Raw genomic sequence first — 72,089 nt, 5'->3', positions numbered from 1 at the left:
CCATTTGGTGAAGTTACTAAAAAGCACTGAATTGTGCATATGAAATGGGTGAATTTTATGATATGTAAAATATAACTCAATAAAGTTGTTAAAAAAAACAAGTTCTCCAGGTGACTTTAATACTCATTATAATTTTAGATGCACAGACTCAGACACACTGACCTAGACAGTGTTTCCCAAACCTGACTAAAGATAAGCATCTCCTGGAGTGCTGAGTGAAAACAAACACAGAACAGATTCCTGGGCCCCAATATAAACCTACTGAATTATAATTTCCATTGGATGGGCATGGAAGGGCGTAGTGGCTCTTGTTATTCATTAGACATTGTTTGGGAAACACAGAAAAGAACCTCATTATTAAAAAAATCACTAATTATTAAAGAAATGCAGATCAAAACTAAAAGGAGGTATCACCTCACAATAGTCAGAATGGCGATCATCAAAAAGGCTACAAATAATAAATGCTGGAGAGAGTGTGGAGAAAAAGGAACCCTCCTACACTGTTGGTGGGAATGTAATTTGGTTATTCCATTCCATAGTGGTCAAGCCACTGTGGAGAGCAGTATGGAGCTTCCTTAGAAAACAAAAAATAGAGTTACCATATGATCCAGCAATCCCACTCCTCAGTTTACATTCAGAGAAAACCATAATTCGAAAAGATACATGCACCCCAAAGTTCATTGCAGCACTACTTACAATAGCCAGGACATGGAAGCAACATAAATGTCCATTGACAGATGAATGGAGAAAAGAAGATGTGGTACATATATACAATGGAATACTACTCAGCCATAAATAAGAATGAAATGCCATTTGCAGCAATATGGATAGACCTAGAGATTATCATACTAACAGAAGTAAGTCAGAAAGAAACAAATATCATATGATATTGCTTATATGTAGAATCTTTTAAAAATGACACAAATGAACTTATACACAAAACAGAAAATAGACCCACAGACATAGAAAACAAATTTACTGTTACCAGAGGGGAAAGGGGCAGAAGGATAAATTAGGAGTTTGGGATTAACATATATACACTACTATATATAAAATATACAAACAACAAGGACCTACGGTATAGTACAGGGAACTATACTCAATATTTTTTAATAAACTATAATGGAAGATAATCTGAAAAAGAATATTTATGTATATAAATATATGTTGAATATTTATATATATAGAAATTTTTTATACATTTATATATATATAACTGAATCACTTTGCTGTACGTCTGAAACTAACACAACATTATAGATCAATTTTAATTCAATAAAATAAATAAATTAATTAATTAAAAGAAGAGAATTTAAAACAGTTATTCTCAACTTTGGCCAAATAATGTAACCCTAGGGGGCATTTAAACATACAAATGCCCACAAAGGTTCTAATTTAACCATTTGAGATACGGGGAGTTTAAATGCTGCCCAGGTGATTCAACACGAAGGCAAGTTAAGGATCACTCTAATGGTCACTACTTTCCAATCTTTCCAACTCTTGTGACTGAAAACCCTAGGACAGACACAAGCCTCATGGCTAATCTGCATGGTCTAGATGACTATTTGAATTCCAGTCATAACAACCATGTTTGGGGAAATAGAATGGAGGAAAAGGAGATAAAGGATGGACATATTCTTTTATTAACTTTCAAGGCAAGTTCTGGGGAATCCACTCTATAGTCCTCTGACTTTTTCACTGGACAGAACTAAGTCACATGACCACAACTTTAGTTATTTAATTGCGTAGCTATACACTCAGCTACAAATCAGGTTTCTGTTAGTAAGGGAGAAAAAGATAGAGGATGGATATTTGAAGACAACTAGCATACTCAGTGACACTAATATGCTGGGCGGTTAGTTACTTTCACCTTATGAATCTTTTCAGATAAGAAAACTGAGGTGGGGCTACTAGATAAAATACAGGATGCCCAGTTAAATTTGAATTTCAAATGAACATTTTTTTTTAGTATAATTATGTCCCAGATATTGCCTAGGACATCCTTGCACTAAAAATTATTTGTTGTTTATCCAAAATCAAATTTAATTCAAATTCCTGTATTTTTCCTTCCTAAATCTGGCAACTGTAAATGGAGGTTTAGAGATTCACTTTCTCAAGAACATTTCTCAATTGCAGAGACTGACTAGAACCCAGATCTGTCTGCCTCTAGAGACCAGGTGATATTCATCCATCTTTGGTAGTGTTCAGTATTCAGTCTCCTGATGTCTTTGTTCTGACGTCCTCCCTCTGAGATAGATGTCACTTAGCCACATTCTGTAAATGAGAAACCGAGGCTCCGAGTACCTGGGATGCTTCCAGCTCTATCACTTACAAGCTAGCTGACTCTGGACAAATTATTTAATTCCTCATGTTGAAGTTTCCTCATCTGAAAAAAAAAATGGGCAAAATAATAATAGTTCTTACCTTACAAGATCACTGTGAAGATTAAATTAGAAAGCAGATAAAGCTTTTAACACAGGGCTTGCCACAGAGTTAAGCGTCAATAAATATTTGGAAAACTGAATTGGTTTCTCATGGTCCTGTTGTTGTAGATGTGTAATTTGATCCAGATCTTCCTATTGTAAGCCCCTTGTAGTCTTGGAATAGCTATGTAGCTACACACATGATTATAGACAACCTTGAAGGTGAATGAGAATTCCATTTTCATTGGCGGAGCAAGTGAAGTTTAACTCCTCTTCGAAACCTAGATTCTTCGGACACTCTGTTGTATTGTTTGCCAGTTCTCTCCTTGTTTCCATGTGCTGCTGTATGCACTCTGTCTTCCTTTTTCCTCCATTAATCTTGCCAGAGCTTGGCTGAATTTATCAGTCTTTAAAAATAACTAGTTTTTTTCATTTTATGGCTCAACTTTGTAGTTGTTTTTTCTATTCCATTCATTTCTGATATTTACTCTTTCATCCTCTGTTTCTCAGGTTTTTGCTATAATTTCTTGGGCTTTAACTCAGTTCATTAATTTTCAATATTTTTTCTTCTAGTGTCAAAATTATTTAAAAAATGTATATATTCCACTACACACACACACACACAATTTTACATAAATGTATAGAAGTCATATACCTGCTTTTTCTTAGTGTGGTCTGTTTTTCCCACATCCTTAATCCTTTTCTCCCTCTTGCTTTCACTGTATACTTATATTAATAATCTGTGTTGAATTCTTCCATATTTCTCTTAGTATCCATATGATTCTATATAGATATTTACTATATACACATACATATCAAGGGTTTGCTGGTTCTGTTCAACTTACACAAAAGAAGTCCTAGTATGCAATCTTCCAGGCATCTTGCTTTTCTCACTCAACAGTTCTTTTTGGAAATTTTTCCAAGTCCTCAGATAGCTTTAATTAATTTTCTATAACGGACTACATAATATTCCATGTTAATGTCCCATAGTTTACTCAGTCATTGATCTATTAATGGACATTCACTTTATTTCCAGTTCATTGCCACTTAGAACAACACTGAAATAAACACCCCAGGATTCATGCCCTTATGTACTTAGTTAGGCTTTCATTTCTATATGTATATACTCTGAATTGAAATGGTTTGTTGAAGAGAATATGTATTATTAATTTTAATAGGTGTCAGAAAAATTGTTTTCTACAAATGCTGTGGCCTTCACATTTCCACCAGAAATATGTGAAAGCACTTCTCAGTTTATTCCCATTGGCAGCACTATATTACTTTGATTTCAGGAGCTTTATAATATAGGCTGAGTACTTAGCGTTCTTCTTTTTTTTAATGGTAATTCTTGGGCCTTTATTCTTCCATATGGTATTGAAATGTGTATAGAGATGGCAAACTTAGCAATGTAATAGAATGGAGAATCAAGACATCGATCCCAAATATTTGGGATAAAGAAAGGTTATTTAAAATCTTTTGGGTTTGATTATGTACCTGGAAAAAATAAAAATAGATTCCCATAACAGAATGTTTTCGTCTCCTCTGGCTGCCATAACAATATATCATAGACTGGGTGTCTTAAACGACAGAAATTAATTTTCTTATAGTTCTGGAGGATAAGAAGTTCAAGATCAAGGTCCTGGAAATGCTTGGTTTCTGGTGGGGATTCTCTTTCTGGCTTGTAGATGATCACCTTCTCACTGTGTCCTCACATGGTGAAGAGAGAGTGATACCTCTCTTATGTCTCTTCTTATAAGGGTACTAATTCTATGGTGTCAGAGTCCTACCCTAATGACCTCATTTAAACTTAATTTCCTCCTTATGGGCTATGTTTTCAAATATAGTCACAAATATAGGGCTTCAACATATAAATTTTGAGGGGACCCAATTCAACCCACAGAACACTATGCACAAAAAATTCTATATAGATTAAAGATTTACATATGTATATGTAGAAAAGAATGAATAAAAATCTTACAAAGTATCCAGGGAATAACATGTACAATCTAGGACCTTGAGAAGTTGCTAACCATAGTCAGAGGCCCAGAAGCTTTAAAAGAAGAATATTTATCTATATAAAAATGTTAAACTCTGCATGATGAAAGATACCATAAACAAAATCAATGGACAGAATCAATAAATTATAGATCTGAAAAAATTTAATACTGCTAATAGATCAAGACATTGTATCTATAAAATAAAAATATGCTTACAATTTGACAAGGAAAATGGATTTGAGAGGATAATTCAATACTTCTGTCTCTTTTTTACAGGGAAGAACTCAGTGAGTGTTTACATATGTATATGACTGTGTAGCTGCCATGCTAGTCAAAATATAGAAAACCACTGGAGTGTCAGGAGATCCCTCCCTGCCCTTTCCTGGTCAGCATCACCACGCCAGAGGTAACTACTATTCTGGCTTCTATCATCATAGCTTAGTTTGGTCTGTTCAGGAATGTCTAATGAGATCATACAGTATATACTTGTATCCATCAGGGTCCAGTTAGAAGATGGAAACTACTGGCTTCTTCCACTCAACCTGTGAGACTCATTCATGCTGTTTTATGTTTGAGTGGTTTGTTCTTATTCAGTACTGTGCAGTATTTCATACCCAATATACCGAATTTTATCACTTTTTCTGTTGGTGGACATTTTGATCATTTCTAGGATTTGGCTGTTATGAATAAATTGATATAAAAATGATATCATATGCACTCACTTCTCTTGTACACAGACATAGGAGTGGGATTTTTTGGTCACTTATGACACAGAAGTGCCACACCCTTGCCAAAATCTAGACTTGTCTTTTGAGTTTTAGCTATTCTGATGGGTGTGAGCTAGCATCCTACTGTGTTTTAATTTGCATTTCCCCAATGTTGAACAACTTTACAAGGGTTTATTGGCTATTTGGGTGTTCTTATTTGTGAAGTGCCTATTAAAATTTTTGGCCTATTTTTAAATTGGGTTACTTGAAGTTGTTTAAAAACTGTATTTTCTGGTTGTGAGTGTTTGTCATGTATGTGTACTGAGAATTTCTTCTAGTCTGTGGCTTTGCCTATTTACTTTCTTGATCATTTCTTTTGATAAATAGTTAATTTTAATGAAGTACTAAATGAAGTACAAAAATAGTATCTATTTTTTCATTTATAGCTAGTGTTTATCCTGTTTAAGAAAATTTTGCATTCCCAGGTCATAAAATATTCTACTATATTTTGTTCAGAAACTTTATATTTTTGCCTTTTATGTTTAAGAATGTGATCTACCTCAAATTAATTTCTGATGTGAAATAGGAGTTAAGGTCCTAAACGTGAATATCCAAGTGATTCAGAGTCATGTATTAAAAAGACCATTCTTCCCCCATTGAGTTGCATTGAAACCAATGACATAAATTATGTGCAGTGTACATGAGGATTTATTTCTGAATTTCTATTGTCTACCACTGTTCTATTCATCTATTACAAACCAATACCACACAGCCATAATTATTGTAACCTAAGTAGTAAGCATAGAAATGTGACAATTGAAGTCCTCCAAATTTGTTCTGAGATTTTTTTGACTATTCTAGGTTTTTTCTACTTTCTTATAAATTTTAGAATTAGCTTGTCAATGTACACATGCGCGTGTGCACACACACACCCCTTTCAGTATTTTTATGGGGATTGCATTATCTATAGATCAAGTTGAGGGAAATGGACACCTTTATTAGGGTTAGTCTTCTAAATGATAAATATGGACTATGTATTTATTTAAATATTCTAGTTTCTCTCAACAATGTTTTGTAGTTTTCAATATGGTAGTGTTGCACCCATAGGATTTGATTTTTCTGATGCTATTGTAAATGTTTTTGTTTTTACATTTTTATTTTTTTAATTGCTTGCTGTGGAATATAGATATATACTTGATTTTCATATACTGATCATACAATCATTAACTTTATTAAATGCACTTATTAATTCTAATAATTTCCTTGCAAGATATTTTGAATTTTCTACTTACACAATTTCGTCAATAATTTTCTATGAATAAAGATAGTTTTACTTCTACTTTTTCAAACTTTATGGTTTTTATTTGTATTTTTGGCCTTGTTGCTCTGGCTTAGACTTCCCCAATATCACTGAAAAAAAGTAATGATAGAGAGGAAAAAGATGGCGGCGAAGTAGAGGGACGTGGAATGCATCCCTCTCCACAGATGCATTGGGAATGCACCGAAGGACGCAATAATTTCCACAGAGAACCAGCTGAACACCAGCAGACGGCCTTGGACACCAGAAAGGACCGCAAGGAGCCCGACATAACCGGTAGGGAGGCATCTATGATGGCTCAAAGAGGGTGAAGCGGCGGAGCTGTGGCAGACGGGAGGGAGTGAGAAACACACGGAGGGTCCTCACCGCAGCTCAGCGTTCCCAGACCGAGACATCGATCCGCAGCTGAATGGAGGGTCCGGGAGCAGGAGTGTGGGAACCGGAGAGCTGGTTCAGGGTGAGAAACATTGTTGCCGGTAGGGTGACGGACTGAGAGGACAGGAGGGAAGAGGTCCGCTGCGAGGAGTGCCCGCCCCTGAGAGCTACCCGGCCATGATGGCGGCTGGAGGCTGCAGGCTCACGGGCGGGGGGGAGGAGCCGCGCACACAGCCTCTCTCTCTCAGCACCTCTGCATCTGGGCAGTGGAGAGACGCCCTGTGGGCCACCTAAGGCGCTCAGGGATAACAAGCACCCTCAGGCACTCGGGCTTGGCTAGATTAAAACCCCTTGGAAGGCCGGCAGCAGCAAGGCTGCCAAGAAAAAAACAAACAAACAAAAAAACCCCGAGAAAGGCCCAACTCTAAGACTTTCTGTTTACACCTGAGCCAGCAGTGTCCCTCTGCAACAGGCACCTCCAAGCCTGACTGAAACAACAGTGCGCCACTGCTCACTCACTCCCAGGGGAAGGAGCCACTATTGTACCCTCTCCCTCCCCACACACTGATGCTTACAGACGAACAATAAAGGAACCTCTGCTGGTCACAGAATAATGCAAAAAAACCCAAGGCGAGTAGAAGGACACTTACAGCTGAGACTCTAAGGAAACAGAAATATTAGTATCAATCCTATTGAACTGGTCCATTCTGGGATCAGTTCTGGATTTTTTTTTTTCTCTCTCTTTTTTTTTTTCTTTATTAATTACGATCTTAGTCCCAAGGGATCTACAAGTTTTATAACATAATTTTTTTAATGCTATTTTTTATTCTATTTTTATTTTTTTGCCTTTTTGTATACTTCTATATCTAGCTAAGTTTTTGATAGTACAGACAATATATCTCTCATACTTTCCTTTCATCCCTATCTTTTATACATTTCTATTCCTTTCTTTTTATTTGCAGATTTCCAACCACACTACGCTCTTCTGTTCCCCTTTCTTCCAGCCATTTTTAGTTTATTTTATCTTAACATACTTATAAGCAACACTATCGATCTGCTCAGACTCCTTGCTCTATTCTCCAGATGACGCACTGCCTTGGTATTTAATATTAGGCTTTTGTCTTTATCTTAGTTCTTAGTACAATTGTCTAATTTCATTCTGAGAATCTCCATTCTGTCCGGTAGTACTCTAGCTCTTTTCTATATTTGATCCTAGCTTACAAAATCTCCCTGGATTAGTGTTTGTATGTGTAAGGTGTTATTTGTTTGTTTGTCTGCTTTTGCTTTTGTCTCTGATTTGTTCTGTTTCAGTTGTCAATTTCTGTTGGTTTTCTCTTTGAATATCTGATAGCATACTGGGGTTCTGTCAGGTCTTTCCAGAGCCTTATGTCCTAATGGATTCAGTAATTGTGTGTCTTATACATGTATGTGTTTCCTAGACTTAGTATTTGTTTAATCAAATACTTGGACATTAGTCTGAGGCTTGGACAGTCTTCTATAAACACCTCTACCGCCAGGACAAGCAACCCCAAAAGTTTGGACAACCATGAGGAAACAAAGAAACACCATGCAGGCAAAGGAGCAGGAAAAAAACCCACAAGACCAAATAAATGAGGAGGAAATAGGAAAAATGCCTGAAAAAGAATTCAGAGTAATGATAGTAAAAATGATACAAAATCTTGATAACAAAATAAAGTACAAGAAACAGTTCATAAGAACTCAGAAAAACAAACAGCAATGGATAACAAAATAACTGAAATTAAAAATACTCTAGATGCTATAACCAGCAGAATGACTGAGGCAGAAGAACAAATCTTCCAAGACTGAACCAGGAAGAAATAGAAACCATGAACAGACCAATCACAAGTACGGAAATTGAGGCAGTGATTAAAAATCTCCCAACACACAAAAGCCCAGGACCAGATGGGTTCACGGGCGAATTCTATCAAACATTTCAAGAAGAGCTAACACCTATCCTTCTCAAACTCTTCCAAAATATTGCAGAAGGCGGAACACTCCCAAACTCATTCTACGAGGCCACCATCACCCTGATACCAAAACCAGGCAAAGATGCCACAAAAAAAGAAAATTACAGACCAATATCACTGATGAATATAGATGCAAAAATCCTCAACAAAATACTAGCTACAGACTCCAACAGCACATTAAAAAAATCATACACCATGATCAAGTGGGGTTTATCCCTGGGATGCAAGGATTCTTCAATATACGCAAATCAATCAATGTGATACATCATATCAACAAATTGAAGGATAAAAACCATATGATCATCTCAATAGATGCAGAAAAAGCTTTTGACAAAGTTCAACATCCATTTATGATAAAAGCTCTCCAGAAAATGGGCATAGAAGGAAATTACCTCAACATAATAAAAGCCATATATGACAAACCAAAAGCCAACATCATTCTAAATGGGGAAAAACTGGAAGAATTCCCTCTAAGAACAGGAACAAGACAAGGGTGTCCACTCTCACCACTATTATTCAACATAGTTTTGGAAGTTTTAGCCACAGCAACCAGAGAAGAAAAAGAAATAAAAGGAATCCAAATTGGAAAAGAAGAAGTAAAATTGTCACTCTTTGCAGATAACATGATATTATACATAGAAAACCCCAAAGACTCTACCAGAAAATTGCTAGCAATAATTGATGAGTTTAGTAAAGTAGCAGGATACAAAATTAATGCACAGAAATCTCTCGCATTCCTATACACTAACAACGGAAGAGCAGAAAGAGAACTTGGGGAAACTCTCCCATTCACCATTGCAACCAAAAGAATAAAATACCTAGGAATAAACCTGCCTAAGGAGGCAAAAGATCTGTATGCAGAAAACTTTAAGACACTGATGAAAGAAATCAAAGACGACGCAAACAGACGGAGGGACATACCATGTTCCTGGATTGGAAGAATCAACATCGTGAAAATGACTGTACTACCCAAAGCAATTTACAGATTCAATGCAATCCCGATCAAATTACCAATGGCATTTTTCACAGATCTAGAGCAAGAAATCTTACGATTTGTATGGAAACACAAAAGACCCCAAATAGCCAAAGCAATCTTGAGAAGGAAAAATGGAGTTGGTGGAATCAAACTTCCTGACTTCAAACTATACTACAAGGCCATAGTGATCAAGACAGTATGGTACTGGCACAAAAGTAGAAAGGAAGATCAATGGAATAGAATAGAGACCTCAGAAGTAAGCCCAAACACATATGGGCACCTTATCTTTGACAAAGGAGGCACGAATATACAATGGAAAAACGACAGCCTCTTCAATAAGTGGTGCTGGGAAAACTGGACAGCAACATGTAAAAGAATGAAATTAGAACACTTCCTAACACCATACACAAAAATCAACTCCAAATGGATTAAAGACCTACATGTAAGGCCAGACACTATAAAACTCCTAGAGGAAAACATAGGCAGAACACTCTATGACATCCATCAAAGCAACATCCTTTTTGACCCACCTCCTAGAATCATGGAAATCAAATCAAGAATAAACAAATGGGACCTCATGAAACTTAAAAGCTTTTGCACAGCAAAAGAAACCATAAACAAGACTAAAAGGCAACCCTCAGAATGGGAAAAAATAGTTGCCTATGAAACAACGGACAAAGGATTAACCTCCAAAATATACAAGCAGCTCATGCAGCTTCATACCAAAAAAGCAAATAACCCAATCCACAAATGGGCAGAAGACCTAAAGAGACATTTCTCCAAAGAAGACATACAGATGGCCAACAAACACATGAAAAGATGCTCAACATCACTCATCATCCCAGAAATGCAAGTCAAAGCCACAATGAGGTATCACCTCACACCCATCAGAATGGCCATCATCACGAAATCTGGAAACAACAAATGTCGGAGAGGGTGTGGAGAAAAGGGAACTCTCCTGCACTGTTGGTGGGAGTGTAAGTTGGTACAGCCACTATGGAAAACAGTTTGGAAGTTCCTTAAAAAACTACAAATAGAACTACCATATGATCCAGTAATCCCAATTCTGGGCATATACCCAAAGAAAACCATAATCCCAAAAGAAACATGTACCATAATGTTTATTGCAGCACTATTTACAATAGCCAGGACATGGAAGCAACCGAAATGCCCATCAACAAATGAATGGATAAAGAAGATGTGGCATATATATATACAATGGAATATTACTCAGCTATAAAAAGGGATGAGATGGAGCTATATGTCATGAGGTGGATAGACCTAGAGTCTGTCATACAGAGTGAAGTAAGTCAGAAAGAGAAAGACAAATATTGTATGCTAACTCACATATACGGAATCCAAAAATGGTACTGATGAACTCAGTGACAAGAACAAGGACGCAGATGCAGAGAATGGACTGGAGAACTTGAGGTTTGGGAGGGGGCGGGGGGGTGAAGGGGAAACTGAGACGAAGCGAGAGAGTAGCACAGACACATATATACTACCAACTGTAAAATAGATAGCCAGTGGGAAGTAGTTGTATAACAAAGGGAGTTCAACTCGAGGATGGAAGATGCCTTAGACGACTGGGACGGGGAGGATGGGGGGGACTCGAGAGAGGCTGGAGGGGGAGTCAAGGGAGGGTGGGGGGGAGTCAAGGGAGGGAGGGAATACGGGGATACGTGTATAAAAACAGATGATTGAACTTGGTGTACCCCCCCCAAAAAAATAAATAAATAAATAAAATTTAAAAATAAATAAATAAAAAATAAAAAAATAATAAAGTTATCCCATGGGGGAAAAAAAAAGTAATGATAGCGGAAATCTTTGTTTTCTTTCCAATGTCACACCACCACTGAGTACGTTAGAAGTAGGTATTTTTTTAAGATATCCTTTATCAGATTAAAAAAAGCTTTTTTTCAATTCCTAGTTACTGAGTTTTTTTTTTTAATTTTTATTTTAAAACCATGAATGGGTGTTTAATTTTGTGAAATGCTTTTTCTTCACTTTTTGAGATAATCATATAATTTTTGACTTTCTTCTGTTTATGATGAATTATGCAACTGATTTTTGAATATGAAATCAACTTTGCCTTCCTGAAATAAATCCTACTGCACAATTTCCTTCTCTTCCTCATCCTCCTCCTTCTTCTATTATTTTAAAAATCATTATTACTATTTTTACTTTTGCTGTTTTTAATTTTTACTTCTATGTTCACAAGAGAGGTTGACATGCAATTTTTTGTAATGTCTCATGTAATGTTTAGTTCTTCAATGCATTACTGGAACAAAGAAAAATAGCCAGTGAATTCGATTTGCTAATGTTTTGATTTGACTTCCTCTCTGTTCAGGAAGGATATTGACCTCAATTTTTGTTTCTTACAATGTTCTTGTCAGGTTTTAGGACAAGATTATACTGAACTATAATAGAAGTCAGCAACTGTTCTTTGTTTTTCTGTTCTCTGGAAGACTTTCAAAAAGATTTGTATTATTTACTTCTAAACTGTCTGATAGTGAAGCCATGTAGTTACAGAATATTTCACATTTTCAATTTCTTCCAGTAAAAGTTTTGGTAAATTGTGTTTTTCAAGGAATTTGTCCATTTCATCTATTTAATAAATGCACTGGCATAAAATTGTTCATAGTATTTTCTTATCCTTTAAATGTCAGCAAATTCTATAATAATGTAACTTTTTATTCCTGATACTTATAATTTGCATTTGCTCTTTGTTTTATTTCCTTGTCTCACTACTCTTTTATTTATTTTATTGATCTTTTCAAGAATCAACTTTTGGCTATGTTAATTTCTGTATTTTATGTCTATATTCTCTTGCAATTTTTCTGCTTCTATTTTTGTTTTCTTTAACAGTCTTTGGGCTTAATTTGGTTTTTGTTTTTTCAAGTTTATTGAATAAGGAGCTTAGACAATTGATTTTCAACTTTTCTTCTTTTTCTAATATATACACATAAATATATACTTTCCTCCCAGGTCCTGCTTTTGCTTCATTTCACAAATTTAGATATTTAATATTTGAGATATTTAGTATTCAGATAAAAATATCTTCTAAATTCCACTTAGATTTTCATTTTGCAGATGGGTTATTTAGAGGTGCTATCTATGTTTGAACCACTTGGAAATTTTCTAGTTATCTTTCTGCTACTGAGTTTTAATTTAATTCCACATTCATTAGAGTAGACACATTAAATTATTTCCTTTTTTGGAATTCTTTTGAGACAATTTGTAGCCTGGAGTATAGTCTGTTTTGATAAATGTTACATGTGCACTTGCAACAGATGTGCATTCTGCATTGTTGGATATATCCCATTTGGTCAGATTGGTCAGATTTGGCCATATTGTTCCAATCTTCTATAGAATCACTATTTATTTTTCTGATTGTGTTTTGATATACTCAGATATGTGTGCTAAAGTTTCCAACCCTTATAGTTTTGTCTGTCTCTCCCATTGGCTCTACTTAATGTGTATTAGAGGTTTATTATTAAGCACTTTCAACTTGAGGATAGCTGTATCTTCCAGTTGAATTTACTCTTTTATTATTGTACTGTGTTTCTCTTTTTCACTCACCGTAACTCTTCCCTTAATGTTACCTTTCTCTGATATTAATTCAGCCACATCTTCTTTCTTTGGCTTAGTGTATAAATATTGTGTGATGTATATTTTACATCCTTTTACTTTCAACCTCTCCTTTATATTTGAAATATAATAGTCTGGCCTTGTTTTTTCTTACTCCAATCTGGAAATCTTTTAATTGAAGTATTTATTTTAACTCAATGCAGCTACTGATAAAATTGAGTGTAAGGTTATCAAATTTACCATATTGGTATTTTTTATGTGTCCTTTCTGCTCTTTGCTCTATTACTCCCTGTTTACTACATTTGTATTTATTATGTATTTTCACTTGTCCATTTAACCTCCTCTAATTTTTTTTTCTTTCAACATCATTTTTTGTGATTATCCCAGAAATTACAAAATGCATTCTGAACTTATTATAGCCTACCTACAATTAGTATTTTATCACATCCAGAACGCTGCTTCATCTTTACTGTAGTTTAACTCCACTTATCTCTTTTCTATTCTTTTCTATTATTGCCATACATTTCCCTCAACATATGTTGTACTTTTCACAAGGCATTGGTATTACTGTTGCTTTAAAACATCCATATATTTCTTAAAGTGACCTATATATTTACCCTCTCCAATGCTGGTCCTTTCTTCTTGAACTGCCATGCATCCATCTGGAATAATTTTTCTTCATTCCAAAAGAGCTTCATTTCTTGCAATGTGAGTCTGTGGACCACAAATTCTTTCCATTTGTGTTTTTCTGGAAATGTCTTTCTTTTACCTTCATTTTTGAAGGATGATTTTTCTGAGTAAATTCTAGACTGGCAATTGCTTTTCTCAGAGCTTTAAGAGGCCATTCTTTTGTTTTCTGGCGTTGCTGGTATCTATTGATAAGTGAGGTATCTTTCTCACTTTTGTTTCTCTGAAGGCAGCTTCTCCTTTTGGTTTGGAATTTTTAGATTCTCATTTTGACACTGGTGATCAATGTGAAGTTTCTTAGGAGACTTGGGGTGACTGAGGAAGACCCTGGAATAGCAATGTCGTTTCCTTGTCTGCTGCATTGTGACTGCCTCCCATCATGAGTAATGGGATGAAACCTAGATGGTCCTTCACAGTCTCTGCAGTTCTAAGATCTGTGGGTCTCTGGCTTAGAAGGATGGTAGAAGGAGCACTTGACTGAGAGCCCAGGAACTTGGGTTGAAGTCTGAGCACTTCCCTTACCTCCTATGATCTTGGGCTGTCCAGTTCCCTCTCTGGACCCCAGTTATCTTGTCTATAATAGTAGAAAGGTGGGCTGTGATTGCCATTTCCTCTTGCTCTAACCTTCTGTGGTCTGAGGTCAGGGTCATTAGAGTCATCAAATTGATGGGCGACTTCTGCAGCACCGGACCAGGAATCATGGATTCTGGATTCTGATCTTGTAGTTTAGTAACTAGAAGTGAACAATGATAATAACAATACCAACTATTTACTGCACATTTATGATGTTCTAGCCTCTCTGTTGTGCACTTTGCCTGCACAATCTCATTTAATCCTCAAAATAAAGGTAGCTTTTATTATTTTCATTTTTACAGATGCAATAATGGATCCTGTCACAAGGAAGTTAAGTAACTACCCCAGGCCACAGAGTGAGAATGAGGAGGAACAGAGACTGGAACCTGGAGAGTCTGGCCCCAGGGTACTCGCTGCCCTCCTGTCTTCACGGACACTTCATCACTTCAACTTGAGCTGCAGCTTCATAATAGAATCATTGTAATGGATCAATGTTTACAGCACTTTAGAATTTATAAAACGTTTTAAAATCATGTTCATCTGATCAACTCCTCTTAACATTGGTTTTATCTCCTCGATTTTGGAACTGAGAAGGCTGAAGATTGAAAAAGTTAAGTGACTTTGCACAGATTCACAAATTGGTTAGCAGCAGAGACATTACTTAGACGGGTGCTCCTGACTTAGATTTCAGGGATTTTTTTCTTCAGCATGGCAGCTAGCTCTGTGAAAAGAGAAATAATCACCTCCCCACGGCCTGCTTCACATATGAGAACGTGACAAAGTGTTTTGGAAGGTGTAAAATGTCCTACAAACACGTGTCCTCCTGGCTTTAAGTTCAAAATCAGGTCCCCATCCTCCTTGTACACTATCCATCCACAGCACTTTGCAACGCACTCCTTAATGAGCTGGCCATGGTGCTGATGATGGGAAATGACGCAGGCAGCCGGTCCTCTTTCCCTCGGGCATTTCAGCTGCTTGAGTCTCTGACACCCCGCAGGTCCCCTTGGCGAGGTGGACGTGACAAGTTAATTCTGCAGCAAGCTGGGCTGGAGCAAGCCTGGCAGCCGTGTAATGAGAGGGGCCCTTGTCGCTGCCGGCAGAAAGGGGGAAGTTAGATAAGACAAGCGGATTACGAGAGACGAATTGTATTACGAAGAAAGCAGAATGATATCTCTTGGTTTCCCTGCAAATTTGTTCTATCCAGCTGGAATGACTAGGTAGCAGGAGGAAGGATTGATCAAGAAGGCACCGGGCAGGCTGGTGGCAATTTCGCCATAAGAAAAACTCAGGATGCCATTGGAGGTTGACCATTGCACAAAATAAACAGCAGGAATGATTGCCCCTGTTTTTCTAGGGGTCAGAGAATCACAGAACCCATAGGGGCTTCGCAGTAACTGACACTGAATCCACAGCAGCTCTTGTCCACGCTGACCCTGATTCTTTAATGCAGCTCCTCCCCCCCCCCCATACCCATGACCCACACAACCAATGACCAGTAAGGTGGAGCTGAGAACATGCTGACTCCCTTGGTAACAACAGTGCCTAGAGGAAGCAGTTCAGTTCACCAAAGATCTCATGGCCTGAGAGCAATCTCCCTAGAACCTTTCTTCCTGCCCTGCCTCAATTCTGTTCTAATTTGTGCCTGAATTTTGACCTGGTTCTTCACCTTTAGACTTGGTTGACTTCAGTTTGCCTGGGTTGGCTACTTCAAAGCAGTAAGAGCTCTGCTTTGAACTTGCCTGTTCAGCCATTTCCTCTTTCCTCTGAGAAGACACCTCAGTCTGGCTGTCACCTCTTGTTACCCAGATCCCAGCACACTCCATTTGATGGACACATGGCCAAGTCTCCCCTCCCAGACCTCTCTTAGACCCAGGCCCTTGCCCAGACTTAGGGGATATTGAATACAAAGTTAATTCTTATCCCCATTGACTTACTGCAGGCCCCAGAGCAAAGAAAAGAATGAAGAATTTGCCCAGAAATAGAGTTGTAGGTAATAATATCAATACCGATATGACTATTATCAGTGCTGTTACTACTGTTTGCAGTAACAGCTACCAATGTACAGTGAGCTCTGATGTGCTGGTCTGAGCACATTCTCTGTGGTGGGTCTATTATTATCCCATTTTGTTGGTAAAGAACCTGAGATGCAGAGGTTAAAAAGGTCAAAAGGGTAGTCAGGACTCCAAATGGAATGCAGAAAAGAGTGTAGTAATGGGAATTTACTTTTTGGGGGCCCATGTTGATCCAAAGTGAGAAAAGAACAATAGGAATCTCTAGGTAGTAAACCAAGAGGAAGCTCTGGCATTTCAAGCAATGGGAAATCAACTCAAGGTGGCTTACAGACAACGATCCAGGAAACCAGAAGGAGAGCAGGTTTCAGGGTTTGTTTCATTTGGGGCTCACCGTGGATATGGGGCTGCAGCTCCATTTCCCCCCACATGTCTTGGTTCTACTCCTTTGTAGCCTGGCTTTGATCTCAGGCTGATTCTCATGTCAAAAATATAGATACTGATAGCTCCCAGGGCTACCTGGTCCCTCGCTTGCATCCAGGAGCAGAGAGATGACTTTTTATCTACCAACCACTGAATAAAAGTCTTGAAGCTCTTTCTCTTGTGACAACATCGGTTGTATACCCACAGAAGAAGGCTACGTGCTGGTTGGCGTGTGCCTCGCAGAGTGTACTGCTCTGGCCTGTGTACTTTGTTTCCCAGGTATGAGGGAGTACAGGATTGAGGTGACCGCATTTGAGTTTGCAACCCTTGGATTTTGTGATTTCATGAGCCCTTTCATCCCTGGCATTATAAATATCCACAAAAAAATGATGAATTATGCCAGATATACCTACTTTTTAGCCATCATGTCATCTCTGCAACTGTAATTCCTAGGAAGTAATTGTAATGCTTCCCTCTCCCCCCAGCCCCACTGTGGGAGATGGGAAGAGGAATGCAGACAACTGGCAAGAAATGGGCTGGAGACCAAGAGTTGCTCTCTGTAGTCACTCACCCAGTTTTTGAAAGGTACTCAAATGGAGATGCAGCTGAGGTCTCATCCCACTCTGTTTCTTAGGGCTTGAAAGAAAGAGTATATGGAGAAGGTAGATAGAGCATGTAGGCTACACTCAGAATCACAGGCAAGCAGTAGGGGCTCAGTGTGAATAGGCCAATAACTTCAAAATCCCAGAAAGGACATCTGAATCCCCCATTTATGTTCGAGGCACCTGCTCCCTCTGGCCATTGGACCAACCTCAGATCAGGCAGGAACTGTGCCGATGGGTAGATTTCTGTCTCAGCGGGAAAAATACAAGAATGCAAGGGCTGGAGCTTGATTTGGTCTTAAGTTGCCATCTTCTGAAGGCTGGGGCCTCTTATCTCCTCTCTGTTCTGTGCTTCTGTTTCCTCCAGGCCTCCTGTTTCTGACCAAATGGGTTTGAATCCATTGCCTGGCTTTGACCCCAGTGTTGACCCAGTTTTGCCTTTTAGTTCCCTTGATTCAGCTCCTACAGGCTCATCCCTGATTTCTGAATTCTACCCCTCAGCTGTTTTCACTCCTTACTGATACTCAAGGGATAACCTTGACAGCAGACACCATTTATTGAGTTCCTACTCTATGCCTTGAGTTTTACAGACATTTTCTAACAGTACTGATTAATAACCAACAATACAGGTAGGTTATTATTATTCCCACTTTACCTATGAGAAAACAGAGGCTCAGAATGGTTAAGTCCCTTGCCCCAAGTCTCTCAGTTTGTTAGATGGCAGGGTTGAGGATCAAAGTCATATCTGTCTGACTTTGATCTCCTTTTGCTTTTCACAATATTCCACCATATCTCACAGGACAAGTGAGAACAGAGAATCAGGTTGGAAGACCATCTTCAGGTAAGAGGGGACAGATGTACCCATGGCTCCCACTCCATTCCCCAGGGTTTTCCCTTCCATTTGGGTCTCCTCCTGGCTGGTTTCTCCTGTGACACCACGCCAAGCCCCCAAGAGGCACAGCTGCCCTTTCAATAGTCGAACCTGAGCTTGACAAAACTCCCTTTTCCTCTATTCCTTTGACACAACTGAGACAGGCTGGTATTTTCAGAAAGAGTTTTACTAAACACTAAGGGAAACTGAAAGGAAATAATTGCAGCGAACACAGGCAGTATAAAAATAGCCAGCGTTCCAAATACATATTTCTGGCTCTAAGAATCGCAGTGAGAACAGCAGAAAGATTTTCTGTTGTCCAAACCTAATGTTAAGGAAGCTGTCCCTCCCACTTTCCCACCCCCGCCCAAAGCTGCTATAAAGTCCATTTTAGTGGAGCTCAGCCCGTTCATACCGCGGATACGGGCTGGGAGTCAAAGTTCTGACTGGGGGAGGAGAGATGAGTAGGGCAAGACATGGCTGCAGGACACACATCTCCCTGAATAATCTCATCTAATGCCATGACCTTGATCACCACCCATATGCTGAAGCCTCTAGCCAGGACTTCTCTCCTGAAACCTACTGGTCATCTCTGCTTGTATGTGCTGAGGAGAAGTGAATGCCTCTATACTTAAATCCATCATCTCTCTCCCTCTGAAATCCTTCCTACTCCGCCAGGAAATAGCACCACCAACCACCCAGCTGGGCAAGAGAGAAACCAGAAGGAAAGTCATTCCAGACTATCCCCCCATGCACAGGTGGCCATTAAGTTCTGTCAGTTTTGTTTTGTTTTCCAAAATCTCTTCCTGTTTCCCCATCACCTCCACTACTACCCACATTCAAGTCACTTTTATCTCTTAGGTGGACTGTTGTCTCAGCCTCCCTCCTAACTAGATTTTTACCTTGAGTTTTACTTCCTTGAGTCTCTTCTCTACGATAGGGGTAAAACTTTATAAACACAAATTGGTTTATGCCATCGTTCCTACCTAAAACTCTCCAGGTGGCCTCTGTTGCCCTTACAACAAAATACGAAACATAATCTGATCATGCTTATTCCTCCAGGCTTCTAATCTCAGACAACCCTGTACTTCTTGTACTTAGTAACTTGTACCTGATCCCTGCTCTTGTCATTCTGAACCACGTTGATTTCCTCTGGTGTGCTTACTTTGACATCAGGGCTTCGAATATGTTCTTCTCTCTGAATGGAATACCCTTGTCCCAAGCCCTCTTGCCTACTTTCACTTGTTAGGTTAACTTAGATGTAACTAGCTCCCAAATGTTCTCTGTATCCCTTAAAACTGGAGTTAAATGCCTCTCCTATGGGTCCTAATGTAATACTTATTGCTTGTAACATCTAGCTTTTATGAATATCTGCCCAGTAACAGGGGTGCGTGGGGAAAGTAACTGTGTTATCTGAATTACTGTTATGTCACCATTTATTATCACAGCCACTGGCACAGATGTGGCAGCACTCAGTAAATATCTGATAGATGGATGAATTGATAAACGAGTGAATGGAAATAGGGTGACCAGAACCTTGGAGGGGGATAACGTGATTAAACATTGGTATAGGAAATACCAATAGACTGGCTCATTTAACAAACATTTCCAGAATATCTGCTCTATATCAGGCTGCTTGCTGGGCAATATGGACCCAAGACACAAGGACCAGACTTCTTTCTAATTGGCAAGACCCTGATCTTGGACCACCTGGCTCTTGTTACATGTTCACTACTGTGAATCTCACTTCTAGCAGGCCTAAGTACTCCAAGCAGGTTCCTAGGGGCCTTGTCCTGCCCGATTATAGCAGCAGAATTAAGTTTTAAAAGGAAAAATAGTTTCCTTTCTCTTTCCTCTTCTCTCCTTTCCCTTTGTTTTTCTTTCTTTTTATTTTCTCTCTTTTTCTATTTAAATGAAAACCTATACCATGCCTCTCTCCCCCAACTTTCATCTTCCTCTTTTAATTCATTTGTGATGCTCCAGATCTCACTTTCATTGTGATTTACTTAAAAATGTATTGGTGGGACCAGAGCTAATGCATTTCTGAAGGTGGTGTGTGAGCATCTTAATTGATTACCCAGGATCCTCTGTGATTGACAGATTCCCAGTGGAACGCCCAGGTGGAGGAGAGGGTTGGTGAGTGAAGACACTGCAGAGTTGGAAACGGATTAGTGTTAATTCCTCCGAGACACCTCCTTATGATGTTTCTCGGTCAATAAGAGATTAGATAGGGGAGAAGGTTTAAGCACAGTCCTGCCTATTCTCATCACCTGCTAATCCCCTCCTCTCGCTTCCCACAATAGGCCCTGGTGCCAGGGCATTCAGCCTGCATCTGCTGATGCACACAGAGCACTTGAAGCCTTCCTTCCTGCTCTTGGACCTGTCAGGAGAGTCCCGAGAAGCTAAGACTTCTGGTGTTATTTCTAGGCAGTTACAAGATGTGATCAGATGCTGCTGCATGGTCTACAGGGTTGGTGGGAGGCCAAGATAGGAAAAGAGTGGGTGATAAGCACAAGATAGAGGGAGAAAGTAAGAAAACAGGGCAGGTTCTCATCAGCATCTTGTCACTACTCTGTTCTGCAGCCACAGTGGTGTGGCAGACAGACTCTAGGGTGGTCTCTGTGATCCTCACCTCCAGGTGTTTACACCCTTGTATGAGTCCTTCCCCTTCGGTGTGGATGGGTCCTGTTACTTGCTTCAGACTCACAGATATGTCAAAGGTGATAGGACCTCCTGCAATCACGTTATATAAGGCTCATTTTGCTGACCAGTTTGCTCTAGACTCTCTTTCTCTCTCTCTCTGTCTGGCTTTGAAGAAGCGAGCCCCTAGGAATCCTACAACTATAGGAAACTGAACACCACCACCAACCTGAATGAGTTTGGAAGAGGACCTCTAGCCTCAGATGAGAACCCAGCTTTGGCTGACAGTTGTTTACAGCCTTGTGACCCCTGAACAGAGAGCTGTAAGCCATGCTGGAACTCCTGATGTACAGAGACTGTGAGATAATAAATGTGTAATGTCTGCAGCGGTAGAAACCAACAGTGATAGAAAATGAATGGAGTCTCCCCTTTTCCTTCCTGCCTTGAGCACCGGGGCCTGGAGGCTTTTGTTTTCTTCCATCATCAAAAAGGTTTCTTGGGAAAGGACAGTAAATCCATTCATACTAACGTGAACTTGACTAGCTATTCTCCCAACAAAGGCACTCATACACAGGGAGCCTTAAAAGCTGTGGCTCCTTGTAAAAAAGTCTGCTGCATATTAACCTCTTATCCAATATATTAGGAACTCATACAACTCAACAGCCCCCCCCCCCCCAAAAAATCTGATTTAAGAATGGGTAAAGAACTTGAATAGACATTTTCCCAAAGAAGACATATAGATGGCCAACAAGTGCATGAAAAGATGCTCAGCATCACTAATCGTTCAGGAAATGCAAATCAAAACCACAATGAGATATCACCCCATACCTGTTAGGATGACTATTATCAAAAAGACATGCGATAACAAATGCTGATAAAGATATAGAGAAAAGGAAACTCTTGTGCACTGTTGGTGAAAATGTAAATTGGTGCAGCCAGGATGAAAAACATCTTGGAGATTCCTCCAAAAATTAAAAATGGAACCACCATATGAAACAACAGTCTCACTTCAGGTATGTATCCAAAATGAAAGGACTATCTTAAAGAGATATCTGCATTGCCATGTTCACTGAAGCATTGTTTATAATAACCAAGACATGGAAACAACCTAAGTGCCCACTGGTGGATGAATGGATAAAAAAGTTGTGAGATATATATATATATATATATATATATATATATATAATGGAATGTTATTCATCCATAAAAAGGAAGGAAATCCTGCCATTGTGACAACGTGGATGGACCTTGAGGGCATTATGCTAAGTGAGATAAGTCAGACAGAGAAGGACAAATACTGTCGGATCTCACTTATATGCGCAATCTAAAATAAACCTAACTCATAGAAATAAATAGTAGAATGGTGGTTACGTTGGGCTGGGGCTGGGGAAAATGTGGAGATGTTGGTCCAGGGGTGCAAACTTCCAGTTATATGCTGAATAAGTTCTGGGATCTAATATTCAGCGAGGTGACTATAACTAACGATGCCATATAACACACTTGAAAGTTGTTAAAAGCATAGATTTTAACTGTTATCGTTAGCTACACAAAAAGATGGTAATTTTGTGAAGGGATGGAAGTGTTAACTAACCTTTTTGTGAGAATCATTTCACAATATATGCATGTATCAAATTACTGCATCGTACACCTTAAACTGACATATATGTCAATAACATCTCAATAAAGCTGGGAAAAAAAAGATTTACTGGTCGTTTGTGACTATTTAGATAATTCGCTGTGTCTTGAGTTATGTCCTCTTGGTTTTGAGGGGGGCGGAGGTAGGTTGGGTAGCACTTTTAATTTTTCTTTTAAACTATTCTTTGCTTGACAGATTTACATGATCTGCTATTTTCACTCTATTGGGGAGAAGATTACTTTCATTGTCAACTTCAAAACCCCTTTCTCAAAGCAAATCCTCTTTAGGCCAGAGTGGGTTGCCCCAGGCCAGAGGCTCCAGACTCACTCAGATTCCCAGTTAAAAGGCAGCTCTGCATCCCCAGAGCCTCTCGTGGATGGAAGCAGTGTTCTGAGAGGGCGCAGGGATGAGCACTGGGTTTGGATATCTGGGTGAGAATAGCTTTTACTCTTTTCACGTAATTTGAAGGAGCACGGGCTCTAAAATCAGAAAGAATTAATATTACTGTCTGTGAGCTATGTACTGGCGGTGAGCAAGTTATTTAACCTGTCTTGTCCCGGTTCCCTTTTTAACATACGGTGATTGTGAACCTCGAATGAGGTAACGTGAAGAGTGCTCAGTGCCATGTCTAGTCCCTGGCTTCTCATCCAACACATGCTAATTTTTTTTTTCTGTGTTTAGAGGAGGGATGTGAGCAAGCAAGGGCAAAACAAAGTTCCTCAGGGATGAAAAGCCACATCTCAGAGCAGTGGGCTTGCTTCTTCTTCACCCTCTTCTTCTGATTTCTCCTCTTTTCCTTCCTTCCCCCTGCCGAACAAACACATCAAAGTGTTTAGAACAGGGCCTGGCCACAAAGGCTAATTTTCCTGTTGTTGTTAGTATTTTTACTGTAACTGTTATCGTCACCACCACCATCACCATCCTCACAATCATCACCACCATCACCATCATCTTCACCATCATCACCACCATTATCTCTTCCCTTCCAGCCCATTTTTCCTTTCTCCAGTAGAAGTAATATACCTGTCCCTCTTTCTGGAATGCTGAGGCTGGGAGCCTGTGTAAATTACATTTCCTGAACTCCCCTACCATCTGGCTTCCTGTTCAGTTTTGCCAACAAGGAGATACTGTCAGAGGGGGAAAAGCCTTATATTTGCTTTCTCTTTTTCTGCTTCTGGCAGCTTTTTCTCCAGAAAAAGCTGCATCCTTTTGGGATGATCCTAGCTTTAGCCACAACAGCCTCCTTCTTGGTGATCATAGCATCATCAGATGGCCCTCTTCAGTGCGTCCAACAGCAGCCCTCCTCCATGGTTTTAGGGCAGACGTGGCCATCTCTGGTGGGGGGGGGGGGGGGAGGGGTTGAGGGGAGGGGAAGTAGGAGAGAAGGGGAAGGGGAAAGAGGTGGAGGGGGAAGAAGGCAGAGCAATGGAGCAGAATGGAGAAGAAAGTGGAGGCAGCACAGGCTCTAACCCTGTTTTTCCTCTAAATGTGTGTGGATGAGTAGCCATTTGTTATCAGTCTAAAGATTAGTAAAAACTGCTGATAATGGCAGAGCAGAAACATGGAAAAAATCTGAGTCCTTGACCACATGGTTGAGTTACTGGCTCAACTAGCCCTAGAAGCTTCCTACATTTAGACTTTGGTTCCTGGAGATAAACTTCCTTATTTTTTTTTAACCAGGTTAAATCAGTTTCTGTTCGTTTCAGAAATCATCATCCTATAGAAAGAGAAACAGAAAAAAATCTCCTTTCTCTCTTTCTCTTCCTTCCCTCTTTCTCCTTCTCCCTCTCCCCCTCCTTCCCCTCCTTCTCTACTCCCTCCTTCTTCTCCTTCTCCCTCTTCTCCTTCCTCTCCTCCTCCTCCTTCTCCTGCAAAACAGGAAGCTTTGTCCACCATGACGTTAGCTTCCTCTCATATCTCATTGTCTATAATCAGGGCTCACGTCCATACCTAAGTACGTCTGTAAAAGGGGGATAGAATTATCACAAGTAGCCTAGACTGTGTGGTAGAGGGTATGATACGGAGTCAACTGTCAAGAACTGTGATGTACTGCTACAGTTTCCTGGATGCTGGCAGAAGACATGAAATTCCTGAGTCAGAGACAAAGGGCATTAATTGCTCACAGCACAGCAAGCAGCATGAGCTTCAGATTTTCCTTAGTTTCCCTTGGCTCCCAAATCCCACAGGAGCAATGTAGAGGGGCCCAGGAGAGTTTGCTCAGGAACCCCAACCTTAGAGAACTCACATATTTCATAATAGGCTGCGAGGAAATCTGCCATGTTCTGTGCATGAATGTCAAACAATCTAACATATGTGTTTAGAATTTCAGAAGGAAGTGGGGAACAGAAAAAGTATTTAAAGAAATAATGGCTAAAAAAAAAGTCCATATTTGATAAAAACTATACACTCACAGAACCAAAGAGCTCATGGTTCCTAAGCAGACCAAACATTAAGAAAATTAACAAAACAGAAATAGAATCTGAGATGTAGAAAACAATTTTATGGTTACCGGGGGGAAAGGAGGGGAGAGAGAAATTGGGAGATACACACTACTATATATAAAACAGACAACTAATAAGGATCTACTGTATAGCACAGGGAACTCTACTCGATACTCTGTAATGATCTACATGGGAGAAGAATCTAAAAAAGAGTGGACAAATGTATATCTATAACTGATTCACATTGCTGTATTGCAGAAAGTAACACAACATTGTAAATCAACTACACTCCAATAAAAATTTTTTAAAATTAAAAAAAGAAAATTAAACAAATATATATCACAATTAAATTGCTAAAAACTAGTGAAAATGAGAAAGTAAGAAAACCCAGAGCAGAAGAAAACCATACAGAGACACAAACTTAACATTCATAGCAGGCTTCTCATCAAAATTTATACAAGCAAGACGGCATTGGAGTGACATACCTGACTGAACCAGAAAAACTGTTTATTCAGTGAAAATATTTTTCAAAAAACATTGGAAAAATAAAAGTTGGGCCAATTTACGAACAAACTACATTACAAGAATTGTTAGGTTGTTTAGGCAGAAGGAGAATGATATCAGATAGAAATTTCAACCTACGTAAAGGATTAAATACCACCAGAAGTGGCAAATGTTGGAATAAATATAAAATACTTTTTCTCTAATTTTTGCCCACGCCGTGCACCTTGCAGGATCTTTGTTCGCCAACCAGAGAGTGAACCTGGGGCCACAGCAGTGGAAGCACCAAATCCTAACCACTTGACAGCCATGGAATTTCCTTTTTCTTGTTTTTAATTACTTTAAAAGTTAATTGACTGTTTAAAACAAAAACTTTAGCAATATATTGTGAGGTTTATAATATGTAGAAAAAAATTATAAGATAGCAATATCACAAGGGATGAGAAAGGGGACAAGGAAGTGCACTGCTATAAAATTTTTGCACTACCCCAGAAATGGTGTAATACGTTTGAAGGTAGATTTTGATTAATTAAAGTTGCACAATATAATGTTGAAAGCAACTACTAAGAAAATAAATGAAAGAAGTATAGTCAATAAGCCAATCATAGAGACAAAATGAAATACTAAAATATACTGAATTAATTCAAAAGAAGGCAGGGAAATAGGGAAAAAGGAACAAAGAACAGATGGAATAAGAAGAAAACAAATGTGCAATATGGTAGTTTAAAACAGTCATACTGATGATTACTTTAAATCAAAATGGTATAATACTCTAGAGATGCTCAGATTGGATAAAAAATAAACACTAGGCTATATGTTGTTTACAAGAAACCACTTTATTTTTTTAAGAACTTTTATTGCGATATAATTGACATACAGTGAACTGCATATATTTAAAGTGTACAATTTGATAGTTTTTTCAAGAAATCACTTTAAATATAAAGACATAGGTTAAAAGTAAAAGGATGGTCATATATATGTATATATATGTGTGTATATATGCGTGTATATATACATGTATACACACACACACACACACACACACACATACCCCGTGCAAATACTTATCAGAATACCAGGCTGTCCTAGTGCTTTATTTACATGCATTATCTCAATGAATACTTAAAACAATTTACCATGAAAGGGTCATCATTTTAAAGATGAAGAAACCCCAAAGTCTATGCTCTTAACTACCATAAGACTTCAGTCTACTGGAAGGTAGGAATAATACTGTATTCATGTTTATATCTACAGTGTCTGTATATCTACAACATAAGGTCTGACTCATGATAGGTGATTGATAATTAGGTTTTTAATGAATAATGAATGGATGATTGGCTTGCTGTCTGGCTGGCTGGGTGGATGGATGGATGAAGAAATGAAGAAATGAAGAAATGAATGCACCTGGAGATGCAGTTATGTCTTATCATCCCATTGCTAGGGTGTGCCCTGAACAGACCTCAGTTTGAAAATGATAAAAAACATTCCAGCAGCAGATAATGTCACACATCAATGATCACAGTAAGAATTCAAGTTCTTTGGTGTAAGGAAGTTGGTTACTAAAACCAAGCAGGGAACACTTCCAGGACCTGGAGTTAAGATTGGGGTGGAACTGGGAAAGGCTTAACATAAAGTCTCTTCCTTCTAGACTACTCCCTCTTTGGCTCTTAGAACAAACCTCCCACCTCATACTATCCCCTAGAAGGCATCTTGTCTGAAAGCAGTGTCTGGGGCTTCCCTGGTGGCACAGTGGTTAAGAATCCACCTGCCAATACAGGGGACACAGGCTCGAGCCCTGGGCCAGGAAGATCCCACATGCTGAGGAACAACTAAGCCCGTGCACCACAACTACTGAGCCCATGTGCCATAACTACTGAAGCCCAAGCACCTAGAGCCTGTGCTCCACAACAAGAGAAGCCACTGCACTGAGAAGCCTGTGCACCACAATGAAGAGTAGCCCCCGCTCGCCGCAACTAGAGAAAGCCTGTGTGCAGCAACGAAGACCTAATGCAACCAAAAATAAAAAATAAATAATAAAATAAAAATCTAAAAAAAAAATAAAAAAAATAAAAGCAGTGTCTGGTCAGATGAGAATATGGTGAGTTATTATTGATATATATTTAAATACTGCTAAGGAAACATATCACTACATCTGTCTTGCAATTTTAGAACATAAGGATAATGTGTTTGCCAGAGCTGTTATGATTATCTCACTCATCAAAATCATTCAGCGTTTATCCAGTGGACTAATGCCATTACACGTCTCACAGTATATTGTATTTCTTTGCTTAAAAACTCCATTCTTATCATTCTTTGAGTGTAATTTATAGATATCCACTGGAGATTGCTAAAGCAAAAAAAAAAATAGTGGAGGGATCAGAGGACTTCATTATAAAAATATATGTGTCTCATGTCACTCACGGGGAAGAGAGTAGCTAAGTCCCAGGGAAAAATTGGAACCGGGATCTGGAAAGACATCAGGACAATCTCTTTAACTCACATGTTCACTTTTCTTTGAACAATTATTTCATATTCTTCTAAGCCTTTCTTTTTTTACTCCTCATTACACATGCCAAGTTGTTCTTGGCCACACAGGAGAATCTTGAGTTAACATCTTCTGTAAGTATAGGTCAGGCTTAACCAGAATATCTATAACCAGATTTTAAATCTGGGGGAGAAATATTCAAATTGGCCCATGTTGATTCAGTGTAAAGTCACCGAGAGGAATCATAAGTGTTACTTGCTGGGTAATGAAAGTAATTAGAGAGCCATTTTTTAAAAAATCTAGATAACCATTCCAAGGGTATAAACTTCTTGAGACAGGAACTCTCATTCATCTTCCTGAATCTTGGCACAATGCCTGACATATGATAAGTAGTTGTAAGGATTTTAATTCCAAACTGTCTAATTCCAAAGCTCTGAAGTAACTTCTACTTAAAGTGCTCTTTTTCTCTATCCAGACATAACTCGTTTAGTCTGCTCTGTACCAGTCAGTGTAGGCTAAATTATGCCACATAACAAATGAACCCCCAAGTCTTAGAGGCTTAGAACAGTGTGGTCCCTGGAGCAGCAACATCAATATCACCTGGGAACTTGGTAGAGATGCAGATTCATGGTCTCCACTCCAGGTCTCCTGAATGAAAAACTTTGAGATGGGTCCCATCTCTCTTGTTTTACCAAGCCCTCTGGTTGCTTTCAGTGTACACTAAAGTTTAAGAACCACTGGCTTAAAACAATAAAGGTTTGTTTCTCATTAAACTTACAGGAGTCCTGGGGGTCATCTGTAGCTTTGTTCTACATCATCTTACCTCACTAGCATATGGAACAGGCCCCATGGAGACAGAAAAGAGAGATATGAACCAAGAGCTAGCTCTTAAAACTTTGCTCTGAAGTTACATTCCATTGTCTTCAGCAAAGCTAATAGAGATGAGGCAGAAACATAATCCTATCACGGAGAAGGGATATCTAGGAAGGGAAATAGAACTATTTACCCATATTAAAATTTTCTCATTCTCTATAGGTTTACAAATAGTAGGAAGTGTGATGTTTTGGCAAACATTTTTCAAGGCCATGGAACAAGCATAATTGCTCCTGTTGTTAAGATTGCTTTGTTCCACTCGTATGGCCACTTTTATGATCCCACACTCCCGTGCATAACGAGGTCTGCCTATATTTGGAAGAGCAGTGATATAACCAACCACATACTTTTTCCTAGCTCTGCTCAAATGTACCTTTTCAGAAAAGTTTTCCCCAACCTGCCTTATTGAATACTGTCCTGTTCCTACTCCCTCTGTCACTCTATCACACTACCCTATTTAATTTTCTTCACAGCACTTACATCAAGATGAAGCTGCTTTATTAGTTTAATTATTATAAAATTTATGATCACATCAGCTTTATCAGAACAGGGACTTTGTCTCTATTATTCACAGCTTTATCCCCAGAACTTAGAGCGGTGCTTCACACAAAAAATGCTCATTAAACATTTTGGGATACGGATGTGTTGCTCTCCCCTGAGATGGACCAACTAAACTCTCGCTGCTACTTAAAATGGAGCTGGGGCCTGTCCTGAGTCTGAGCCAGGAGCTGGGGATGGCAGATAAGAAGTCTTCCAATCTGACGTCCAGACACAGAGCCCAGTATGGGTCTGCTGGGTAAGGAACTCATTTAAAGAAGCTGTAAGCTTTCAGCTTACAATTTCACCCTGGTGTCTAGATTCTTCTTTCCCAATTTTGAGTATACCCAGCATTTCAAAGGTCTCCTACATCTTCTTAATGAGCGAGATAAAATATCCTGGGAGAATACCTTATTCCAATTTCTAGAAAGGATATTATTTGAGTTGTATAATTCATTCATTTGAAAATATTTATGGGGCCCCCACTGTTTGCCAGGAAGCAGTAATGAACAGGACAGAAAAATCCTTACCTTGATGGAACTTATACTGGAAGAAGGCAGACAAGGAACTAGTTTAAAAACTTAACCTACTGAATGTCAAGTGGTGAGAAGAAATATGAAAAAAAAAATTTAAGCAGGGTAGGGAGGATAGAGATGGGGTACTATTTTATATAATGTGACCGGATAAGACCTCTCTCATCAGGGGAACCTTGAGGAATGATTGAAAAGAAGTGAGAAAGCAGATATCTGGAGCAAGAAAATTCCAGGCAGAAGGCAAAGTCCTTCAGGCGGTGGTATGATTGGCATGTTGGAAAAATTAAAAAGGAATCTGAATGACTGGAGCAAAGCAAGCTAGGGCTCAAGCTTTTGGACCATGACCCACAGTGAGACATAAATTTTCTATTGGAACCGAGTACACACAGTTTCACTCACTTGCACGCGCGCGCGCACACACACACACATACACACACACTGAATTCAAAATTTCACAAAGGAATATTTACTTTTATCCTGTGCAATGCACCCTGATGTTGTCTATTCTATTTTATTCTAGTTCATTAAAAATTCTGGTCATGACTATCTAAATTGATTATATAACCTATTAGTGGATCAGAACCCACAGTTACACTGAGCTAGGTTGAGAGTGATAGGAATTAAGATCAGAGAGGTAGTGACAGGCAGAGAATGGGCTTTTTTAGGTTCTGGAAGGGGACTGGGTGGGTAAGAAGGCTATCAAAACACTTAGAGTTAAGGAATGATTGGTGTGTTTAAAACATCACTCTGGCTGCTCTTTGGAGAATGTGATATAACAGGCTAGAAGTGGAGGCACAGAGAACAGTCAGAGGCTATCTTATGATAGCCCACATAAGAGATGATGGTGGCTTCGACCAGTCAGGTAGTAAAGTGGTGAGAAGTGGTCTGATTATAGATTTGTTTCAGAGATAGACCTAATGCAATTTTCTGATGGATTGGATGTGGGATGATAAGCAAAGGTGAAAGGCAAAGACAATTTCAATGCTTTAGACTTGAGTGACTGGCAGAACCGAATTGCCATTTACTGAGGAGGGTCAAACTGAAGCAGAATTAAGTTTGGGAGAGAGCGTGAGATCACAAGTTCTGTTTGGGGCATAGAAATTTTAGAGACACCTAAGTGGAGATGTTGAAAAGTCAGTTTTATATTTTGGTCTGGAAGTTAGTGCTGGAGGCACACATTTTGAATGATGAATTTGTAAATTGTGTTTAAAGCCTTACTGGATAATGTTACCTAGGGATTGTGTATGAGATACAGGATGATGAAGTCTAATTCCTGATCCCTGAGGCACACCAACATTTGGAAGTTGGAAAAGATAGGGAGAAGACGGCAGAGGGACTGAGATATATTGACCACAAAGGGGCACCAAGAGTGAATGATGTCCTGGAGGCAAAGCAAGACTGTGTTTCACAAACGAGGGAGCTGTTCTGTGTATCAAATGCTGCTAATGGGTTAAGCAAGATACGGACTGAGAATTGACTCTTGGACAATGTTGAGGTCATTGGTGACCTTCAAAGAGGCAGTTTCAGTGGGATTGGTGGGGAAAAAAATAGCCTGATTGGATTTGGTTCCAGAGAGAATAGTTGGAGATGAAGGAGAAACAGAGGGCATGGAAAATTATTGGGGTGGCCAAAAACTTTGTTCAGCTTTTGCTGTAACTACCTGAATGAACTTTTTGGCTAACCAAATATTTTGAAGAGCCTCCATGTAAAGGGGAGCTGTGATATGGGGTGGTAGCTGTTAGGAGGGTTGTAATACTTGCAGCTGTGGCAGGACCTTCTGACTACAAGGGAAAGGCCAAGGAAACTTTGGCCAGAGACCTTACATTGATGAGGAGCTGACTTTATTAAGCAAATAGTAACTATTTCCAGGCTCTAAGCTACTCTCAAACAATCTATTACTTGCAGCCAAATGCATCCTAGTGGAAAATATATGCGTTCATCACCAAATATATGCTTTCATCAGGTGCTTAAGTTCCTGGCAACATGGCAATGTTGCTTGGGGTATGGGCATTAGGTGAGTTTCTGACTGGCCACTGACCAGCTGTGTGTTCTTGAGTAAGTTATTTAACATACATAAGCCTCAGTTTCTTCATCTGAACAATGGGTATATAGTTGTTCTGAATCCATAGGGTTATAATAGAGGGTTAAATGAGATAATCTCTCTCTAAATAATCCTTAGAAAGCTCTTAGGCAGTGCTTTGAAAATTATAAATGTTTAATAAATACAACTAATTACTATTTACTTTCTATAATCTTCACTTAACAGCTCTGGTTAAGGAAAATCCTTTGCACAAGCCCAGCCTTTGGAAGACCTACAAAAGCCCAGCTATCCCTGGCTTCCCTGGTAAGGCAGAGAACTCTAAACAAAAGTGACCTTGAATAAACTTCTAGATCAGGGATCAGGGCCCAGAAGAGGAACTGCTGAGCTCTGAGTCCTGGATATTTTTCTGCCAGAACAATAGGGCAACACAGTTCCCTTCCCAGCTGTCTCTTTCCCTCCCCTGGCCTGCCCCCACCCCCTTTGTTAGAGTTGTTCAGTTGTTCATCACACCACAGCGGCCACCAGAATATCCAAGTTCTCTGCAAGCCTCCTAAGTGTGTTTACTGCTGAGCAATGCTGCCTCAGAACAATTAAATCAAATGACAATTGTCAAAAGTGTTGGCAGTTCTTTGGCCTGTGATTGCCAGACTCCACTTCCTTTGTAGGTTGGCACCTGGAATTCGTAATAAACCTGCCTGGCTCCCTGCCCCCCGTATTTCTCTAATCCCCTGCAGCACAGGCCAGTTAGTCCCCAAAGCAGGGCTGGCTTGCCTCCGGCTCTGGAACTAACCAGCCTCTTAATCAGAGGGAAAAACAATCCTTGGATACCTGGTCTATCTGAGGAGCTCATGGTGACCTGTCCTCCAGCCCCAGGGTAAGCCTGGTTCTTGCTTCTTTCAAACCAGGAATTTCAGTTCTTGTTCTCATTCTTGGCTTGTCATCCGACTTTTGAATCCCCTCAGATCTGCACCCTCCTTACATTGCCATCTGAGACCCCCCTGACCTCCAACTTTAGCTTAGCCTTCCACCTAATCTCTAGGACATTATTTTGGTTTGACCTGGGAAAGGCACCACCTCTACAGAGTCTGGACATTGCTTTAGAAACTTTATGCATTTCATTCCTTTTATTGCCCCTATCAATCATAGGAAGGTCCAGGCAGAAGGACCAATGACTCTCCCAAGAGCATACGAATAGTAAGAGGAAGGGATGGGTTTTGAGGGAGGGTCTTTTTTTAGGATGTGAGATGCATCCAAAAGATTTGTCTCATTTCCCCCTGCAACTTTGCTTTCCTTTCACCCTTCACTAGGAAGTTCTTCATCTGATAGTTAATCTGATTGGGCTCCGTATCCTAGTGGGTAAGCTATCCACACAAAGGCTGCAGTAGGATGATAATAACTTCTCTCTCTTTCTTTTCTCTCTTCCCGTCCTTCTCTCTTTCTCTCTCACACTTGAGTGTTGTCATCTGGTAAATGTAGGATTTGGTCCCGTGGTGTTGGAATAGATTCCTCTCTCCTGGGCTTCAGGTTACCCTTCTCATTCTCTAGTTAAATTTACCAGAGAGCTCTGCATGTGGCTTCAGGTACAAGCCCAACTGATAATAAAATTTTACTGAGTTTTCCCATTTGTGATGGTCCTTTGTAAGTGTCTCTGATCCAGGGTGGCTGGATCTGAGTACTGTTTTGGGTTCCAAAGACCAAAACCTTATGATGAATTCCTGAAATCATGTCTGTCACGCCTCAAATCCAGTGTTCTGAATGTACAAAACTTAGTATAACACAAGGCACTAAATGTGGCAGTAAAGCCCTTTCCACCACCTAACAAAGCCCGAGCTCTAATGGGATCTCCTATGTATAATAAAATGCTAAGCATTTGCTCAAATATGCCTTTAATCTCAGACAGAAAATGCCATCTGCAAACTTCCTCTGGATATTCTACAATGGCTTCGAATTTCTTATGTTGGGCTGAATAAAATACCATCACTTCAATAATGGGAAATACAAAGGCTTTTCAAAGGAATGTGCTATACAAGAAGCATTCTTTTTACTTTATGTTTTAAACGTCCACAGTCGACTTTTAACATCTGATGTTTGAATTTGTCGTTAGGGATTTTTTTTTTTTTTTTTTTTTTTTTTACAGTAGGCCCATACATTTCTGTGACAGGAGAGAGAAGAGAGACTTAGGTTTAATAAAAGAAACATAAAACATCTTTGAGAAGTTGTACTGTGTTGGGTTGGTTGTATGGAAAATGAGGAAGTGGCAGGTCTAAAAGAGGTTACCCTGCATCTCAAACACACTCCCTTTGCAGAAACTGAGGACTCGCCCATGGGTGTGACTTCCATCCAGTTTTGGCTCTGAACTCCCCCTCAACAACCTTCCTGCTGATTCACTCAATCTGCATTTCCAGTTTCACTCTGTGACCCTCTTCAGCACTTGCTTTTCTGTACTGCATCCATCAGACTTCGTTTCTTAAGAGATTTAGGATAAGCCCTATTCCAGCCAAATGCTCATCTTGATCCTGGGATGGAGATTCTGGGTTGAGTCCAGATCTGGCTCTATTTCACATTCTTCGACAGGAAAGTGTGGTGGGAAGAATGTGGGGCTTAAAGGAAGATCTTCAGTTGCATCTCAGCCCACTCATTTCATAACCTTGAGTAGGGTATTAGTTAGGTGATACTACATGCTATGACAAATGAAGTGCCCAATGTAAAGGACATGTAATAGACGTTTATTTCTTGTTCACCTAAGAATTTGACCTTTGTGCCCCTTGTCATTGGGTGACCTGCCATGTGATGATTCAGGAACTCAGGCTCTGCCCATTTGGGGCCTCTACCCTCTCAGAGGCCCTCAGAATCCTCTTCATTCAATCTGCATACTGAGAAATAGAGGATAGAAGAGGTGTAACCACTTCTTAGCCCATGCAGCCTGGAGGTGACACACATTCCATTGGCAAGATCTTTTCAGAGGGCCCAATGAGATGAAAGGTGAACTTAAAATGTAACCTTTGGCTAGTCAATTGCTTTGAAGCAATAACCTATACTACTGAAGAGATAACAACAATCTTTGGTGGGTGGTTAGCTATTTCTAAACCCCTCTAAGCCTCCGTTTCCTTATCTGAGAAATGGACCTCCTAGAGGTGTTATACAAATGATCCAAGGCCCCACTGTTGGTAAACAATGAGGTTAATACTGAAAGCATCATCTCCCAGCTCGTGTTCTATATTGTCACTACTGTATCTCTCAACATCGTAAAAACTTCTCAGGTCTGTGTAGACCACGTCCTTTCCACTTTTCCCTCATGCCCTAGTATGAAGCTTAGGAAAGAACTATTTTGAGTTGACCAACATCTAGTTGTCCTTATAAAACAAAGAAACTGACAATGAGATCCAGTAGTGGGTTGAATAGTACCACCCAAAAATATCCATTCAGAACCTCAGAATATGACCTTATTTGGGAACAGGTTCTCTACAAATATATTTAATTAAGGATATCAAGATATCATCCTGGATGTAGGGTGGGTCCGGCATCCAATGACTTGTTTCCTTATAAAAGGAAGAGGGCACAGAGACACAGGGAAGAAAGCCATGTGAAGACAGAGGCAGAGTGGAGCGATGCAGCCACAGCCAAGGAACACCCAGAGCTACTGTAAATTAGGAGAAGCAAGGAAACGTGCTCCTCTCAAGGTGGAGTGTTATCGAAGAAAAGGCGGGGCGGGGGCAGGGAGTGGGTGTTGAAAGTGCACACAAGCCCCTGTATCCCTGTCCTGAAGTAAAAGGATTTTTGCTTCAGTCTCCCAGGGCCTCCCCTGAGTCGCAAAAGGCTGGCTCAAAAGTTAATGATTAGGGGCTTCCCTGGTGGCGCAGTGGTTTAGAATCCACCTGCCAATGCAGGGGACACAGGTTTGATCCCTGCTCCAGGAAGATCCCACATGCTGCGGAGCAACTAAGCCCGTGCGCCACAACAATTGAGCCCATGCTCCGCAACAAGAGAAGCCACTGCAATGAGGACCCAGCGCACCACAATGAAGACCCGGCTCTCTGCAACTAAAGAAAGCCGGTATGCAGCAATGAAGACCCAACACAGCCAATAAAAATAAAGAAAGAAAGAAAGAAAAGAAAAAGTTAATGATTAGGAATGTGAAGATGTAGAAACAAATAATACTTGTTGGGCTGGGAAACTGGTAAGAGTTTAGACTATAAACCAGCCACCTAATTGAGAGTCACTGAACTCTCAATTCCCTGAGAGATATAGATAAAGGTCTGACATGCGTTCATAAGTTGATTTTACAGGAAGCAGACCCCCACCAGATGAAAACTGCTACCTTCAAGCATGTAGACCCCAGACTGGTTGAAACTACAAGATGGGTGATATTCAGAACTTCACCTTGATGCCAACCAATCTGAGAACTGAGCACAAGCTGATCACACCCGCTGCAGCCCCCTCCATCACACTGCCTTTAAAACCTTTGTCTCCTAACTGGTAACTTGGACATGGTCTTAGGACATTAGTCTACCATCTTCTCAGGTTGCTGGCCTCTTGAATAAAGTAACTTTTCCTTTTCCAACAACACTTGTCTCTATACTATTGGTCTTTCGAGTGGAAAGCAGCCGAGCTTGGGTTCAGTACCGGCCTCGTTGGGTTACACTTTCAGTTTCTTCCCTGTCTTCGCCACTCATCTGAGCCCCTGAGTTTAACTTTGGGTTTTCCCATTACCTGCTTTCAATAGATTTTAACCTCCATATGGTTAAAGACTGTGTCTATATGAGTCACTGTTATAGCTCTAGCTCCTGACAATAGTGGCAGGGTAAATAATTGAATTTGCCTTGCCCCTGGTCTAAGTTATTTGAGAATAGCGTCCCCATTCTCTTATGTATTTTGTATTCTCTGCAAGGTTTTCTTAGAGCTGGACAAGAAAATATGCTCAGGGTGTTGCTTTGATTCAATTATTATGAGAATGAGTGAGAATGGGAAGGAAGGTCTTTGGGTCCAAGAAGAGAAGAGTTTGAAATGAATGTGTTTTGGGTCTTTTAATTGTCAAGAACTGCTGCTTCTCAGACTCAGAGTGCTTTGTTATCTTTTTAACATGTACATATATAGATTTATGAGAGCCTCTTTCAAGGAATGCATTCAGAATCATTGACTCCAAAGAAATTGTGAAGCAAAAACCATTTTCTCTTTGGAGGCTGGATTAAAAGGTCAGGGCTTTTAAAGTCAGTAAAATAATGCTTTCTCCCTCACCCCTTTCTCTCTCTCTTTCTTTATAAAAACTTTCTAGGAAGAAGAGTCCTGGAACTGGCTGGGACAGCGTGAGCACAGCAGCATGCACTGTTCCCAGAATCTTCGGTTCTAACTTCCTGTCTCCTGGAGTTTTCCACCAGTCCCTCATGTCAGTCCTTCCCCCAGGCCACATGCACCTGTCCATCTGATGTGGCCCACTAACTGCTTTGGAACTTGGCAGCAGCATGAGGAGGGCGCTGATGGTTTGGCAGCCACCAGTGGGGAAGGATGTGGGGTTTCCTCACTGGTTAACCTGGCAGTTCTGGGGGTAATGAGAATCCCTGAGTTGGTGTCAACTGGAATTCACTTCAGCAGCATTCTCCCACTTTTGAAATGATGAATATGTTGACTAGCTTGACTGTGTTAATCATTTCACAACCTATATGTATCAAAACGTTGTACACCTTACATACATACAAGTTTTGTTTGTCAATTATACCTCAGTAAAACTAGAAAAAAATAATACATTAGCAAACCATCTATTATGGTCTTACAATGTGCCAAGCATGATGCTAAGCTAACCCTCATAATTATCCACTGAATTTGGTACCGTCACTATCATCTTTCATAGTTTTACAGTTGGGAATCCTGGGCTCAGAGAGGTTAAGTAACAAGCCTAATGTCACACAGCTCAGAAAGGAAAAGGCAGAACTTGAACCTAAGTGTTTCTACACGTGGGCGCTGAGAGGAAGAAAGGGGCATCTAAGTGCCAGGAGCTAAGCCCGTTGCCTTAGAGACCCCCATTTAAATGGTTTCACGTTCTGTGAAATGGTCAAAGTGGAAGAGTAAAGTGGACACTCCCTAGGAGCATCCTGACAGCAGTGGGGTAAGGGAATAAATTAACATGAGTGGGATTTGGCCAATAGCTTCACTTCTCTACTTCCTTACTGCCTTCCAGTGTTGTTCCAACATGTCCCCATTGGAAGTTAAGTACACTTCCTGGGTCACCGTATGCCAAAGATGTCTTTAGTATCTTCTCATTCTCTGTTCCCTACAGCTGGGGCCACGTTGACCTCAAGCCTGACTGTGGAAAGGGGGCTTCAGAAAGTCAAAGTTGAAAATCTTGGGAACTCAGCATTAAGTCTTACCCCTTCTCATGTATCTGTTTGGAGTCCAAGTTCCAAGACACTGGCTTCTAACTTAGCCTGGAGAGCAGGGTTCCTAGGGCAGTTGCCTGTGATATGATCTAAACAATTCTGAGGTGAGATCCTCACGCAATTGATTTTGACCTTCTTCACTGATGATTTTTTCACCTGAGTCCAAATTCTTCTCTTGCCAAATCCCTCTGCAAACTTTGAATTCTACCTCCCTACAATCTGGAATGCAGATTAAGGATTCTTAATCTTAATCCATTCTGTGGGATCTGACCTTACTTCATGCTGGTAAGATCTGAGATACAGCCCTGGTGTTAAAATAGAGGGGTTGTTGGGGTTAGGCGTGTTTAAGCTTATTTTAGGGGAGAGGGTGCTGTACATTGCCCTACTTATGTTGCCAGAGGTCTCTGCATTGGACTTTCAGCCCAAGTCCCAGCTAATAAAAATCAAGGATCAATTTGCCTTCCATTAGTTGGGCATTGTCCTGTTTATATTTCTCCATCAAGGGCTTAGTGAAATGATTATTGATCATAAGCAAAACTTAGAAAGTCAGTATGATGCAGAAGTTAAGACATAAGTCTGGTGCCAGATTGTCTAGATTTAAATCCTGGTGCCATCACCCACTAATTGGGGGACCCCAATTTTTTCATCTGTAAAATGGGTATGGTGCTTACCTCGGAGAATACTAACATTTTTCATGATTTTCTGGGATGATTATTGTGGGCATAATGTAATTCTAAGTTGAACTTGGGATTCAAATTTGACCTGGGTTCACAGCTTAATTCTGCCACTTGTGAGCTGTGTGACATTTGCTGAGTCACTTAACCTCTCTGAGCCCCAGTTTTTCCTCACTTGTAAAATAAGGCTGAATGATGCACCCTTGATGTGCTTTCTCCCACATACTGTCTCTGGGCACTTTCTTCATTGCTCTCCCTCCCAGGTGTACACTGTCTTCAGGAGATACTATGTAATAAGCTGACACCAGAGCGTGAGGCTCCAAACCACCTTTCCCAGATCTCTGCTTTCACATCCTGGTTCCTGCCTGGGGAATCAAGTCCTGTTCCCCCTGGAAAAGGCCTTTCAGAGGACAGTGAGCAGTTCTGGGTTGTGGGAGGGTTCAGCCCAACCTAACACCATGGAACAGGTAGTGGTGAGGTTAGGCAAGATACAGAAAGTTCACAAGTAGTAAGGAGAGGTAGGACGTTTTGAAACAGAAGGATTGCGAGGGAGAGTGTGAAAGCTTAGAGGGGAAAGGGCTGTTTGACATGGGAGGGGACATTTGCCTTTTATCCATGAAGCTCTGAAAGTCTGTGACAAAGTGCCCTGCTATTCCCAACATGGGCCACTGGTTTTGCTTCTACTTCTTTTACTCCATTCTGGAAGGCAGATGCTGCTACCCATGTAGAAACTGGTCAGTCAGGTTCACTTTACCTTCTTGGCCATTCTGTCTTTCATGGGATCTTGGCCTGAGGTCTGGTGTTCTGATCTCAAGAGGGGAAGTCTTAATGAACAAGAGGTGTTGGACTTCAAGTTGGGGTATCGTGAGTTCTCTGGGGCCACACCAAAATTGATACCTTGGCTCAGTCCCTATCATGGAGTCCTTAGGACCCCATCCATCCAAATCCTTCTATCCTTCTTTGTAGGGGTCTATGAGGGTACCTCGTAGGGGTCACCAATGGCTGCACCCGCAATTTTCTTCTATCCCTGGCAACTGCTAGCTCTTCCTCCCTTGATACAGACCACTAAGTGACCCTTTAGCTGAAGGTCATCCTCTCTCTGCTTCACGGTTACTGAGGTGAGATACTCCTCCATCTCCTTAACAAGTTAACAAATTTCTTGTGTTCCAAAAATCATCAAGTGAATCTCTGGGGATGCACCTTCCGTTTTACCCATGCTACCTTCTCTCACTGGGTTATAAAAATTTGGTTTCTACCAAAAGATGCAGAGATAGTGCTATTTCATCAGATTTAGTCTTACTGTAGCATCAACCTGCCACCCTAACCCACCATTCTGTTCCCTAGGACTTTGGTTCAAGTTCCTAGACTGAAAGTCACTGCTTGTCTCCACAGGCACCTTGATTCCAGCTTTTCTTTGACTTTTACCCATTCCTTACTACAACTTTCTATAAAATAAATCTCTCTACACTTTATTTTCATATCAAGGATCTCAACCGGGAGTTTATATGGTATCTATGGTAGTAAGTACTTAGGTGCAATTTCCATGAAGCCAGCGACCATGTTTATTTCATTCACCATATATTCCCAGCCACTAGCAGAGGACTTGGCACATAGTATAGTCTCAGCAAATACATATTGAGTAAACTAAATATTTCCCCAGGTGTTCTTCTCCCTCTTAATCATTCAATGGACAGGTTCTTATCCTACAATATTCAAGCTAAGCCTCCTCTCTTCCTGGAAGCCTTCCCTCCATCCCCAAGTCTGATTAAGATGCTCTTCCTCTGAGCCCTCACAGAACCATGCTTGCTGGTGGCATGGCGCTTTGCTCAAAGAACATAATCATTTATTTACATATCTGTCTCATGCAAGCTCCTTAAAGTCAGGGACAGTCTTTTATTTGTCGTGTTTGATGAATGAAAAATGAAAAGAATGAATGGATGTGTGGCCTTGGTCCCTGATCATGCCACGTGCTTAATCGTCGTCCCTGCCATGTAGTCCTCGAACTCTCATACAATAGATCTTCGGAGTCTGGAAATGTCTAAAAATTCAAGAGGGTCTGCAGCTCAGGGTGTGATCCCAAGATTCCACATCATAGCATATATACATTTCAGCAGTTAGTAAAACAAGGACATGACTTGTTTTGAATACAACTAGCACCATATATCTTTATTTTTTGTGGGGATGGGACAGACACAGGACCCAGAAGATGGAAACTCCTGAAGATGGAAACTCTTTCCCTCCTCCTGGAGGAGCAGCCTGGTCAATTCTGATGCTCAGACGATGGCAAGCGGGGAGTTCCTGGAACTCAGCATCGGAGAGCTTTTGTTCCTATACTTGCTCTGGCCCTGTGCCTCCCTTTGGGTCAATGCAGCTCAGAACTTCCTTGTAGTCTGGTTCCCCTCCATGGCATGGCATGTTGCCTGTAGAAAGAGTGTCCTTCATTTTTAAATTTTTATTTATTTTTGTTTTTAATACAATTTTGAAAGGTTACTTTCCATGTACAGTTATTACAAAATACTGGCTGTGTTCCCTGTGTTGTACAATACATCCTTGAGCCTATTTTACACCCAGTAGTTTGTACCTCCCACTCCCCCATCCCTATCTTGCCCCCCCCAACACTGCACACTGGTAACCTTCAGTCTGTACTCCATATTTGTGAGTCTGCTTCTTTTTTGTTATATTTACTAGTTTCCTATACTTTTTTAGATTCCACATATATGTGATATCACACAGTATCTGCCTTTCTCTGTCTGACTTATTTCACTTACCGCAATGTTCGCAGCAGCACTGTTTACAATTGCCAAGATATGGAAACAACCTAAGTGTCCATCAACAGATGAGTGGATAAATAAGATTTGACACACACATATATATATGTGTGTGTCACATCTTTTATATATATATAAATTCCATTATATATATATATACATATATATATATAATGGAATTCTACTCAGTCATAAAAAATGAACAAAATCTTGTCATTTTTAGCAATAACATGGATGGACTTGGAGGGCATTGTGCTAAGTGAAGTAAGTCAGAAAGAGAAAGATGTCATTTTTTTTTCTGTATGAAATTCATCAACAAATGGAGTTCTGAGCACGAAACTTATTCTGGTGAAGTGGGTCCTTGCTGCCTTAACTCAGGGTGCCCAGATGCTGACCAAAAGCTAAGGTTTTAGATTACTGCATGACCCCCTCTCAGATTCCCAATGTCATCCCCACAGGGGCTCCTGCCTTTGGCTAACATGCTAGAAATGTGACTGGCTTGTCTCAGGGACCCAGCCTCTCTGAGCTGCCCTGAGCCTGGCATCTGTTCTGGCATCTCAGCTATGTGGAGAGGAAGAGAAATGGACACTGCATTTGTAAGAGAAGAGGAAATGACTGCTTGTCTCCAATTGTTCCAAAGTCAGCATTGCCAGGCCAGGACTTTCTGACTGGGAGGGTGCCCAGAAGCCTTGTCATCTCCTGGTCATCCCTGGGATAACATGGGATGACATTAACCATCCTTTATGTTTCCAGGGAGCACTGCTTTCTCCTCAACATTTTCAGTTTTTTTGGTTCTCATTTCACTCTCACAACAGCCTTGAAGAATAGGAAGGGACAAGTGGTTTTATTGTGGAAACATGGTCCAGTGGTCAAGTTGTACTATTCTTTTCTACTGTCTGATTCTCATTATACGTCCTGTTCTATCTGCATACATGGTTCTCATCTTACCTCTCATCACTGTGTGTCATCTTTCCAATTCTCTCTCCTCCACTCCATTCCACTCCATCCCATCCCATTTGATACCAAAGCTTCTTATTGAAATAACAGCAGTGCATGAGAAAACCCACAAGTTTTGATGTCAGACTTAGGTTCAAACCTCCTCTCTACCTCTTATGAGCTGTGTGACATCATATCTCCCAGCTTCTCTTTTTTTTTATTGTAAGATGTGCAGATCAATACCCAATCCATAGAGGGATGGTGAGAACTGAATCATGGCACCAAATGGAAGCTTGATATAAACTGAAAGTCCACATACCCATGTTGTGATCATTGTAATTATTATGTGGAAGGCACGATGCTAGCCACTGGAGTAAATTCAAATGCTAGAATATAGGGTCTCTCTCGTAGAATCTTGAAATTTATAAAAGGGGATATATTAGTGCTCTTGTAAACTAGATATGCTAAAATGTCTTATGAGAAGTACAAAATATAGTGAAAGGAAAGATTACCTCTAACCTGGAGGGTGTGTGTGTGTGTGTGTGTGTGTGTGTGTGTGTGTGTGCAGGCACATGTGTGAGGGTGCATGTATCAGAAAGAGCTTCACAGAGGAGAGAGCTTTTGTGCTGGGCCAGGAAGTAGGGCGGCATTTTGTTTGACAGACAGGAAGTGGCAGCAAAAATTTTAGCTAACTTATTTCACTTCTCTGAGCTTCAGATTCCTCAAATGTAACATGGAGAAATATTATCCACCTCATACATTAAATAAGCAATAATAATATTGAATGCTTATACAGAGCTTAATTTTGTTTGGACCTCTTCTAAAGTGAAGTGTAAACATTATTTAATTTAATTCTTACAACATTTTTATGGAGTACATAGGTACCATTTTAATCCTAATTTTCCAGTCAATGTAATAATAACATCAAATGGTTAAATAAATGTCCATGCTTGTACAGTATTATGGAAAAGTAGTATAAATATGAAACACTTACACTAGACCTGGGGGCTCCAGAGAACCATGCTGCCTTCCAACAAGGGGAAGATGGAGGTGGACTTGAAGGTAATTTTGGGTTCCTGGAACTTGCTCATTCATACTCTGGTCACAGAAACTTTTAGGCTTCCCCCAGCATGAGTTCTGAGGCCCTATTCCAGAGCCTAGTATGGTATATCAGTGTACAGAATAGCTAGCAAAATAGTTTTGCTAAATCCTTTGTAAATGTTTCAGGGCTTCCTAAATGCTGATTTGCCCTTAGAGGGCATCTAAGAAACAAGGTTCATCACTGCTCCTCAAACAAATGTGTTCTGTGAACAATTCTGCAGCAAAGTGGAAAAAAAGAAGTGGAATCAATTGCCCCAAACTCACTCCAGTCATAGATATCCCAGGGTAAGAAGATGGAACCTATTGGGTAAAGATATGAAAATAAGCCCCATGGAAGAGTTCTACTCTGTGTTCAAACATGCTGGCTCTTTCCTTTTCTCCTGTTCCCAGGTAAGAGAAGAATGTTTATGGTGAGAGAGGTTGGGAATTGACTCAATTAGGAATCAGCTGCAGGTAACAGAGACTACAGTAGATATTTTCAGCAGGAAGTATTTTCAGCAGAGGACTAGGGTATCTCAAAATCTTTGGAAGGGCTGGAGGAGTGGCCAGTAATCTGGGCTCCTAGAACAACCCAGAATGACACTGCAGAACCAACCTGCCCATGGAGCTGCTTCCTTTGTCACTCAAGAATTTGGGGAATTAAGAAGTTCCAACACTAGAACTATTGGCTCTTGCAACAAAACATCTGAGCTATGATCCAGGAGTCAGGAAATTGCAGCTCCTATCCCTGAGCCTGCTTGAGGGAGCTGGGCCTGATGCTGGGCATACACCACTTTAAAGTTCTGAAGCCCTGCCACCCAACCTTGACTGCTCTGCTTTCTTATGGGTGGCCTTATGGATGTTACTTCACTTCTCCAAGCCTCAATTTTCCCATCTATAAAATGTGGATAATCTTCCTACCTCTCAGGTTTTTGTGAGACCTCAATGAGAAAACTCATGGAAAGAGCCCAGCACTGTCACCTGTTTGGCCATTCCTTCACCTGGCAATACAGTGTGGTTTCAGGTTTGTTGACCTACATTTCCAAATCCTCAAATACTCCCCTCTGCCGGTCAGGAGGCTTAGAACTTCTTCAGCATGCTCATAGATTGTTAGAGCCAGAAGGGAATTTGTTAGGATCTCATCATTTTTTAACACCCAAGCAGCCTTGTAGCTATTTTCCCCCGGGACTGAATGTTTCAGAAGGCTATATCTAAGAGAGTGCATCTGTTAAGTAATAATTAATTTGTACACATGCTTTTTGAAAACCAAAGACATTCCACAAAGAGACCTTTTGATGGGCAAATTAATCAATTTTCCTACACTGAATGAATACAGTTTGAATCTTAGGTTTAAAAAAAGAAGGAAAAAAAAAACTTGATATTTCAGCTTGCTTGTGTGACCTCACTTTGGGTACACGTACAATTTTCTTTTGGCTTTTGTAACTCAACGTGCACCCACACATTCTTTGTGTGAGAACCTGAGGGCCTTGGAGCTGCATGCACTGATTGGCTTGGGGCCACTTGAGCTGAGCAGGGAAAGCCTCCTGAGACATTGAACTAAGGGTGGGGGAGGAGGAACTTCCTCAGATGGAAGTTGAAGTGTAGTTAACTCAAAAAGGAGTAGAAAGAGTGCTGGGAGACCAAAACCCAACAAAGACCCTCTCTTTTAGAACTTTCCATTCAGTCTTCACAACAAGCCTGTGAGGTTGGCATTATGGCATTAATATATTATAGATGAGAAAACTGAGGTTAAAGAAGTCAGCATTTGCACATCACGGTCCAGCTGGGCCTCCTGGTCCTGAGGGCAGTGTTCTTTCGAGAGGCAGATGCTCTGATGGGATGTTCTGGCCATCAGCCTGGTCTCTGTCAGATCTCTCCCTCCTGGAATTCCTCCTCTCCACCCCTCTTCATCTCTAAGCTCAGTCTTTCATACCAGAGAGCCCTCAGGGTCCAAACTGCTTCACAACAGGGGCATTGCCCAAGTAGAAGTCCTTGGAATTGACATAGCTATAAGTCTGACAGCTTCCCACTGTGGGCTGAGAAATAATTATTGTCCGTAATTAGAACTAAATTACTCTTGTCAAAACACACAAAATTGCAGAACCAGCTCTGCAGCATCTTAGGTCCTTTTGTCCCAATTGTGTCCCTCTCTCTCCTCCTAGCCTAATGGAGACCCATGTGGCCTCAACAAATTTGCTCTCAATTCTGGACTCCAGGCATGGGTCACAGTCACTGCAAACTTAGACCTAATTGGCAGCTGTGAGATGAGGAGGTTGGGTTTATGAGCTCCCATTTCTCTGGACTGTGGGGCAGGAGGAAAGCTGATGATAATAACAGTGGTCGCTCATGGCAGTTAAACAGAAGGAAACAAAAATGCAGCTTAAAGTGCAGTGGGATTCTAGGAACTCATATTCAGTGAAGGCACCCTGCAATTATATAGAACTGAATAAACACTAGAGTGAAAGAAAGAAGGAAAGAAAGAAAGAGAGAGAGAGAGAAAGTAAAGAAAGAAAGAGAGGAAGAAAGAAAAGAAAGAGGGAGGGAGGGAGGAAGAAAGGGGGGAGAGAGGGAGGACTTCTATTGTTTCTGTTCTGATTATGACAGTAATACAAGTCAGTCTTAGAAAATTTAGAAAATAGAGAAAAGCATAAAGAAAGAAATAAAAATCATTCTAAATCTCAATATGCTGAGACAACTGGTATTCATATTTGGAGCATAACTTGATTCTCACCTAAGCTCATTAGAAAGTACCAAGTGACATATTATTTTGCTTCTGCCCATAGCAAATAGAGGGCTGAATTCAACTTGCCCCAACATGGAATGAATGAATATTTTCTCCCCCAAGGGTGGGCTTTAGGGCTAGAACTCCTATGAGTAGGAGAGGTCCAAGCCTCTGTAGAGGGAGCTGGGAAGAATGAGCCTGGAGGGAAGAAAAGAACAGTGGTGGCCACAACATTTTTTTTTTTTTTTTTTACTGATTCTGTCCCTCTGAGCCCTTGGGCGACCTTAGAAAGAGGAATGATCTACCCACTAACGGCCCTAGAAGCTGGATTCTATTTGGTTCAGAAAAAGAACACATTCTGAAATATTTTTTAACCTGAAATTTGTGGAGTAAATTTATGCTTGCTAAACTGGTGACATTGTGCTGAATGTACAAGGTTTGTTCTTCCCTGGGTTTCTCCATGTTCCTTGGGTGGACATATCTCAGAAGGTTGGCTGGGCAAGGTCAGGACCAACAACTGTGGCCTCAGGAAATATGGGGCCGCTGGGAAGCCTCTTGGCCTCACTAAGTTTGGGTGGGAACTCCCTGGGCTAACAGTAAATTTGCAACTAGAGAGGAGGCCCAAGACAGATGGTGATCATGGCTGCTTCTGTGAAACACAAAAATCTTTTTTGTACTTGGCTCCAAAATTACTGGTAGGGAGACCCTTCAAAGTTTGCTTAACTGCTCATGCCTCAGTTTCCACTTCTGTACAATGGGGATGATAAGAGGGCCAAGTTCAAAAGATGAGTGTAAAGATTAAATGAGAAAATACTTTTAATGTGTGGGATATAGTAAGTGCTGAAGAAACAACTGCCAGACCAAGTATCTCATCTTTCTGCTCCAACAAATGAAACTAGAGTAAATCTTCACGTGCTGGTGATATTTTAATGGGAGCAACCAGGGAAGTTGGTAATTTCTGGTTCCTGATTGTCATTCTGGTCCTTTCTCTCCCAGCAATACAGCAGCCTCTCACTCCGGGCTATTTGGTCCATGGTCCTCTAACCCCCCAACACCCACCCATCCTGAAGATCACAACTGTCATTTCCTCGGTGATGCCTTTCCTGATCTTCTCATCCTCCTTCAGCACCCTTGGAATTTGCTCTTACACCTCCATGATGTCTCCATTGTTTCCCAACATGAAACAGTTACTAAGTAAATAAATATAGAACTACCACAATAGGAACCACTTCTATTTTTCTCACTACTGAATTTCCACTGCCTGGCACAGGGTGTGTACTAAAGAGAGTTAAACACGTGGTACTGAATTGTAAATGAGAAGGCTGTTATTGTAAGGAAGGACCTTCCTCTTCTATCTATTGGAAAAGGGATTCCCTTGGAGACTTTGGTCCTTTAGTCATTAGGAACCAACTAAATTTGCAACATGCCTCAGTGTTCTTACGGTTAAGAATCTATGCTCCATGCATGCCTCATTTTCTCCTTCTTCTCCCATTTAAATAATAAATACTGGCTACAGAAGCAGAAACTAAGTCCTCTCCCTAGAGCAAGAGAGACAGGGTGCAGGAGATGCTGAGGAGCTGTCTGAGGAAGTAAAGGATGGCCCGCTGAATGAGCATTCATGCTGGCTCCTGGCTTTACGTTCTTGCTCCAGAGGATTCTGGGCAAGGGCTTTCTCATCACTTTTTTTTTTTTTTTAAAAAGGATCAAAATAATGTGAAGCATCATTTTTTTTTCTTTTTTTTTTTTTTAGTTTTCTTTTTTAATTATTTTTTGGGGGTACACCAGGTTCAATCATCTGTTTTTATACACATATCCCTGTATTCCCTCCCTTCCTTGATGCCCCCCCCTCGAGTCCCCCCCACCCTCCCCGCCCCAGTCCTCTAAGGCATCTTCCATCCTCGAGTTGAACTCCCTTTGATATACAACAACTTCCCACTGACTATTTTACAGTTGGTAGTATATATATGTCTGTGCTACTCTCTCGCTTCGTCTCAGTTTCCCCTTCACCCCCCGCCCCCTCCCATACCCCGAGTTCTCCAGTCCATTCTCTGCATCTGCATCCTTGTTCTTGTCACTGACTTCATCAGTAGCATTTTTAGATTCCGTATATGTGAGTTAGCATACAATATTTGTCTTTCTCTTTCTGACTTACTTCATTCTGTATGACAGATTGTAGTTCTATCCACCTCATTACATATAGCTCCATCTCATCCCTTTTTATAGCTGAGTAATATTCCATTGTATATATATGCCACATCTTCTGTATCCATTCATTTGTTGATGGGCATTTCGGTTGCTTCCATGTCCTGGCTATTGTAAATAGTGCTGCAATAAACAGTATGGTACAAGTTTCTTTTGGGATTCTGGTTTTCTTTGGGTATATGCCCAGAAGTGGGATGACTGGATCATATGGTAGTTCTATTTGTAGTTTTTAAGGAACCTCCAAATTGTTTTCCATAGTGGCTGTACCAACTTACAGTCCCACCAACAGTGCAGGAGGGTTCCCTTTTCTCCACACCCTCTCCAACATTTGTTGTTTCCAGATTTTGTGATGATGGCCATTCTGATCGGTGTGAGGTGATACCTCATTGTGACTTTGACTTGCATTTCTCGGATGATGAGTGATGTTGAGCATCTTTTCATGTGTTTGTTGGCCATCTGTATGTCTTCTTTGGAGAAATGTCTATTTAGGTCTTCGGCCCATTTGTGGATTGGGTTATTTGCTTTTTTGGTATTAAGCTTCATGAGCTGCTTGTATATTTTGGAGGTTAATCCTTTGTCCGTTGTTTCATAGGCAATTATTTTTTCCCATTCTGAGGGTTGCCTTTTAGTCTTGTTTATGGTTTCTTTCACTGTGCAAAAGCTTTTCAGTTTCATGAGATCCCATTTGTTTATTCTTGATTTGATTTCCATGATTCTAGGAGGTGGGTCAAAAAGGATCTTGCTTTGATGGATGTCATAGAGTGTTCTGCCTATGTTTTCCTCTAGGAGTTTTATAGTGTCTGGCCTTACATGTAGGTCTTTAATCCATTTGGAGTTGATTTTTGTGTATGGTGTTAGGAAGTGTTCTAATTTCATTCTTTTACATGTTGCTGTCCAATTTTCCCAGCACCACTTATTGAAGAGGCTGTCTTTTTTCCATTGTATACTCATGCCTCCTTTGTCAAAGATAAGGTGCCCATATGTGTTTGGGCTTACTCTCATCACTCTTGATACAGATGTTCCTGCCTTTCTGTTAACTGGAAGTTGGAGGTAATTACGGGCAGAAGTGCAGCTCTGAGAGGCACATTAGGCTGCTAGAGACTTCACTGGACTGCAAATTGCGCCTCTAATTAGGCAGTTGCTGATGCAAGGAGCACTGAATCTAGTTTACAGGCTTGCTCAGGCCAGAAGCATCTCCAGCTGTAAGTGGTAGGAAGTGGTGTGGGCGGAGGGGGGAGGGGATGGAGATGGAGACAGGTTGAGTAGGGAGAATAAAGGAGGGAAAGAGAGGGGATGAGAGGGAGAGACAGAAGAAGGAAGAAGGGGAGGAAGGAAGAAAAGAAGGAAGGGGCATTCTATCTTCACACTCTAGGAAGAGAACCAAACTTCATTGTAAAAGGCTTGAGCGCCATTCGGTGTAATAACTTTGAACAACTGTTTGGCGTTATCTACCTAAGCTGAACGTACAACAAAGATACGACCCAGACAATCCTAATCCAACTCCAAGGTTTATATCTAGGAGAAATGAATATATATATATATCCACAAAAAACATATACAAGAATATCATAGCACATCTGTTCTTATGAGGTCCTTACTGGAAGCACCCTATTGTCCATCAAAAAGAGAATGACGAGACACATTGAGGTGTTTTCTATGTATGGGGAAAACAAGACAGATACAGAAAAGGACATTTTGTAAAATCCCATCTTTGTCCAATTCAAGAACAGGCAAAACTAAACTAATGACACAGAAGTCAGGCTAATGGTTACATTTTATGAGGGAGGTATTAACTAGTAAGGGGTATAAAGAAGCTTTTGAGGGCGGGGCTGTAAATGTTCTATATCTTGATCTGAGTGTGGTTACGTGGATGTAAAAACTGGGTATGCTAAATATTTGCATACTTTAGTGTATATAAATTATAATTCAATAGAAACATTTTGGAAAAGAAAAAGACATATTTACCAAAAGAAGAGGTAAAAAATGCTATCTTGTCATTCAAACTCATTTCTTTGAATAAGTAAGGAAGAAAATCTTTCACATGTTTATCTCTCTTAAGCATTTATGTGGTGAATTTTCCGGGCATATTCCAGACACAGATTCCAATCTGAATTTTTGTTCTTATTAATTTGAAAAGCCTCGTTAAGTAGCAGTGCATCTGAATCCAGGTCTGGTGATTTGTTGCAAATCCTTCCCCATTTCATCATCTCTCATCCTCTTATTCATGATGATTTTTTTTCAATGATGATTTTTATGTAAAGAGAGTTTAAAATTTTATGTAATCAAATCTATCTATCTTTTCTCTTAGCTATTTCTTCCATTGCCTGTTTCTATTTTCTTCCCAAGCTTCTTACTTTTGAGAAAATGATGAATGCAATGTAGCTGCAGCAGGAGAATGAGGGAGAGGAGGTGAGCAGATGTGGGATTGGAGAGGTAGTGAGGGATCAGATAACATGAGTTTTCAGATTTTGGAATGTATTTTACATGCAACAGATTGCCAGGAAGGGAAGTAAGAACGGCAGTAATGCAAATAAAGTTGCATGTGATGAAGGTCACTTTGGTTGCTGGGTGGGGAATGGATTGGAAGGATGCAAAACCAGAAGACCCCTGGAGACAATGGCAGTGGTCCAGGGGAGAGTGGCCTGGATAGGTGAGGTGGCAGAGACGATGGAGAGATGGGGAAGCCATAGAAACAGGCTGTAGCACTCAGTTCCATGGGACTTGATGAGGGGCTAGATGGGGGTGGGGTGGGGGTGTGGGTGAGGAAAGAGGCAGGACTTGATGAAGAAGCTCTGACTAATTGAAGACAGTTGAACACTCCCCCACGCTTCCCCCTGGAATTCTGATTTCTGGGTTTGTATATTTGTTTGTTTCAACTTTTAACTCTCTATCAGCACAGAATTGTTTGTAGTGGTTTGGTTGAGACTAACCCAATAGTGAATATTTCCATTAAAATATCCTGAATAATCTCTCACTTCCTCATTTATGTGTGAGGTTTCCTTAGTCAATTAGGATCTCAGTTCTCCCACCAGGGATCGAACCCGGGTCCACAGCAGTGAAAGTGCTGAGTCTTAACCACTGGAAGGGAAGTCCCAAGGACCAGTTCTATTTCTTAACCATCCCCCTCTAATGATCTTTCTCTTTTTGGTTTCATCACACATTTTGATGGTTGCATGTAGTGATTCATTTATTTTTTTGTAAGAAAATCCTCTCTAATCACTCTTTTAAAAAAGTTCTCAGCAGTTTTCTTATTAATCTGTTTTGTTTGTATTATTATTGCTTTCTCCCCCAGGAGAACTTAAGAATTCAACAATTAAGTTCCAAACAAATTCCATCAGGATTGTAATGGGGATTTCATTAAGCTCACAAATTAATGCCAGAAGAATTAATGTACAAATCTTTCATACATGAATATTTTTTTGCCTGTATGTTTAAACTGTTTATTGTTATTTTTTTCAGCAAATTTTGGAGTATGTCCCATAGATCCTACCTATCCTTCAAACAGTTTTTTTTTCCCTTCAGAATTTTGTGTTTTGGTTACCATAGTAAAATGTCTTTTTTTGTCAATCTCTCGTGGATGTATATGAAACATAAAGATTTTAACAATACCTTCTATGAAGCTATTTTACAAAACTAACTTAAAAGATATGTTTTAAAAATCGATTCTCTGGAGTTTTATAAGAGTACAATTGTATTATTGTACGAAGTGATAATTCTGTCATCTTTTCGATAATCACATTTCTTCTCCGTGTTTCATGCTAATTGCATTGCTGAGAATCTTCAGAACAATGGCAAGTGATAACAATGGTGGTGAGCATCTTGTTTGCTTGCTTTTGCTTATGGTTTTCATAGGAATTCTTTTTTGTTTTTCACTGTTAAAGATAATGCTAGTAGTTAGTTTCAGATTCGAAGTCTTAATATGTTAAAAAAAAATCTTCTATTTCTATTTCCCCCCCAGAACCAAATTTGGGGATTGTAGAATGTACTTCGAATGTTCCCGATGGTTTTTTTCCTCCGCTACTAAAGTTGTTTTTCCTCTTTTCTCCTTAAGTGTATTCATGTGAAATGTTGCATTAATATAGATCTTCTTATAATATGTGATCTTTGCATTTCTCAGATAAACCTTATTTGGTCCTTGTGAACAATTCTTTTGATTTTGCTGCTGGGTTTGGTAGCGTTGAAGTAAGTAAATCAGGAAGTGTAAGTCCTCCAACTGTATTCTTCCTTTACAAGATTTTGTTTGGCTATTCAGGTCCCTAGAGATTCCATATGAATTTTAGGAAGGCTTTTTCTATTTTTACAAAAAAAAAATAGTCATTGGGATTTTAATAGGGATTGTACTGAACTGTAAATCACTTTAATTCCTTTGGTTTTAAATAAATTATATATTTAGTTATATATTGCCTCTCTGATAATTCCCACATATACAGTCACTGTGAGTATGGTTAGTTTTTTATGCTATCTTTTATTGGCTTAATTTTTCTCATAGCTCTTGTGCTTTATAAGATGATGTTTTGTGAAACATTATCTGTGGGAATTTTTGAGGTATGAATTTAAGGTGCATTTCTCCAGAGCGAAATACATTTGCTACTGCCAGTGGCTTAGGTAGGTTTCTTATTTCAGTACACTTTACATTATGTTTTTTTTTTAGTTTTGAGGGCAATGGTCAAGGTAGTTAAAACTCATGTGAGTGTAAACTTGGTGTTAAGGATTTCCTGGGTGAAATTTTTTCTCTTTTGCTTTTATTTTTATTATTTTTTCATGTAAGCCTGAGTCAAGTTCAGAAGAGACCAGAATCCAATATTGTCTATCTCTGTGTGTGTGTGTGTGTGTGTGATTTTAGTTTACCAAGGATGGCATTGCCCTTAGGAGGGTTTGGGTTTGAGCAAGGGTCTTCCATCTCTGTGTTGTGTTCTAGGTTTTGTCTTCTGATTACATGACTTGTCCCCATCACACATGGAATCCTTTAAAACTGGCCAGGGGATGACAAAATCCTGAGGGCAAATGGTGCTACAAGGCTCCCTTATCTCTCTGCATTTTAAATTTTATTTTATTTTTTGGCCTTTTAAGATTTGTATTTATTCCTAGCCAGCTGAACCATGTGTTCAAAAACTCAAGCCCCGTATTTTACCGAGCATTTTATATGTTGTTCTGAGAAGTCTTTCTGGACATTGAGTGTTGTCACATTCTCATTATTAGAGTCCAGGAATTACTTCCAAAGTTTAATTAAGAGTTCTATTTACTTGTAATTCACAAGTATCTGCTTTTAACATTATCATTTCTTTTCTTGATAGTGATTTTGGTGTTATTTTAGTTTTTAAAAATTGAATGCTTAGTGATTCTAATTACATTATTTTCTATTTAATAATGAAAGCTTTTAAGGGATTTGACTTTAGGTAAAGGGTAACCCTTTCCCATTGGTTTTGATAAATATTGTTCTCATTTTTGCTATTTTCTAAATAGTGTGTAATTATACTTTTTATTTCTTCTTTGAACCAATCCTTATTTAATAGAATGTTGTTTAATTTCCAAGTGGTTTTCTCACATTGTTTTGATTACACTTTGTGATTAATTTCTAGCTTTAATGCAATGTTGCCAGAGAATATGGCCTCTACAATTTCTACTATATAATTAAATTCTGTAAACATTACATGAATGCTTATGAAGGTGTGTTTTCCATTTGATGTCAATATAATTGTATATGTATTCTATTAATTTTATCCTACTGTTTAAACGATTAAATCTCCTTTGTTATTCTCTTCTTTTCACATCCTCTTCTGTCAAAGGCTGAGAATATTTAAGTCATTCTTAAGGATTGTTTTTATAAATTTCTCATCTAATATATAAAAGTTTTGGTCTTATTTTTGACCTTTAGAATGTGTGATTCTTTATATTCACTCTGAAATTAATATTTTATTCATTTTAATGACCTTTTGAAATGATTGTTGCCCAGAATTATTTTTACAACGTTCATGAAGCACTTTTGTTTAGATTTGCTCAAACTTTCCTCTTTTTTCTTTTTTGAGATGTAATTTATGTATCATACAATTTACCTATTTGAAGTGTACAATTCAATAGTTTCAGTCTATTCACAGTTGCCATGATCTAGTTTAGAATGTGTTTATTAACCTAAAAAAAACCTCGTACCCATTAGTAGCCACTCCTCATGTTCCTCCCCGCCTCCACCCCTGAGCCCTAGACACCACTTATCTACTCTCTGACTCTATAGATTTGCCTATTTTGCACATTTCACATAAATTAAATCATAAAATATGTGGTCTTTTGTGACTGGCTTCTTTCACTTTGCACAATGTTTCCAAGGTTCATCCACGTTGCAGAATGCGTCAACACTTCATTACTTTTTATTACTGAATAATATTCCGTTATATGGACATCACATTTTATTTATCCATTCATTGGTGATGGACATTTCAATTGTTTCTATCATGAATAATGCTGCTATGAACTTTTGTACACAAATTTTTTTCATGAAGGTTTGATTTCATTTCTCATGGTGTATATCTACCTAACCATGCCCCCTTCCATACTGATTAATCGAAAGGTTTTGCTCTGTGCTGCCACAGGTACACTTTTCCTTTCCTTGAATTTCATCACTGTTTATTTAACAACATCAACTTTTTTTGAGTCCTATTAGTCTCACCTCTTGGTCCCTTATTTCTCTGATTCCTTCCCTTCCATATTTCTTCTTCTATGAATATTTTCATAAAGGGCTTTTCAAAGGTAAACACTGTGAGAACTTAAACATCCAAGAATATATTTTATATTAATTTTAACTTTTAGTTGAGAGAAATATAAAATATAAATTCAAAATTCCCAACATACAACACTAAAATATTATGTCATTGTCTTCTAGCATCTGGTGCTAATTTTACAATTTTTACATAAATAATAGCAGTAAACACTTACATACCACTTCCGATGTGCCACGTCTTATTCCAGGTACTCAATGTGATTAATTCATTTACTGTTCATAAAGACCCTCATAAAAGTGGGTATTACCATTGTTAGCCCTTTTTACAGACAAGGAAACTAAGGCACAGAGAAGTTAAATAACCTGCCCAGTGATATGTTGTTAGAGATTGGTCCAGCTGAATTTGACTATGCCATATTACTTTTTTTCTTAGAGGGTCTTTATTTTTTTAATTTTTTTTCATATTGGAGTATAGTCAATTGTGTTAGTTTCAGGTGTACAGCAAAGTGATTCAGTTATACATATAAATGTATCTATTCTTTTTCAAATTCTTTTCCCATTTAGGTTATTACAGGACATTGAAAAGAGTTGCCTGTGCTATACGGTAGGTCCCTGTTGGTTATCTGTTTTAAATATAGTGTGTGGTTATGTCAGTGCCAAACTACCAAAAGCCAAAACTGTTATCCCTTTCTCCTTGTCCTTTAAGTGCTCAGTTTCACTATATATGTTGAGTGGTTAATTTTATGTGTCAACTGGACCGGGCCATGTAGTAAAGTGAGTAAAGCAGATGGCCCTCCCTAACGTAGGTGGGCCTCATCCAATCAGTTGAAGGCCTGAATAGAACAGAAAGGCTGAGTTTTTCCTGAACAAGAGGAATCTCCTCCTGCCTGACTGCCTTTGAACTTTTGAACTGGGACTGGGGCATCTTTTTTATTTTTTGCCTTCAGACTTGAGCTGAAACATTGACTCTTTCTGGGTCTTGGGTCTGCTGGCCTTCAGGCTGGAACTACACCACCAGCACTCCTGAGTTTCCAGCTCACCAATGGAAGATCTTGGGACTTGTCAGCCTTCAATATCACATAAGCCAATTCCTTCATATAGATGTATGCCATTGTTTCTGTTTCTCTAGAAAATCCTGACTAATACCCACTCACAATTTCTCCAAGTATTTTCATTCCTATTTCTTATTTAATCTCATTCTGAGAGTTCTATTATCCTTCTTGTATTAGTCAATAATCATTAAATTAATTCCACATAAGTCCACCATAAAATGCAGTGACATTTAAAAATAAGCAGGTATTTCTCACTCAGGTGTTCACAGATGGCTCTGCTTGGAGCTTCAGTTCCGAGCTTTGGTCAGATCTGCTCTGTTCCACATATGTTTGGGTGGCACAGGTCAGAGAAGCATGGCTTCTTTAGATGTGTTCTTCCTATAGTGATATGGTTCAGAAGCACAAGAGGAAAATCCAAACAGGTAGGCATATTTTAAATCTTGACAATGTCACATTTGCTAAAACCCCATTGAGCAAAGTCAAGTCAAGTCATGGGGAAACACCATCCACCCACCTCAATGGCATGACATGAGTGTGGATATATAATAACACAGCAGGGAAGTGAAGCACCTGGGCCAAAGGTTCCATCTATCACACCAGCCTTCTTGGTCACACACACAAATCACACTCATTCTCACCCCAAGACCCCCAAAGTTTCATCCCATCTAGCATCAGGCTCAAAGTTCTGAAAATTATGTTTTCTATTATTGAAGAGTGAAGAGTACCAAGGAGTTACAACCTGTCTTCATCTTCTGGGTACAGAATCAATTGAAAATTGTACAAGGAGTCAGAAATATCAGCTTCATTTCAAGCACAGCTGGATTGGGAATTATAGCTTCAATCTAAGATTTATGTGGGTTCCCTTAAAAAACTGTACATCTCATTAGGGTGGAGTAAGGGTCTGTCTCCCACACGTAGTTTACCACTGAGACGGGAGCTGACTAGTAAGAAATGTCTCTGGAAGCAGATTGGACTGAACAGGGGAGAGAGACACAACTAAGTCCATCATGCTGTAACCCAGTGGTTCCCAAAGTGTAGTCCCTGGACCAGCTGTATCAATTAGAACCACCTGGAAACTTATTAAACATAAAAATTAATGGACCCCACTCCAGATCTATTGAATCAGAAACTCAGGGGGTAAGGGCCCAGAAATCTGTGTTTTAACAAACCCTCCAAGTGATTTTGGCTGCATGTCAAAGTTTCAGAAACCCTATTAAGTCCAGTGGTTCTCATCCCTGGCTGTACATTGGAATCACCTGGGGGAATATTTCAAAACATTTTCCCCTATTCTATGAGAAGATGTTTGGGTCTAGCTTGGTATTTGTTCCTTTGTAGGTATCGCATTTCTTTGTTCTCCATAAAGGCAATTAGGTGTATCACTGCTGTCTCCTATGAAGGCGCTCAGAACATGCTCCTAACATCCCTAGGGTCCTTAAGTCTAATGGGGACAGTGATGGTGGGCAGAAAGGGCTCTGGGTTTAGAGTCAGATGCCCTGAGTTCTAGCTGTAGCTTTGCCCCTCACTGCCAATGTGACCCCGTGCAATTCACCTAACTTTTGTGTCTTGATTTCCTCATTGTCAAACTGCCTACTTTCTAGAGTATTTGTGAGAATCAAATGTGAGACAACGTAAGGAAAGTGCTTTGCCAACTAAAAAGTGTTGAGGCCATGTGTAAGCAGTTACTTTCTTTTATGCAATAAATTTAACTAGTCAGCAGCTTCTGTGCACACACAGGAGGCTCGGCCACAGAGGCCTGGCTCCCCAGATCACTAAAGGTTCCACAGGGTGTTGTTGGTTTGTTCTCCTAATTTGAAAGTAGCCCCAGGACAGCTTCTGCCTACCATGCCACAATTCACCTTTCCCCTTATTACAGAATCCTCACTGGGGCTTTTAATTACTCAACCTCCTTTCATCCCTACTGGCATCTTTAGCTTTGACTCTGGCAGGTTATTTCTGCTGGTTTAAGTACCGAGCTGGGGGCTCAAGTCCTCTCTGTGTGACTGCTCTGTGCTGTCTTATGAAAACTCTCTCGTCTTACCTGGTGTGAGTCACTGTCAGGGGAGGCATTGAGAATGTGTTATTCTCTAGAACTCTGTCCTCTGCGTGACTGCGGGGCCATCCCCACTGGCACACATCTCAGAGGGTTGCTGCTTCAGGGTTTGTCTAGAGGATCTTCTTATAGTGAGAGGAGTATTTTATGGAACAAATATTAAGTGACCTGCCAAAGGCTCACAGCTAATGAATGTGCAGCCAAGAATTGAATTCAGGTATTTAGACCACCAAAGTCCATGTTTCTACTTCATTTCTTCCTCCCAAAGTTACTCCCCAAGCCTCGGATTTGGTGTAGAGACCAGGGTCCGCATAGGCTCAGTCAGCCTGCCCCTGACAATGGGCATGCCCAGGATCACCTGTAAGCAGCAGTCCTTTCTTTGGGAGTGGCTGTGACTGCTCCTGCAGGATTTCTGTGCAGGTGAGTCATGATACATGGTCTAAGGTGATGCAGTAGGTGCTTGATAATCAGCATCTGATTAGGTAGGTGAGATAATCAACATCTTTTCTTTCAGCAGACATTTATTTACTCAACAGTGAGAGTAAAGCAGGGTGCTGGTGAGAAAAGGGGTCAAGAATGTGTATGAAATTGTCCCTGCCCATCAAAGGATTTTGGGAAAATATTTATCATAAATCTCTCTCTCTCTTTTCCTCTCCCCCCCTCCCTCCCTCACATATAGATGTATACGTATATATGTATACATACATATTAATGGTAGTTATGTTTTCTTTGTATACATACATACATGTGTGTGTGAATAATAAGAATTGACATGTAAATACACAGTTGATTCTCATTCACAGTAGTTATGCTATATATATACACAAACACACACATACATGCATGTACACATATTACATATACTATATATGATACACACACGTATGATATACTTGTGCATGTATTTATACCTATAGTTGATTCTCATCATTCATAGTAATTATGTTATATGTATATATAAAACATATACATATTATGTATACTACATATGATATACATACACATATATGTGTGTGTATATTTATGTTCACAGTTGATTCTTGTTAGTCACAGTAGTTATATCCTATAAGTCACTATAAACACTGAATTAGCAAATACTGAACCACTGCTCCTAAAGGAAATACAGGGTTAGTTGGGTTCCTGCAAACCTCTGGTCACAATATTTTCATCAATCAATCAATGCACAACTTTGTTTTTTTGTGTGTGTTTCTGCTTAAAGACACCTGGTTTAATATACACAGTTGGCTCATTAGCATTGAACTCAAGGCCAACAGCACCATAACTCATGTCTGCCTGAAGCTTATCGAACTCAACTATTTCCTCCACAAGGTGCATCACAGCCCTCTTGTACTTAGGACACTAGACAGCACTTCAGCACCACAGCACTATGCTTGGGGGTCATTTTAAAAAGCAAAATTCCCAACGAAGTATAAAGTAAGTAGCACTAAATAGACTATGAAAAGGACACTTGTTTACAGTATGAGCTGAAACAAGAAGGCAGACCAATGCCTCATTCAGCCTCAGCTGAGAACATGCATGTCGGAAACAAATATTTCATCTCTTTACGTGTCTGCAAGTGACGGCAAAAGTGCCATGAGCATTAATTTTGGGTCACAAATAATTTTAGCAAGTAGACTAATTTGTAAATATGAAATCTGTGAATAATGAGGATTGACTATGTCTATATCTATCTATCTATCATCTATCTATCTATCTATATATGGAGAGAGAAAGAGATGGATAGACATTAAATTAGGATATTTTAGTTACCAGTATACTGAACTTAGGAAGGCAAAAAGTAGAATTTGTTGCAATGGTACTCTGGTATCAGCTGAACTACGAAGTGGCTGGCAGTGTAGATATGCAGCTAAGCGGGACGTGGAGGAGTTGAGCACCACCAGGAGGCCCTTTGCCTTGGTCTCACATCTCTGTTTCAGTCTGTTCTAACACACACTGCTTTGTCCGCTTGACATGGGACATAGCCACCCACGAGCTCTACATGTTTAATCTTACTGTTTCCACTTTCAGAGTCTCTCCTTTGTTTGTTTCATGTCTGGACCAATCAACTGAGAGTGGCGAAAGAATTAGAGATATGGTATCACTATGGACTGGTGTAATCAAGGAGATAGGGTTTGCAAGAAGATAGTGGTACCCATCTGAACACCATGGCTGGAACTGCAGGAGGAGAAGCTCCAGGAAAAGAAATTGCTGTTCCCAGTGGAAGGGAGAAATTTTGGGAAGACCTAATAATTTATGTCCATTATGAGCACAAGCAAAATTCTTTTAAAAGGGCTAGTATATCTGAGGCAGAGGTAATGACAAGATTCCTCTAAGTGACCATAACCCTAGCATGTAAAGGATAAAGAGATATGCTGTATAGCTGGGGTCAGAGACAGCATCATGGAAGAAATGGACCAGAGCTTCTCCTTGGCAGATGAGCAACATGTGAACAGTTTGTGATGAAGCGGCATCCTTCATCTCACAGTTTAGAAGCACAGTATCTTAGAGACAGAAGGATGTAGTGCAATAAATCAGTCTCTCGGGTTTGACTCCCATATTTGTAATCTACTAGCTGTGTGCCCTCAAGTAAGTATTTGCTAGTCTGAGATTAATTCTTACTCTTTGTAAATTGGAGGGGAGTAATGTCTCTCTCCTGGTGATTTTAAAGAGGTGAAATAAAATCATGTACTTAGCATTCTGGCAGAGGAAGCATTCAATAATGCTAACTCCCTTCTATTGTCAGGGTTCATCTAGCTACTTAGAGGCAGATAGGTGACTTGAACCCAGAACTCCCGACTTAGAGGCCAATACCCTTTCCGCTCAGTGCCCCGGCTCACTGAACTATCACACTCCTGAAATCACTGCTTCCTCCTGACCTGACCTGCTTCTATTGCCACTGTGGCTCCCACGGGCCTCACAGGAGTGTAACTGTCTTGAAAGGCATATCAGGCCCACCCCTTGCTCCTTTCCTCCCTCACGTTAGACACATCAGTGATAGAGCCGGCGATAATGGAAACGCCAACCTCTGAGGGCTGCGTAATTAATTATAGGCTAATGCCAGGAACACCTTTACCAATCAATGCAGGACTGAGCGAGGACTCTTCTGCACATAGAGGTCTTGTCTCTCTTGATTAAAGGTGATCACTTTGAGCAAAATGATTAGGATTCTAACTCCATTCGCATAAAAAGGAGAGCTGCCCACTTAAGCTAATTCGGCATTTCACTAACTACAAGATGAAAGGTGGGTGAGATGTCAGAGCAAATAGATGCCAAATTGTGGAATGAGTGTTTGCATCAAGATGTATAACCTTCCCGGGCCTCATTGTCAAAACCAACAACAAGAAGTGAAAACAAAACAAAGAAATAACAAATCTAGAGAAAGTCTATTGAGACCTCTGGACTGTCAGAAACTGAGTACCTTCCATCTATGTCTCCTTTTATCCTCCAGTAACCCTGTGAGGTGGGTAGCACTATTATCAATGATCCCCACTGCATAGGTGTGGGAGGTGTGGCCCAGAGAGGTGCCGAATCTATAAAATGGGTTGGTTGAGGACCGCTGTGTTCACGAGAGGTGTGCGGAAGTGTCCTGTTTTAAAATTTATTTTTTATTGAAGTATAGTTGAATTACAATGCTGTGTTAATTACTGCTGTACAGCTAAGTGACTCAGTTATACATTTTATATATATGTATATTCTTTTTTATATCCTTTTCCATTATGGTTTATCACAGGGTAGTGAATATAGTTCCCTGTGCTATACAGTAGGGCCTAGTTGTTTATTCATTGTGTATATACCGGTTTGCATCTGCTAATCCCAAACTCCCAAGCCTAACCTCTCCCACACACCTCCCCCTTGGCATCACCAGTCTATTCTCTATGTCCCTGATTTTGTTTCTGTTTCAGAAATAGGTTCATTTGTGTCATATTTTAGATTCCACATATAAGTGATATCATATGGTATTTGTTTCTGCCTTTCTGACTTACTTCACTTAGTATGATAACGTCTAGTTGTATCCATGTTGCTGCAAATGGCACTACTTCATTCCTTCCTATGGCTGAGTAATATTCCACTGTATATATGTACCACATCTTCTTTATCCATTTCTCCATCGATGGACATACAGGTTGTTTCCATGTCTTGGCTATTGTGAATTGTGCTTCTGTGAACATAAGGGTGCGTGTATCTTGTTTAGCAGTACTGTGATGGTGCTGGCTTCATAGCTGAGTCCAGAAAGGAAGCCAGGATTCCCTTCCAACCCCCACCATTTAATGGAAGGGATATTTGAGAGCTGGTATCTAGGAAGGGCTTTTGTGTTCCATCAATATAGGCTGTCTTTGTTCCCTTCCTTTGGTCAGTGTCTGCTCATAGGTTAGAAAATGGAAGTACCGCTGCCTGTTGAACATGGGTTTGAACTACATGGGTTCACTTATGCGCAGATTTTTTTCCAATAAATACATAGAGTACCTTTCAGGGTTGCTTGGATCCGTGGATGTGGAATTGCATATACAGAGGGCTGATTGTGGCTCTTGAGCATCTGCAGGTTTTGGCATCTGCCGCGAGTCCTGGAACATTTTCCCTATGGACAGCGAAGGGGAGCTGCAGTTGTAATTGTTGATGGGTGTTGTTATAAATACACTCATAATCCCCCTGTCTCCTCTGCCTGTGCTCTGAACCAGTTGAGAGAAAAAAAGGGAATCCAGCGAATGGCAAGCAAGGTATTAGCATTGTTTCAGCTAAATCAGAGGCTTGGATGAATTGCCTCCATGGGCTTCCTAATGCTAAGCTTCAGAATGAGACAGGCTTACCATCCACCTAAGACAGGGTGGGGAAAATTGTCACCCACAGGAGGGGAGACTTTACAGGTAAACTTACCATGCGGTTGAGAGCAGGATGTTCCCAAAGAGACAGCAGGAATGGAAGAGGCGGATCTACACATACCTGGTTCTTTGCAAACTCACTATCAGAGCAAGCACTGCTCCTCCCAGCCGGGGAAGCAGGCATCAGCAAAAGGCAGGGAAATCACACTAGTTAGTATTAAATACATCAGGTCACAGGAGTAAGACATCCTCTCTAACAATTCTAAAGTGGAAAGGGGTGAAAGAGGAGCAGTTGTGTGTGTGTGTACATGCATGAGTGTGTGTATTTGTGCGTGGGCAAACTTGTACATGGGCAAAGGTGAATATGGACCAGTGTAATATGTATCAATATTAATTGACAAATTCTGGCACTATTCAAGTAGTATTTTTACTAATATTTTACTAGTATTTTCTAATACTAATATTAGCATTTTACTAATATTTTGCCTTGACAAGATACAGAAATTGAAATATCATCACAAAAAATATCTTTAAAGAACAGTATCTCTTAAAAATTACAAGTGTACGGCCAGTCGTTTGGAAGATCAAAACCTTTGCAGTGTATAAATATCCCCTCTTTTTTTCCCCCAAGATTTAGCATCTGCCTACATTCAGTTGAGCTAAAGTCTAGATGGGCCAGATAATTCTGATATCTGTAAGAGTTTGACTTAGGTCTTTGTAGTTTTGGCACAAGTCTTTTGGAAAGACAAGTGATCTCCACAAGAATCAACAGGGGTATAAAAACTTCATTAAATCACAGGTGGAATAGATTGGATTACAGTGACAGAGATAGGAAAGGGCGAAAGGAAAAAACTATCAGCCTCTCCCCTCATCCTGCGCCCCTAAAAAGAAGGCTGTTTTGTCCCCACTCTGCTTTGGAATGATAGAGAGTAACAAAATATACCTGATAGCACTTTCGGCATCTTAAGATGGATTCTTAGGAGGGAGTCCCAGCTGAAACATTCCTTAACTTCAATTAAGCAAAAAAAAAAAAAAAAATCCATAGTAATGCAATGTTAGCCTTGCAGTAATGTCATCATTTCCAGAAATGGGAAAGGAATACTCCTTCAAGAAACACTATCTCCTTCTTGATGTAGCTTCTAAGAGGCATATTTGAACAGGTCAAGAAGAAAGTAAAGTTCTACTTTCTCAGCAAGCTAGAGGGTAGGAGGATGATAAAACTTGAACGTATTTATCTTGAATTTTGCTCACATCTCTCTGTATCAACACACAGTGAGACGGAAAAGGTACCAGGTTGGAAGTTAGGTAGAGATGGGTTGGAATCCTGGCTTCCCTCACAGTTCTATTACTTGCCATCAGTGCCTAGACTCTCTGAACTTCAGTTTCCTCATTGATGAAATGAATGTAATAAAAATAATATGTTTTCAATAGACAAATTTCTAAAACAAAAGTAAAAACAAAATTAGCAGAGACCCAAAGGCCAAAAAAAAAAAAGGGAAAGAAAGAAACTTTGCTTAATTTGGTCAAATATTTATGACGACTCGAATTGGATTTTTTGTTAAATATGGTGTTGAGAAGAACATTACAGTGCTAATGTATTTGTTCTTCACTTGACAGGTATCCATTGAACATCTACCTTTTATTTGGCAGACAGTACAGTTGTGGCATGATTTGACTTCTAAGAAGAGCTCAAGGTTTCTTCTGCCTCATTTTACTCCAAAGGGGAGTTTCTTCATTTGTCAAAGACATAGTCTTGAGCTGTGATCTTGGGGGAGGGGAAAGAAATTGAATCTGGGGATGGAAAAATCAACTTCATTGCATTTGGGTACCTTTTTATTTTGTGATTTGTTTCAAATTTGAGGAATTTATGATGCTTTTTTTCTTGTTCTGTTTTAGACTTGTCTCTCTCTCTCATATGAATTTTTCTCTTTTTTCCTTCCCATGTGACTGGCTTGATAAGACAGGTCAAGGGATGCCCCTTCTTGGGAGAAACCTTCATCCTGAGAGACCCAGGCAGGAATCAGAGTGTGGTTTATAGAAAAGGAAGTGTTGTTCAGGCTGCTTAGATCCACCCTCTGATCTGGGATAAAGGAACCAATGGATTAACCTCGATAACTAGAATGGGGACAGGAAGACCTAACTGAGCTGATTCACTGGGGCTTCTGACCTTGTAGGAAACAGAATTTGCAGGTACATCAAGCTTTTTCTTGCTTCAGAATTTATGAAGGATAGGAAGAAAACAAATATCATATAATATCACTTATGTGTGGAATCTAGAAAGATGGTACAGATGAACATATTAGCAAAGCATAAATAGAGACACAGATGTAGAGAGCAAACTTATAGATACCAAGGTGGGGAGGGGGGATGGGGTGAATTGGGAAATTGGGATTGACATATATACACTACTATGTATTAAATAGATAACTAATGAGAACCTAATGTATAGCACAGGGAACCCTACTCAGTGCTCTGTGGTGACCTAAATGGGAAGGAAATCTAAAAAAGAGGAGATATATGTATACATATATGTATACATGTAACTGATTCACTTTGATGTACAGCAGAAATTAGCACAACATTGTAAAGCAACTATACTCCAATAAAAATTAATTTAAAATGAACTCAGTGACAAGAACAAGGATGCAGATACAGAGAATGGACTGGAGAACTCGAGGTATGGGAGGGGGTGGGGGGTGAAGGGGAAACTGAGACGAAGCAAGAGAGTAGCACAGACATATATATACTACCAACTGTAAAATAGATAGTCAGTGGGAAGTTGTTGTATAACAAAGGGAGTCCAACTCGAGGATGGAAGATGCCTTAGAGGACTGGGGCGGGGAGGGTGGGGGGCACTCGATGGGGGGGAGTCAAGGAAGGGAGGGAATACGGGGATATGTGTATAAAAACAGATGATTGAACTTGGTGTACCCCCCAAAAAATAAAAAAAATAAAAAATTAAAAAAAATTAATTTAAAAAAAACTTAATGAAGACCAAATGGGATCTATGGTAAATTCTTAAGTCTGCAAGCGACTGGTCAGAAAGCAAAGAATAAGAGGATGCTTAAACTAAAAGGGAATTTATAAATAATGTAGTCCATCAACTTTTATTCTTTATTGTTTCTTCTGCCATTTTACAGAAGAAGAATTTGAGACCCAAGGAGATGGGTTCATTTTTCGTCAGTTAGTGATTGGCCAGTCTTACACACCAAGCTTCTGTTCCTATGCGGGCTCTCCATGGACTGCCTTCAAGGTATTTCCCATAAAGAATTTCCCGAAGACTCTCCTGTGTGTCCCTCAGGCCAAACCCTCCTGATAAATTGGGTTTCCTGTCAAAATACGAGTGTGAGACAGGATAATTGTTGATGAAATGTTGAGGAAGTGAATAAAGGTTGATTACAAAATTGGGTGGTTGAAGGAATAAAGGGGCTGTTGTTTGAAGCAGAGTACAGGAGAAGAAGGTTTGGAGGAAGAAGAAAACTATTGAGTTCAGTTTCCGATCCATGGAGTTGAAATCACAGTGAATGGCCAAATTTGGAAGGTCCAAAAAGAAGTTGCATACTTGAGCTCAAGAGAGAGGAACCATCTATAAACCTCTTGTTTGTAACCCTTCAGAATCCTATCTACTTCCCAAGATCCTGCCCAAATCTACCCATTCTGTGGAACGGTCCGTAATCTTCCACTCTCTCCAGCTTCTTCTTGTATGCACCCATAACACAGTGCTTGTACCTTCATTAAGCTCTTCCTGTGTTCAGCTGTGTGAGAATTGTCCCCACAAATTTCCCTTGCAGCAAAGCAAGCACCAAGAGGCCATGAGGCATGGTGGTCAACAGTATAGCCTCTTGGTCTAAAACTACTTGCATTTCAACCAGAGCTCTACCAATGTTTTAGACTTTGAGTGATTTATTTAATTTCTCAGTGACTCAATTTTCTCATCTGTAAAAAGGGATGATAACCATGGTATTTGACCAATTGGGTTGTTGTGATGTTTAAATGAATTAATAAGTGTACATTTTTAGAATGGCACCCAACACCTAGTCCCATACAGGAGTGGCAGGGTTCCCTTCCTTTTCTTGTTTCTCATAATAAATCTTTTGTTTCTCTGACTCCTCATCCATCTGCAGGTCTTAATGTAGCATCTCTTCAAGGTAGTAAGTTCCTTAATTCAAAACCATTTCTTTTTTTCCTTTGGCTCAGCAAGGATTTTATGCCCTCAACCAGGATTCCCCAGAGGCTGTGTTTGATGTTTGAAATTTTAAACAATTCCAGAGAAAAAAATTCTGTTTGAAGAAGGTACCCGTTAAAGACCAGAGAATGGAAGTGGGGCAAAATGCCCTCTTCACTGACCTGAGAAGAACCTCTGGGGACTTCCTGGACTGGTCCTCACACGCAGTCACAGTAACTTAAGGTTCACTTTGGAGAACAATGACTGAAAAGTATTCTTTTTTTTAAATCCTTCCCTGCCAATTCTGACTGACTGAGTTGGGGCTAAAACAGAAAGGGTTTTGAACCATAACTGGCATGTCCATAGCTGCAAATTCGACAATAATATACTTGTTAAACTGAAGGAGAGGTGTGAGTTGGCAGCTTAGAATAGATTTCATTTTCACTCTCGTCTGCTGCCAGGAACACTGCTCACCTGTCTTCTGTGCTTTCTTTCCTGGTGGGATTCAAAGGAAATGACAATCCACTCCATCTGCTTTTCCAACCTGGAAGCTGATTTTCTTAACCCTTCTTGGGCTGCTGGGAGGTTTTGGCAGGGTCACTGGTTCTGGGTGTGGTTGATCAGGAACCAACTGGCCAACTTTCCCCTGGCACTGGCAAGTTGATAGCATGATGTCCGTGGGTGAAAATTTTGTGTAACATTGATGTTGAAGAGGTAGGGTGGGGGGACTAAAATATCACATCACTGCTGCTTGGAATGAGATCTGGATTTGAGTGTTGGCCCTGCTGCTTTGAGCAAGTGACATAGCTTCTGTTCTCCTTAGTTCTTCTCTGTAGTGGGACATTATAACCTACCACACTGCATTGTGTAACGATTAGAAGTCAGAGCATTTAAACATCTAGTTCATTGCCTGGTGCTGGAGGTACCCTCTGTGATGGCCTCTGTAAAAGATTTCCCAGTTTCTTAAGAGTGAGAAAACCTTGCAGAGAAGATGGGCAGGTGCCTGCTAGTACTTTGTGCAAATTATTAAAAGGTGCAAACTCCAGGTGGATACTCCTTGTGCAGGGCCTCTAGTTTGGAGAGATGCACAAGGTGGACTTCAGCCCCCACTGGTCCCTAAAGCTAGGTGCCTTTGTGCAGTGCACAACTTCCACAGTTGCGCCTGGTGACTCTGAAGACTGGTATCTGCATTGTGACCTGATCACAGTTTAGATGCATTGATCTCAGGAAAACAGAATGCAGTCCAAACGCACATAACAACGAAGAGCTTTTAGGATGTGACCTGCAAGCTAGTTTTTCAGTCTTATCTCCTACTTCTTTTGCGTAGGAATGTTTAGTCCATACAAATAGGAATTCTTATTACGGTGAACTTGCACATGATCACGCCTGTAATGTGCTTCACCTGCAATACCTGACTGACCATCAGGGGGCAGTATAGCACAGTGACCAAGAGAAGAGCCAGCTGGCATGTGTTTGTAGTCATGCCTCGGCACTGGGCCATCTTGGCCTTTAGTTCATTCCTTTGTGCCTCAGTTTTTCTTCTGTATAATGGGGAGAATAATAGTGCCTACCTTATAGGGTCATTGTAAGGATTTAAACGGTTAATACATGCAAGGCCCTAAGAACAGTGCCAGGCACACAGTGAGTGCTCAATTAGCAGGAGCTATCGTTACTGTCTCACCCTCTCAGCTCTGCTTTATCCATCAGAATGGAACGACGATCTCAATATTTATAGGTGCATGTCTTTCCAGATGGGAAAAGCCCTCTTATTTCAGACTTAAGCATGAAATTCCCAGGGAAGCATTCTGATTGGCCTATCTTGAGACAAGGTTTTGTTCATTAACCAATCATTATGGTTACAGATATAAGGTAAGCAGATAGCCGTTCACATTATGTTTGTGGAAACAGCTTGGATGACTGGAGAGATGGTGGTGCTGTCAGCTGAGGCAGGGAGCATGAGAGGATTGAGCTAGTTTGGGAGGCGGTACCTGATGAGTTCCATTTTGTATACTCTAGGTTAGAACTATAAGTAGGGCATGCAGGTTGATGGATTGAGGACAGGTGAACATATGAATTCAAGAATCAGGGAAGAGCTCAGGACTGGAGATATAAATGTCTGAGTCATAAGAATGTAAGAAATAATTTTTAAATGTACAAAGAAGACTTTTACTTCTAAGTGATATGTTGTAGGTTGTAGCAGGCTCACATTCCCATTGCGTTAACTGAAAAAAATTAGTGAAGTGCAAAGTTCATATTTTAAAAGATATCTGAAGATTGTGAAAGGAAAACAGAAGAATGAAAATTCCAGAAAGAGACAGGCCTTTTCTAGGTGAGCTGACCATTGCCAGCCACTTGCACCCCAAGGATGCTATCACTCTAGACACAGGCTGGGAATCAGGCATGTCACACACAGATGGACTCTTCTCGGGGGGAGACCAGCAGGGCATGTGCTAGTCAAGCAGGGCTAGTACAATTGACCGGAAACTAGAGAAGCCTCAAAAGAAAGGCAATGTTTTCCCCATAGGATAGAGTATTAGAAATGCACAACTAATAGAAATATAAGAGTCTAACCTAAGAATTCTTAACCACAAACCTATGCTCATACGGAATAAAACTAAAGTATTACATAGAGGGGAAGGATAGCTTTTAAAGCTTACAGTCCTGAATAGATGGAAATAAATGAAATAAACATCCAACTAGAGAAGTTACAGATAAATTACATGCAAGAATCCAAAGAAAGTAGATGTAAGGAAATTATAAAGATGCAAATGTATAAAAAGAAGATAAAGTCATACTCTGTAAACAATAAAGTATTTGTCAACCTCTGGCAAGGTTGACACCCCCCCCAATAAAAAGAGGGGCCAAAGATAAAGAATACTGTAACAAAAGAGAGCCATAACTAGAATGATTAAAACAATGATTAAAAAGAGAATATTATAAAAAGGATTCTAGGAGGCAGAAGGGCAAAAAACAAAAGGAGAGAGAGGGAGAGAATATTACAATTTTGTGCTGATAAATTTTAAAACAAGTGAAATCACAAATTCCCTCCAAAATGTCTATTACCAAACCAACTAAAGGAGAAACAGAAAAGCTGAATAATCTTATGACCATTTCAAAACATGAGGGTTATTAAAATCTATCCAAAGAGGCTCAAATGGTCTTATATGTGAATTCTACAGAACATAAAGAGACTGATCATTCCAATCTTTCATAAAAACTTTTTGAGAATTAAAAATGGACTGACTTTTGGTGCAGGCTGAAATTAGTTCTTTATTGCCTATCCTTCCCACTGATTACAACTAAAAACTCTAGACACCACCACCACCACACCCCCACCCCGCAAAAAAAATCAGCCACCTGAGGATTCTGGAAAACAACTAATAACAGGACAGTTGGAGCAGGAAATCAAACTTTGAAGACTGGCCCATTCTGTAAGGGTGAGAAAATATTTGTAAATCATATATATGTAACATATGTGTACATATACAGATGTGACTATATAAAGAATTTTACAAGTGCAACAATAAGAAAACAGATAATCCAGTTAAAAAAATGAGCAGAAAAGATCTGAACAGATACTTTAACAAAGAAGATACATGGATGGCATACAGAAAAATATTTCACACCATTAATCACTGGTTGAGATATCACTGCACATCTATGCATTTGGAGGCTGAAATAGAAAAAATAAACCATACCATATGTGCATCAAAAGAATGAATTCTACTATGTGTAAAGTTAAATTTTTTAAAGTAAATTAAATGATGAAAAATTTCCCAATTAACTCTTTGTTTTCCACAACCTAGACATCAAAACTGTACCATAACTTTTTATTACAATAAGAGAAAATTATAGAATATCACTGCTGAATACACACATGTATTCCAAATCTAATAATCCACAGACATATAAGCACATAATATGAGTTTCTCCTGAGGATGCCTGGTTGGTTCAAAATTAGGACATTTTATCATTATAATCATTGCATTCCAAGTTAAAGGGAAATTATTAATAAATGATCACCTCCATGGATACAAAAATGAACTTATCAAAATTCCACACCCATTCATGATAACATTAAAACGCTTCTCAGATTTGGAGTTAAAAAATAATTCCTACACAAACCCTGCAGCAAACATCATAGTCAGCCATAAAATTTTTTTTTGTATCTCCTTTACAATCAGGAAAAGGATGAGAATGATAGTTATCACCAGTTATGTTCAGTATTTTATTGGAAATTTCTAGTCAACAAAATAAAACAGGAAAAGGAGGTGCAAGATAAATGCACTGAAAACCAAGAATGAAAGTGTCAT

The sequence above is a fragment of the Hippopotamus amphibius genome, chromosome 7, assembly GCF_030028045.1.
Source record: "Hippopotamus amphibius kiboko isolate mHipAmp2 chromosome 7, mHipAmp2.hap2, whole genome shotgun sequence".
NCBI classification, from domain to species: Eukaryota; Metazoa; Chordata; class Mammalia; order Artiodactyla; family Hippopotamidae; genus Hippopotamus; species Hippopotamus amphibius.
The sequence above is the reverse complement of the archived record's forward strand: the minus strand, read 5'-3'. Positions refer to the sequence as shown.